At 40.9% G+C, this 72089-nt stretch overlaps 1 protein-coding gene across 1 annotated transcript; it reads left to right on the top strand.

Annotated features, from left to right (window-relative positions):
- The first annotated feature begins 18856 nt into the window (after nt 1-18856).
- Nucleotides 18857-51019, top strand: ZDBF2 (zinc finger DBF-type containing 2). The gene is given in 7 exon segments (XM_043577616.1): nt 18857-19160; nt 23806-23858; nt 24831-24908; nt 26080-26184; nt 31676-31803; nt 39008-42803; nt 42805-51019. Coding segments are annotated over 4 exon segments (7497 nt in total). The 5' UTR covers nt 18857-19160; nt 23806-23858; nt 24831-24908; nt 26080-26124; the 3' UTR covers nt 46318-51019.
- Nucleotides 51020-72089: the final 21070 nt, after the last annotated feature.

Below are 72089 nucleotides of genomic sequence, written 5' to 3' on the forward strand. Positions count from 1 at the left end.
GGATACCGACAGGGAAATGATGGCCCTGAAGGAAGAAGCTCGTATTTGCTCCTTCTCCCCCAAACAGAAGCCGCGGCAGGGCCGGCGGGGCCGGGAGGGTAGCAGCCTGGGGTCAGCAGGCAGAGGGCAGAGGGCACTGCGGGTGCAGCCAGTAGGGGGGATTTCTGGAGAAGCAGCGGGCAAAGCGATGTAAAGCAGAGGCACACACTTAGGCTTTAACTGCTTCTGCCAGGCTCTTTCCTTCTCTGGCAGATAATTGTCGTAGTCGTCTCTTCTGGTGCTTTGCGTTTCCATGGTAGGCGTCGAAATATCTCCTCTTTCGTTTAGATTTTATTAATTGGGATCCTCCCTCCTTTTTCTTGGTTAGTTTAACTAAAACTTGTCAATTTTGTTCATTTTCTTAGGAAGGGAACTCTTATGTCGTTGTTCTTCCCATTGTTCTTCATCTATAGTTTCTAGATATCTGCTCCACCCACATTACTTCCTTCCTACTGCTAATTTCACTAGATTGTCACGTTATTTGTTTCTGAGGTTACATGTAGGTTGTTAGTTGCGATCTTTCTTTGTTGTTTATTTAGTACTTTTCAGTACAAATATCGGGGCACCTGGGTGGGTCAGTCATTTCAGGGTGTGACTCTTGGTTTTGGCTCAGGTCATGGGTCCCCGGTTCGTGGGTTCCAGCCCCACGTTGGGCTCTGTGCTGGCAGCGCAGAGCCTGCTTAGACTTCTGTCTCTCCCTCTGTCTCTGCTCCTCCCCCACTTGTGCTATCTCTGTCACTCTCAAAATAAATAAATAGACTTAAAAATTTAACAAATGTCTTCTGGGAACTGCTTTTACTGCATCTCATAAACTTTGTTATGAGGTATTTTTATTTCTGATTGTGTCAAGATAATTTGTCTTCCCTTTGGTTTACTTGCCGCACCTGTTGGTTGTTCTGGAGTTGAGGTACGATTTCCAGAGATTTGTCAACTTTTCTGTTTTTCTCCTGGTAATATTTTCTGTCTTCATACGACTGTGCCCCAAGAAGAACACAATACGATTCCAGATTGACATCTAGCCCATCACGCACTGCACCGAGGAGGCACCCAGTGTGGGAAGGTAAGAGACACTCTATTCTGGCATCTTTGGGGGAGGATCTCTCAGTCAGTCTTAAATGTTTGCGATATTGTGCTACATGGAAATTGCTGCTTCCCCTAGACTGTGAGCCATAGCTGAGAGCCCAAGAGACAGACCTTATGATTTCCTTTCCCCCCTTGACATTTATGCCTTTTTGAGGATTTTTTTTTGTGAAAAAATACTTAATTTTTGTTAACTGCCATCTTAACAATTTTTTTTAACGCTTTATTTTTTTAGAGGCAGAACTCGAGCAGGGAGGGGCAGAGAGAGAGAGAGAGAGAGGGATAGACAGAATCTGAGGCAGGCACCAGGCTCTGAGATGTCAGCACAGAGTCCGATGTGGGGTTGAACTCACAAACTGCAATATCATGACCTGTGCCAACTCAGCCACCCACGTGCCCTCATCTGAACATTTTTAAGTACATTTCGTGTTAAGTAAAATTATTTCGTGTTGAAAAGTTACCTCAGTGTTGTATCTTGCATTTTTGAAACCCCATAATCAATACAGTGATATGTCTTCTCTCCTTCCCTAGCCTTTGGTAACTGCCATTCTAACATTGTTTCCAAAACTTCTGTCTATGTTAGATACTTAAATTAGTGGCATTATACAATACAGATCATATTTTCTTTTTTTTTAAATTTTTTAACGTTTATTTATTTTTGAGACAGAGAAAGACAGAGCATGGAGGGTCAGAGAGAGAGAGACACACACACACAGAATCTGAAACAGGCTCCAGGCTCTGAGCTGTCAGCACAGAGCCCGACGCGGCGCTCGAACTCACGGACCGTGAGATCATGACCCGAGCCAAAGTCTGCCGCCCAACTGACTGAGCCACCCAGGCGCCCCCATATTTTCTTTTTTGACACTGGTTTATTTCTCTTAGCATGATGTCCTTGACGTCCATTCATGTAGTTGTATGTGTCAGAATTTTTGTTTCTTAAGCTGCATGGTATTCCTTATATGTATACATTCCATTTTTTGTGTCCATTCATCTAGGGATGGACACGTGGATTAGTTCTATCACTTGGCAGCAGTGAATAATCCTGTGATGAAAATGGAGGTTCAAATTTCTCTTTAAGATCGTACTTTGATTAGTTTTAGATGAATACCGCAAGTGGGATTCCTGGATCATATTATATTATCCCTTTTATGTTTTTGCGTAACCTCCATACTGTTTTCTATCTTGGAGCACCATTTACATTCATGCCAGGGGCTCATGTATTCCAACCTGCCCATTTCCCCAGCACAATTCTCATTTTCTATTCCTTTGATAATGGCCATCCTCATAGATGTGAGGCTTGTCTCGCGGTGTTTTGATGTGCATTTCTCTGATGATTAATGGTGTTGGCCAAATTTTCATACACTTGTTAACCATATTTATACCCTTTTTGGGGAAATGTTTATCCAAATATCTGCCTATATTTTAGTCAGGTTATTTGTTTTCTTCTTTTTGAGTAGAAGTTCCTCAAATGTGCTGGACAGGAAACCTTTCATGAGCCATATGACTTGCAATTATTATCTCCCATTCTGTGAGTTGCCTTTATCTATTGATTGTTTCCCTTGACCTGCAGAAGTTTTAAAATTTGTTGTAGTCACTTTTGCCTAAAATTATAAGGGCACATTTGTGTATTGCTTGTGTAGTAAATAGGCTAATTGATTTCACATTGATTGCTATAATAGTTTTTCTTTTTTTCTTTACTTTTTTATTGTTTAAAAAAATTTTAAGTTTATTTATTTATTTTGAGAGAGCGAGAGCGAGAGCGAGCGCATGCCAGGGAGGGGCAGAGGGAGAGGGAGGAGATATTCCCAAATAGGCTTCACCCTGCCAGCGCAGGCTCTACTGACAAACTGTGAGGCCACAACATGAGCCAAATCGAGTCAAAACCTTAACCAACCAAGCCACCCAGGTGCCCCTCTTTTTTTAAAAAAAATTTATTTTTGAAAGAGAGAGAGAGAGAACACCAGGGGAGGGGCAGAGAAGGGGGAACAGAGGATCCAATGTGGGCTCTGCGCTGACAGCAGTGAGCTTGAAGCGGGGCTCCAACTCAGGAACTGGGAGATCAGAATTGGAGCTGACGACCAAGGCTTAACCCACAGAGCTACCCATGTGCCCCACTTTTTCTTTTATTAAGTAGGCTTCTCACCCAGCAAGGAGCCCAATGGTGAACTTGAACTCAGGACCCTGAGATCATGACCTGAGCTGAGATCAAGAGTTGAACACTTTGCGGACTAAGCCACCCAGGCGACCCTACTGTAATCGTTTTCTAATAGTTACAAACTGGCACACACACACAGTGGCTTAAACGCAACCCATTTATTTGTAAAAGTTCTGTAGTCAGAAGTGCCGGGGGTCGAATTGGAGATGAGCCCGTCTCCTCCCCAGTTGCAAGTCACAATGGCAGAGGTCGCCCTGTGTATTGCGAAGGAACGGAATAAGGCTTTTCTGACCATCTTAACACGTGTCATTACGTTTTTTTTTCATTACTGAGTTCTGTGCAGAACAGGTGTCTCTGGAACGCACTGCTGCTCTGTACCTCTGCCCCTGCCCCGCGTCACGTGCAGCGCCTTACCTGGCTCCGTCCCTCAGCACTGCACTGCGTCCTACTCAGCGCCACCCCGCGGTTCGGGAGGTGGTACCATACGCGGGATGGTTCTCCCTAGCGTCGAGCGGCCCGGGACCAGGGTAGGCTTTGGTAACAAAGATTCTTTCCCGAACTACCTTCACGTTCCTGAAGCTTCTCCTGGGTCAGCTGTGCACTTCTTGGTAAAATCCGAGTAGGAGCAAATCCTGCTAAGATATTTTCACTGAAATATCCGCATCTGAGCACCCTGGGTTTGCGATCAGGATCGTCACGCTTCCCCATCTCCCAGGTGATATTTGGTCACCCCCTTCTGTCTTCAGCAAGCCTCCTGTTAGATGGGCTTAGCCAGAACCCCCCTTTCCTCTGATGTTCCTGGTAGTAATTTCCATGCGGTGTCCCACGGGCTCCTTGTCTCCAAATGTCCACCTGCTCATGCTGTATTTGTTGTTGGTCCCAATCTGTCCTGCACTGTAAGTTCCCAGTTGGAGGGGTCCTTATAACAAATGCTAAGTCCTGATTAGTTTGCATTCCTGTCCTAGCGAGGGTCTTTAAATACTCCTTTCCCTTAACGGGGCTATTGTGATGCACCGCATCCTGGCACCATGGGGCACCTTACACCTCAGCAACTGTGCTGACTCCGTGAGTCGGGAAATCGCAGGGCACCTGTGCCCCTTGGTGGTTCCTTAGGCGGCATTGTACCTTGGTTCCATACTGCAACTGCCTTCGGCATTTCCAGGCCTTTCCGGGAGCTGTTTGATGGTGAGGATTCTTTGTTTCACCATCTGGGTCAGGCACGTGAACTTTCTCATAGAGTCTCTGTGCACTTCCTATTCAAATGGAGTATTAACTCTCACCTTGCTAAGTCTGTTTCCCCAGAATCTTCACCATTCACTTCTGATCACATGGATGGATATTCATTCGGGTCTTTATCCTTACCATCTTCCACTCATGTCTGATCACCTCAACCCGTCTTTCACAAGAATCCTCAGAGCTGGTTCATCCAGAACCCTCTTTATCCTCGATGTTTTCTCTTAAAATTTTTTTTCCTGATCCACTGTCCTCAATCCTGCCCCTTGGCGACAATTGCACACGTGGTGTTGCTATATTCGGAGTTGAGTCCTGTCCACCCCGCTGTAAAGCCCGGTTGTAGAGGTCCCTGTACCTACTGCAGTGCTTCTGAGTGAAGGCCGCATTACCATCCCTAACAAGTGTCACTGGGTGGACTGCCCCATAACAGTGGCACTCTGTGGGAAGCCATACTGTGGTACCACCGTGCGGGGACACCATTCTCCATTCTTTGTACTGGCGATCTTACCAATAGCCCTCTACTGTATCCACGTGGGACATGCGGTGTTTGTCTTTCTTTGCCTGGGGTACTGTGCTGAGCATAATGTCCTCTATGTGCGCTCACCCTGTAGCACGGGAAAAGGCACCCCCCGAAGCCTGCCCTAGTATTCCAGTGTATGCTTACACCCCATTTTCTCTTTCCACTCATCTAGCAATTGACATTTGGGATAGATTCATCCTTTGGCAATTGTGAACAATGTTGCGATGAACAGGGGGGACCAAATATCTTTCAGACTCTACTTTTAGTAGTTCTGAATAATACCACAAGTGGGATTCCTGGATCATGTGATACTCCCTCGTTTCATAATTTTGAGTAGTCTCTATACTGTTTTCTACCAGGGGTACATAATTATCATTTATGTTAACAGCGCTCTAATGTTCCTACCTCTCAGTTCCCTCCCCACCGCAACAACTGTCATTTTTTTGTTCTTTTGCTAGTGGTCATGCTGATACATGTGAGAAGATATATCATTGTGCTTATCTTTAAAAAAAATTTAATGTTTATTTTTGAGAGAGAGAGCGTGAGCAGGGGAGGGGAGGATAGAGACGGAGACACAGAATCTGAAGTAGGCTCCAGGCTCAGAGCCTGATGCAGGGCTTGAACTCACAAACAGTGAGATCATGACCTGAGCTGAAGTCGGATGATTAACTGACTAAGCCACCTAGGTGCCCCTGGTTGTCTTTTTTTTTTTTTAACGTTTATTTATTTCTGAAAGAGGGAGAGTGAGAGAGAGCCAGAGAGAGTGAGCGAGTGAGCGCACGGGCAGGGGAGGGGCAGACGGAGAGGGGGACAGAGGATCCAAAGTAGGCTCAGCACTGATCTCAATGAGCCTGATGTGGAGTCTGAACTCAGGAACCTCAAGATCATGACCTGAGCCAAAATCAGGTGCTCAACAGACTGAGGCACCCAGGAGCCTCTTATTGTGGTTTTGATATGCATTTCTCTGATTAGCGATGTTGGGCGTTTTTTCATATGCGTTTTTCATACGTTTTTTTCATAAATTGTTGGCAATTTAAAGCATCTTTTGAGAAATGTCCATTGAATCTACTGCCCATATTTTATTTTATTTTTTTAATTTTTTTTAAACATTTATTTATTTTTTGAGACAGAGAGAGACAGAGCATGAACGGGGGAGGGGCAGAGAGAGAGGGAGACACAGAATCGGAAACAGGCTCCAGGCTCCGAGCCATCAGCCCAGAGCCTGACGCGGGGCTCGAACCCAAGGACCGCGAGATCGTGACCTGAGCTGAAGTCGGATGCTCAGCCGACTGAGCCACCCAGGCGCCCCTACTGCCCATATTTTAATGGAGTTATTTGTTTTGACCTTTTTGAGTTGTAGAAGTCCCTGAAATATGCTGAGCAGTAATCTTATCAGATATGTTTCCCAATTATGTTCTCCTTTCTGACCATTCCAACATTTTTAAAAAAAGTACTCTCTACACCCAACGTGGCGCTTGGACTCTTGACCACAAGATCCAGAGTTGCATCCTCCACTGACTGAGGCAGCCAGGTACCCTCCCTCCTTTTCTGTCATTTGTCTTTTATTTGGTTGATTCTTGCATTGAAGTGCAAAAGTTTTAAACCCTGATATAGTCTCATAGGTCAAAATTTTAAACTTTATAAGGATAATATTTGTGTATTGCTTGTGTAATAAAGATAATAATAGATGTCACATTGATTACTGTAATTTGTTTTATTGCTGTGTAAGAGATTGTCACAAGCACAGCGGCTAAAGAAAACTCATTAAATAGTCCAAGTTCAGTAGTAAGGATTGCTGAGGCTGTATTTGGAGCTGAGCCAGTCTCTCCCCCATCATGAACCCTGATGGCAGAGGTCCGTATACCTATCGCTGAAGTCCTTAATAAAGCCTATCTCGGGGCGCCTGGGTGGCGAAGTCGGTTAAGCGTCCGACTTCAGCCAGGTCACGATCTCGCGGTCCGTGAGTTCGAGCCCCGCGTCAGGCTCTGGGCTGATGGCTCGGAGCCTGGAGCCTGTTTCCGATTCTGTGTCTCCCTCTCTCTCTGCCCCTCCCCCGTTCATGCTCTGTCTCTCTCTGTCCCAAAAATAAATAAACGTTGAATAAAGCCTATCTCACCATCTGAATGAGTGTGGGTGAACATTTGTTTTCCGTAAGGTGGATCTGTGTGTGTCACACTGAACCACCTCTCTACACATGGTACCAGTCTCGGCATTGTACGCAGCAGTAGGGGGGACCATGCACCCCACTTTAGGTGGTGTCCTCCCTGGGGAGCAACCCTTAGCACCTCAGTGCTCTATACTACGCACTGTACCTCTGCCTCCTCTGTGACAGTTTTTTGTTTGCCATACCTTATACAAGTTCTGGAATTTTTTCCTAGTGTCATTTGTGCAAGTCCTTGTAAGATCCACTTTTAACAAGAACCCTGCTAGTTCAGCTTTGAGCTGAAGCCCTGCTTTCCACATCCGATCACCGTGTCCTGTGTTTAGCAAGAATCCTGTTCTGTTGCTTTAACCAGAATCCCCTTGGTTTCCTCTTAGCACTTTTCCATCACTGCCAGGGCTCTGCTCTGTGTTTGGAGGGAAGGGCCGTCTCTCCCCGAAGTGAGGTCCCAGGCGGAGGGTCCCTGTATCTATTGCTATGATCTGAGCGATGTCCATCTCACGATTCTAGCAAGGGTCATGGAGTATTCTGCCTCTGCGATGGCTCGTGGTAGGTGACACCATGCAGCCTGATGGCACCACGACCCTGCTCCTCAGCCCCAGAGGCGCTCCTAGGCGGCACACGGCGTATTTGGGCCTCGTCTGGGTCCTGTGCAGGGCTGTGCGGGTTTGCCCTCCTCACAGCACTCCTGGGGGCAGCTTGGGAGGACTCCCCTCTTGGAGCTCCCCCCAGTTTAGTCTGGAGGATCTTAGCCACCCCGATCAAAGGCGACACCGCGCGGCAGCCATCAAGTGCAAGTGCGCCACCAGCAGCGTTTCCCTCCAGGCAGTGGCCGCCGCCCTGGGGTCGCGTTGGTGAGCAGGACCAGTCCCAGGCTGTGCGTCCTGGGCTGCGTGGGGTGATCCTCGATGCCAGCAGCCCGTGGGCCTCCATACGTGGCCTGCGGACTGTTCTGAGCGGAAACAGTGGGATACCGACAGGGAAATGATGGCCCTGAAGGAAGAAGCTCGTATTTGCTCCTAGTCCCCCAAACAGGAGCCGCAGCAGGGCCGGCGGGGCCGGGAGGGAAGCAGCCTGGGGTCAGCAAGCAGAGGGCAGAGGGCAGAGGGCACTGCGGGTGTAGCCAGTAGGGGGGATTTCTGGAGAAGCAGCGGGCAAAGCGACGTAAAGGAGAGGCACACACTTAGGCTTTAACTGCTTCTGCCAGGCTCTTTCCTTCGCTGGCAGGTAATTGTCGTAGTCGTCTCTTCTGGTGCTTTGCGTTTCCATGGTAGGCGTCGAAACGTCTCCTCTTTCGTTTAGATTTTATTAATTGGGGTCCTCCCTCCTTTGTCTTGGTTAGTTAAACTAAAACTTGTCAATTTTGTTCATTTTCTTAGGAAGGGAACTCTTATTTCGTTGATCTTTTCTTTTGTCCTTTCATTGTCTATTTCACTGATTTCTGCTGAGATATTATTTTTGTACCTGCTGCTAATATTTGGTGTTGGGGGTTGTTTTTTCTGTTTTTCCCTGTTGTTCATGTTAGAGCGTTATTTGTGATCTCTCTTCATTCTTTTTGTTTTTTTTTAAAGTTTATTTATTTTGATAGAGATGGAGAGCAGGGGCAGAGAGAGAGACAGAGAGAGAGAATCCCAAGCAGGCTCAGCTCTGTCAGTGCAGAAGTGGATGTGGGGCTCGAACCCAGGAACCGTGGGTCATGACCTGAGCTGATACCAACCGTTGGAGGCTTTACCAACTGAGCTATGCAGGCGCCCCTGTTCATTCTTAATGTCATTTTTAATAAAACATTATGCTGAGAACTCCTTTTGCTTTATCTTACAGTCTTCGTTGTTTTTGTGTTTGTTTGTTTGTTTCTGGGTACTTTTTGATTTGTTTTGATTTTCTCTTTGGTTAATGTGTTTGTTCCGGGGTCTGGTGTAAATCTACACGTTTGGGAATGTTCCAAAATTCTCCCGCTAGTGAATTTTGTCTTCATACCGCTATGCCCAGAAAAGAACTTAATACGATTCCAGAGCCAACACTCTAGCCTACCGGACGCTCACTCTATGCGGTATGTTAGGAGACACTGTATTGCGGAGGCTTCGTGAGTGGCTGTGCAAGTGCCAAAGAGCACTCAGCCCTTTGAGCTCTCCAATTTTAGTCTGGGAAATCATGGCAACACCTGATAAAAGAACACAGTTCAGTAGTCATCACGCAGTAAGCGTGTCAACAGCCAACGTGCCCTTTAGGCAGTGACCATGGCTGCTTGCTTTAGCTGATGTGTCCAAACAGTTGAAAGAGATGTTGTCTCTTTCTCGTGTGTAACGTCGTTGCTGCCTGCACCAATTGTTCTAATAATGTACCGTGGACTTGTTTTGAGGAGAAATCATAAGAGACATGGACATAAAGTGATTGCCGTGAATGAAAATATTTTCATTACACTCACCAACGTCCCTTAGAAACAGATGGCAGGCTGGCTGGAAAGGCCACTGGGGAAGGAGTTTGCATGATTAGCAGAGAGAGGGGGTAGGGAGACTGCAGGCAGGAGCATTAATGGAGATTTTCTCGGGAAGGAATGCTAAACAAGGTAAGCAAGGCGTACAAGCTATTATTGGAGAGTTGCAGAGTTTTTGTGGACTCCGGGCTATAGGATGGTCTCTAGTTGTCTGGTACTTTGCCCAGTAGTGATTAGGGCAGGGAATTGAGTCCTGGGCTGTCGAGGTGGCTTGAAAGGATGTTGGGGATGTGGAGTCAGGGACTGGTTCGCTTGCATATCAAAGCTTTGCTAGTAGGCAATTTGTTATTGCTTGGAATTAGTTAATCCAGGGTGGGTGGTTTCCCTGGGTCTAATACCTCCTAATTCCACATACCTAAGAAAATATAGTTATAAAATGTTTATTCATTGGGGAGCCTAGCTCAGTCAGTTAAGTGTTGGACTCTTATTTTCAGCTCAGGTCATGATATTGTGATTCATGAGTTAGAGCCCCACGTTGGGCTCCAGGCTGACAGTTCAGAGCCTGCTTGGGATTCTCTCTCTCTCTCTCTCTCTCTGCCTCTCACTTACTTGCTCATTCTCTCTCTCTTTCTCAAAATAAATAAATAGACTTAAACTATACTCGTTTTGAGAGAGCAAGAGAGCACGCACATGGACACATTCAGGGGAGGAGCAGAGAGAGACAGAGAGAGACAGAGAGAGAGAATCCCAGGCAGGCTCCTCGATGTGAGTGCAGAGCCTGGCATGGGGCTCGATCTCATGAAGCGTGAGATCACGACCTAAGCCAAAATCAAGAGCCAGACACTTAACCACCGAGCCACCCAGGTGCCCTGAGAAAACATAGTTACTACTATTGGCCCTGTGATGCTCAGGCATCTCAAGGTGTTTTGGTGGAACTGTGCAGATATGTTAGCCTTAGTAGATATGCAAGATGCATATCTTCTATAGATCTGCTGTGCAACGTTGTGCTCAGAAACAAGAATACTACATTGTACACTAAGAATCTGTTAAGAGGGTATATCTCATGTTGAATGTTCTTACCACAATAAAATAAAATATTACAAAACAAGTATAATAGTAGGGAACTACATTACTGAAATATTTTAAGAGGCAAACAAGGAGAAAACACACCCATTAGTAAAATTAGCCTAACCTGGAAGTTGGTTCCCAGCCAGCCATGAAAATAAGTTAGGGATTTGTACCATACATACAGGTCAAAGACTTGTGACCCATGTTTCATAGATATAATGCCTCAAAACCTTGGGCAACATTAGATAAAGTCTTAGACGTTCGTTGATAGTTCTGTGTGACTTGATTTTGTCTACTGATGGCAGTGACTCTGGTTGAAAAGCCTGCAACTCCCAACGATGTGACCTATTCCCCAAAAGGGAATGAAAATAGGGTCACATCTATGCCTTTGCCAAAGTGAGGCTGAAGGGAATGGTGCTTCTTGAGATTGATATATAGTCATGGGAAACCCCGGTGTGAGCAGGATTGAATGGGAATCCCATTTTTGTAGGGCAACACCAGGTACAGGTGACATTGATTTTTGTTATTAGGGCCATAAGAAAAGCCCAATCCTGAAGTACGTGGCTTCAGGCAAAATTGGGATCCTAAGCATAGTTGTTTTTTTTTTTTTTTCGTGGACTTTTGTGTGCTGTTTGAAGGCCAAACATCTCCGTTGGGATGGAGCAAAAATGCCAATAATGTTTAGCAGTGAGGGTTGGTACAAATCCTATCCAGAGGGCCCCCTAATTAGAACGGTTGTTTGAAATCTTAGGAGCTTGGTATAATGGAAGTATTGAAGCGAGTTGGACCTGTTCTCGGCTGCTTAACCTTCACTTATAGGCGATCTCGGAACTATGTCGGTGGGATATGCGTGTACAAGTAGGACAGTGGTAGGTTTATGGATCTCAAGCCCCACAACTGCAGGCAGTTAAACTCCGTGCTGCCATTCCTGTCGATTGTAAATATTGCTAGTATCAGAATGACTTTGGGGAAGACAGGTGCATGGTCTTTGGCTTTAAACGTATGGGTGGTAAGGTTGCTAGGCAAAGAATGAGTGGTTGTTGGTGGCTATGCGAAGTCTGATGATGAAGCAGATTTAGAAAGCTGGGTTGGGGTGCCTGCGTGGCTCAGTCGGCTGGGTGTCCGACTTCGGCTCAGGTCATGATCTTAGAATTGGGCTCTGTGTCGACAGCTGGAGCTTGCCTTGGATTCTGTGTCTCCGTCTCTGTGCCCTGCCCCCACTGGTTCTCTGTCTCTCTCTCTCTCTCTCTCTCAAAAATAAATAAATATTAAAAAAAAAAAAAGAAAGTTGTGTTGGTGAAGTGAAGGGGTGTGGTGAGTGGATGGTAGTGGTCTAACTACCATTCTGACAGGAGCCAACAAGAATCAGCCAAGACTCATAGCAGGACACATAGAAAGGGCCAGTCTTGTGAACGGAAAATTAAACATGGAGTCTAGCTGTAGTTGAGGGTACATTTCTTTCTTTTTTTTTTTTTTTTAACATTTATTTTTGAGACAGAGAGAGAGACAGAGCATGAACAGGGGAGGGGCAGAGAGAGAGGGAGACACAGAATCTGAAACAGGCTCCAGGCTCTGAGCTGTCAGCACAGAGACCGACGTGGGGCTCAAACTCACGGACCGTGAGATCATGACCTGAGCCGAAGTCGGACACTTAACCGACCGAGCCACCCAGGCGCCCCTGAGGGTACATTTCAAGTGACAGCCTCAAAGATACATTTTTTTATGAGCCCCTGTGAACCTTTTCTGTGTGCTTCACTTCCCTCCGTGAATGTTCTTCTCTGTCTAAGCAGATCCTACTCACCTCCCCAGGCCGAGCTCAAGTTTGCGCTTAACTACTTGCACTGGAGGGCGAATTTTGAGAGATACTGTCAAGATACGTGTTTCTGATCCTGTCGTTTATCTTACCGATCCCAGGTTTCCTAGCATTGCTTTGCAACCACGCAGCTTGTCACTTGGAGTTTGAAGGCAGGATAGGATATAGTAAGATCCTGGGTGAGGCACGTTGCTAGCTCGGGGGCGGGGGGGAGGGGGAGGAATAGACATTTGGTGGATGATCCTGTTGTAAACGATCCCGGGGAAGTTCAGGGTCAGGAGTCGGGGAGGACGGCATAAGTGTGGAGCGATGCAACTGGGTTGAGTCCAAGGGATAATTTTGAGTAAGAGCTTGAGCAGGAGGTGAGGTCACTTTTAGCAGTGAACTCCTGTGCCGGCAGGAGGGGCCCTCTCCAACAGCGAGCCAGAATTCTTTCCGAGAAGTCAGTAAGTCCTCCGTAGCCTGGCTCCTCTATTTTGCTGCCAGGAAGCCACGATACAGGGCTGTCAGGTGGCGGATGGTCTGCGCTCAGGCCTGCGGTGGTTTGAACTAAAATTGTTTAGGTGGGCCCAGGTTCAGAGGGCATCGGCCCCTTCAGATTTTGGGAAAAAAAAAAAAAGACTCCAGTTTTGACTCCAGTTTGCTTTTCACTGTACGGTCACCTAGAAGGGGCCCTGGAGTCCATTTAGTTGCAAACCGTGTACCTGGTGTTTCTGAGGATATCAGAATTCCTCTCTGGACCTTCCCCAAGTCCCCTGGTGGGGCTCCTGCTCCAGAGCCCGTCATCAAAACTTTCTTTCTCCACTGTCTAATGTCTGTTAGTTTAAATTTTTATTTAGCCACTATTTTAAGCAGAAAAAAATCCAGAAGACTCCTAAGCCATAACATGGTAAGTGCACAGCGACACTGTCACTCTCCCCCACCTTCTTCCTCCCTGTTTTTACAACCTCCTTTGTGCCGTGATTGATTTTATTATTTCCTGAGTTGCATTTCAGAGTTTCTTTGTGGAAATATAATTATATATTCCTAGTTCTGCCTTTCTCGCACAAAATTCATTACATTTTGCTTTTTTGTCACCTAATGTATTCCAGAGCTCTTCCTAAATAATATTTGAGTGTCATCTATTAGTTTTTAAAAATGGGGTCTACGGAATTCACATTAGCTTCTAAAATCATCCTTATGGCAACTATATATAAATGGAATAATTCTATAGTGTTGCAAGTTGACCAGTGAAAACAATTGAGGTGAGGGGAGGCAGGGGAGTTTAAATAGAGGGAAAGGCTCAAGAATATAGTTCTCATATTGATGATTTCATCATATAAAAGCCAACAGTAATTATTTTTTTAAAAGTTAAAGCTCCAGAGGGCATAAACTTTGAAATGAATTAAAAAAACATTTTTTTTGTCTTTAGTTGGAGATAGTATTTTTTTTAACGTTTATTTATTTTTGAGACAGAGAGAGACAGAGCATGAATGAGGGAGGGTCAGAGAGAGGGAGACACAGAATCCTAAACAGGCTCCAGGCTCTGAGCTGTCAGCACAGAGCCCAACGCGGGGCTCGAACTCATGGACCGCGAGATCATGACCTGAGCCGAAGTCGGCCGCTTAACCGACTGAGCCACCCAGGCGCCCCTGAATTTTGAATTAAAGGAAGGAACAAGTGAGGGTGCCTGGGGGCTCAGTCAGTTGAGCGTCTGACTTCTGCTCAGGTCACGATCTCGCGGGTCATGGGTTTGAGCCTGCGTGGGGCTCGCTGCTGTCAGCACAGAGCCTGCTTGGGATACTCTGTCCCCTGCCCCTACCCCGCTTGTGCTCTCTGTCTCTCAAAAAGGAAGGGGGCGCATGGGTGGCTCAGTTGGTCGAGTGTCCTATTCTTGGTTTCTGCTCAGGTCATGATCTCACGGTTCAGTTACTGAGTTGGAGTCCTGTGTTTGGCGTTTTCTCTGTTTCCCTCTCCCTCTGTCTCTCTCTCTGTCTCAAAATAACGTAAAAGGAAAAAAAAAAAAAAGAAGGAACAAGTGTGTGGTTAGTCCTGATTATCACCAGAAGTTAGGGGCATTATCTTTCAGGATTATAAATTGTGCTTTTCTGATAGCAAGAAAAAAAAACCAAGGTAAAGAAACAACGTGCTAGTAGAAACAAAAGAGGGGAAGGAGCGAAAGAAAAAAGAGAAAGAGTAGACTATGGTAAGAATTGGTAAGGAATTATTAGAAAAAAAAAACTATAGCAAAGGATGCCCTATTTGATGTCTTTGTATAAAGACGTATTATGGGTGAGGGGCGCCTGGGTGGCTCAGTCGGTTAACCATCCTACTTGGGGCTCAGGTCATGATCTCACAGTTTGTGAATTTGAGCCCAGCATAGGCAGTTTGTCAGCACAGAGCCTGCTTCGGATCCTCTGTCTCCTTCTCTCTCTGCTCCTCCCTCGCTCATGCTGTTTCTCTCAAAAATAAGGAGACCTTAAATTTTTTTTTCAAAAAAGATGTATCCCAGAGGTATCCACATAATGTAAAAGTGGGAAGGAGTTGGCTTGACTGGATTAAAGGAAGAACAGAATGGGAAGACTGTGACAAAGAAGTTAGATCTCATTGCACAGAAGTTTAAATCAACGGGGGAACCTGTTATGATATTAGAGTTTTTATGATATTAGTCGCTGGTGCTGCTGCCACTCCTTTGTCCATATCTACTCCAGACAGATAGGAGCAACTACTAAAAAACTTTTTCTTGTCTTTAGTTCCGGCGGATCATTTGTATGTTTCGTTAAAAATAGGCTCATAGTGCTCTGTAGCGCTTTGCTGACTTCAGTCATTTTTAAGTTCTCGTGTGATAGATGAGGGTTAAACTCATTTGCAGAGTTCTCTCCCAGCTCTCTTCTCCCCACACTGACACCCACCAACGTTTTCTGTGTGTCCACCATACACCTCTGCCACTTTATAGACTTGAACTTGCCTTCCTTTTCCAAGAACCTGTTTGTTCCTTGTTCCAACTATCACCCTTACCCTCTGTCTTTTGAATGACATTTTTGTCAAAGATGGGGACTATCTTACAGAGAGGAATCAAGAACAAGACAAAATGCATGGAGATATCTTGTGATCATTCTCATTAAATTTAAAATTTTGATTTGGATGGGGCATATGAGTGAATTCTTTTCTATTAAACATGACGTTATACTCTTCATATACTTCTAAAGTTTATTTATTTATTTTTGAGACAGAGACACAGAGAGAGAGCGAGAGCAAGCGAGCTCTCACACATGCTGGGAAGGGGCAGAAAGAGAGAGGGAGAACGAGGATCCCAAGCAGGCTCTGCACTGACAGCGGGCTCAAACTCACAAACTGTGAGGTCATGACCAGAGTTGAAATCAAGAGTCAGACGCTTAACTGACTGAGTTTCCCAGGTGCTCCCTATACTGTTTATAAAAATGCCAGGGTAGGGGCACCTGACTGGCCCAATTGGTAGACCATGCGACTCTTCGTCTTAGGGTCGTGAGTTCAAGCCCCACATTGGGCATGGAGCCTACTTTAAAAAAAAAAAAAAAAGAAGCCTGGCTAATGGGTAAGATCTTCATGATAACTTCGCCTGACTATGAATAGGTATATGTGCACTAATAGAATTTTAGGGAAAAATAAACTCTAAACTGATAGAATCTAAATTCTTTTATGATTCAGGAATGAGATCTCTGCTTTCCCTTTTTCCTTCAGACATTAGCCTAATGTTAGCTTAAACAGCTTACAAAACATCAGCATTATCAGAATGATTTCTGGACATAAAACAGCAGTTTTTATTCTTCCTTTGAAGAAAGAATGTGAAACAACACATACATAGGATCTTTTTTCTCCCTGGGGAGGGAACATACAAACCCAACCTTGATACTTAGTGTCCTTTAAAGAATTATTAGTGAATGAGTTTAGCTCTATAATGGATTAATAAAGGATTGTGGGGATCTGAAAAAGTTTAAGGCTTAACCTTACAGATAATTAAGCTCTGCCAAAAAAAGTACCCATTGCCAGTAGACAGAAATGTAGTCTGGAAGGACTACTAACTGGATGCAGGATGAAACTTCCTTTAATTTTATATGATAGGGGCACCAGGGTGGCTCATTTGGTTGAGTGCCTGACTCTTGATTTTGGCTCAGGTCATGATCCCAGGGTTCTAAGATCGGGCCTTTTGTGGGGGCTCTGCACTAGCATGGAACCTGCTTATGATTCTCTGTCTCTCTCCCTCTGCCCCACTCATGCACAGTCTCTCTCTCTCTCTCTCTAAAAATAAGAAAAAAATTTTTATATGATAGTATCATGTTGAAAAAAATGCTATCAACTAAACTAAAACACGTTGATTTTTTTGGTAATTTAGTGTTTTATTTCATACTTCGTGAAATAACCCTTTCAGACTTAGATTTATTATGTGTCAACCTTGTGTGTGCATATAAAGGGAGATGTAAATAAAATTGGTTAAGGGGTTCCAAAATTTCTTTGCATTCAAAACCCACCTTTTCTAAAACACTTTTTGTATCAGTTGTTGATGGCTGTGGTTTTCCATACAGTATTGTCTTCTGGGCCACCAAAAGTGTTGGAGATGTATCGACTCGTGTATCGACTCCTAAGAGTGCCCTACTACTGAATCTAGGGTTTTTTTTTTTTTTCCCCTCAAGTCTCTGATTCTATTCCGAAGGCTTCCAGGCTGGCATTGTCTGATCTAACCAGAAGAGGTCAATGGGTAGTTTCCCGGTAACACATAGGATTCATTTTACTTCTTCAACGATTTTTTTTTGACTCAAACTTAGAGGGATTGTAATTGACAAACCATACCATCAGAAATAATATCTAAGTCATTTCAGTGTGTGTGTGTGTGTGTGTGTGTGTGTGTGAGGCTTATTTAACTGTTTATTTGTAGGTTTCCAAAACGCATGAAGAACTAATGTTCTTGGTAAGGAACTCGGGTTTCTCAGAAGTCTAAGCTCTTTTAGCCAGTCCCATCTCTTTTTTATATGCTGTTAATTTCCTCCTTTAAGGGTTGTGGGTTTTATTAAACAATGCACTTAACTCAGTTGAAATAAGGACAATGTGAAAAGCCACATTCAATTTTCTATATGTGGAGGTGCTGACATCCAGGTTAATACAGCTACCTGGCCAGTAATATTAAGAGACCAGTTTGTAAAATGCATCTTGATTTCTGAGATGTTGAAGTGTGAAAAATGTGTGTCTTCGCATCTGTGAAATGCATTATGTCATGGTGGCTGGGTTAATGTATAATGGGCTTTCTTTCACCATTTCCAAGGTTGGGATGTACCTTAAAAGCTTGCCTTAAAAAAATCAGTATACATATATATATATTTTTGGTGTGTTAAAAAAATCTAAATAGCTGCAATAGCCCAGGTTTAAAGTCGGAGAAAGATGTAGGGGGCGAGGCAAGAGCTAAGTAATACACAAGAATGGAAACCGTGGAAGCAAAAGCAATGGTGAATTTAAAAAAAGGGACAAAGTCACAAGCTTATTAAAAAAATGTAATGACAATGACAACAATAGCCAAAGAACAAGGTAGCTCATTCTAAGATTATTTTTACCTAAAACATAAGCTCTTTAATCGGAGGCTCTCTCCACTTTAGGGATGCTCATTTTCCTTATCACAGATTTTAATGATATATTCAGTATTGTGATTGATTCTGGTTTGTGTCCCCCTCATTACAGTCAGCTGTTTTTGCACACCACCATATTCGCAGTGGGTGGTACAGAATACCATTGAATGACTGAGGGGATTTCGGTTAATATTCGTAACCCTTTCATGTGCAGGGGAGGTCTTTGAATACCTACCCTCCTTAAGCCTCAGTTGTCTCTTTTGTCAACTGGGAATAATAGGATTCCTAGTAAGATCCTCTAAAGGGTTGCTTTGAGGATGAAATGCAAGAGTACATATATAAACCTTAAACACAGTGCCTAGCACAAAGTAAGCGCTCATTAAACAGGAGCTTTTGTTTGCTGCAGCTCACTGCGGCAAACACACACGAACGGCGCAAACGCCGAGCCCTCTCAGCGGAATTTTCTTTTCGAGGTTCGTCTGTTGCTGGGAATTGACAAGCAATTTCCCTCTGGGCCCTCAAATGCTAAAACCTTCGTGTCTATCTCGCGTCCTAACTCCGCTGTGAGCCCAGTCATTTTGGTTAGAACAGGTTTGATTTTACAAGCTCCGGAGTGGGGCCCTGACCCCGGTGGAAGTGTTCGCTTTAAAAGATCTGCGGGAGGGGAGGGTTGGGGCGGGAGGAAGGGGGCTCCAGCGCCGGGGGGCGGGGGTGGGCAGGGGGCGGTGCGCGGCTCCTGCGTCAGAAGGGGCCCTGTTTTCGCACCTTCCCTGACGTCAAAGCTCAGTCAGGACTGCAGCGCTACGTTCCCGGTGGATGTCTACGTGGGCTGAGTCGTGACTCGGGGCCCGGGTCTTGCGAGTGACGCTCGCACTTCGCTCCTCGTCTCACACCGGCGGGAGAGGCCGGGGGGCTCCTCTGTCTGGCTCCGCGGGCTGCGGGCGGCAGGCAGCGGGCGGCCGCGGCGCCCTGGACGGCCCGGGGGGTCCGGGCACCGCCATGGAACCAGAATAGGAAGGGAGCGCGCCCACCGGTCCTCGGCCTGCGCCCAAGCCCGGGAGGAATCCGGGAGGCCTCCGCGGAGGTGAGAACCGCGCCGCAGAGCACCGCGGCGGCGGCGGCGGCGGGCGCGGGCGCGGGCGGGGCGGGCCGAGCCGAGGCGGCGCGCAGCCGGGGCGACGCCCGCGGGCTCCGTGCGCGCGGCCGGGGGTGGGGCCTGCTCGCCTGGCGCCCCGGGCGCCTTCTTCCTCCCGAGGGACGGCCGGACAGCCCGCCCGGCTCCTGCACCCGCCTCGCAGGTCCTTCTCGGCTTCTCCCGTCCCCAGTCCCTTTCTGCCCGTCCTGCGGGAGCGGGGCCGGCGTCTCCGGGCCCGGATCGAGGTGGCTGGGGCGTGGGGTGGAGGTGGGGCGCAGGCTGCCCTGCGCTTCTGTCGGGGGCCCTGGGTCGGAGGGGCCCGCGGACGCGGCCTGGGGCTGGGAGGTGGAGAGGGGGCGGCTCGCGGAGGTCGGATTTGGGGCTTTGTACCCGCGGGGACTTGTAGGGGCACCTGTGGGGCCGAGATCCGAAGCCACCTGTCCACAAATCCCCTTCCCCCATTGCCCTGCGCTGTGTCCAGCTGTCCCCAGACCTAGGCCCTTATCAGCCTTTGGCGATTGGGATTTATTTTGGAAGCGTTAGATTTTTGTGTTAACGATCGTTTTACTATCGTCGTGCAACAGTTGTGTAAATCTGCTCAGATTACGCCGTCGTTATTACGTGCTCTTTAGAAGGCCCTTTGCAGCTCCTAACATTATCCGACGCGATGATTTTGGCAGCGCGGGGAAGAAATGCATAACGAGATGCTGGCTGTTAAACGTCTTTAATCCCCAGAATAGAATTATATTTAATTTGTTTGACAGCAATTATATACTATCAGGAAAAAAATAAATAAACCTACTGAAAAAGCCCTTAGCAATCTTATCATCAAGGGAGTCAGTATTAACAATTTGGGGTACGTAAGTGCATATTCGTGTTACATAAAGGGGAATGCTAATGTAGTCTGCTTTTTTTTGCTTAGTGCGTTGTGGTCATTTCTATATCAGTGCATAAACGTTTTTCTGCTGCCTTCTTAACGTGCACTGATTTGGACCCAGAGCCTGGAAGGCAAGAATTTTCTTCTTCTCCCTGCACTTTGGCCAGTGGCCAACGTTAGTAAAGAAAGTGGTTAGAGATTTGATAAAGTATCACCGCAATGGCCAAGGTATTGGATAGAAATAAGCTGAATTCAGGGTAACAGCCATCTTCTGTATAATATTGTTTGTTTGGCTTAATAATGTGATGCAGTTTTTTTCAGATTGCAGTTTTCACCCATTAGTGAATTGTGAAATTAATTTTGTGGGTCGTAACTAGCACTTACAAAAAACAAAAGAGGATAGCATAGTAAATACCAGAATGCATTACAGGTAATGAGGATATTTTGTAAGCTTTGTTTTAACTGCGTGTGTGTGTGGGGGCCAGTGCGTGCGTGGGGTGCATGCGCGTGAGGGCGCGTACATGTGTGATTGCGTGTGTGTGTGTGTGCGGGGTTGTGATATAAAATGTATTGCTTCCTCTGTGCTACGCTAATTAAGTTTGAAAATCACTAATCCAAGGTACTGTCAGCACTCATCTCAGAATGGGAGCAATGATGCAATTAAGCTAAACGTTAGTTTTACTCTTTTCTTTGGAATATGTGACAGTGTTTATTGCAACAAATTAGATCCCTAATTATTTGTTTTCACTTAATATTAAAACAATCAATTAGCATTCCTGAAAATACAGAGAGGAAGCATTTTATGGAAGTTAAGAGGTTAAGAGCATAAACTGCTCAGATTGACCTACAGTCAAATCCCAGCTACAGTGGTTATTGGTGTGTGACCTGGAACAAGATACTGCTTCTTTCTCAACCTCAGTTTCCTGATTTGTAAAGTGGGAGTTAACCGGGACACCAATTTCATAAGGGTGTTTGCTATTCAGATGGGATGATGCATATGAAACTGTTGACATAGTGCCTAGCCCAGATTGAGTATTCACTAAAAGTTAGCTATTATTATTTTATTAAGACTGAATGGAGGATAATGCTTGTCACCAGAGGAAAGGCAGCATAAGCATAAGGTGGATAATCCAAACAAATGGGAAGTTGAAAATTAATGTTGTAAAGAAAGGGACACTGAATTAATAAGATGGTCTTTTTATTTCATTTAGCCATTGTTTTGTGACTGCTCCCCCGTTGTTTTCCTGTTGCGAGACAGATAATTTGGGTGATCTTACTCAATAAACCAAATGCCTTTCTATTGTCTTTTTTTATTTAATATTAAGTTGGTGTCTGTCTTGTGTGACAGTTGAAAAATATTTCCCATAGGGATTCTGGATTTTGTTAGCTCTTATTTCAAAATACGGTGGTTTGGGAAACACGCACTACAACTCTGAACTCATTGCAACGATGTGTTTATCTCTGCAGCAGGTCCAGATCTCAGGTGTGCAAGAAATAGTCCCAAAAGAAAAATAGATGCAGTTTGAGACGTATGTGCTGAAGTCACCTCAGGCAGTCTCAGAGATCTTTGTTCACTGCCTCAGATCGGTTTATGCTCTTTTAAGTGTTTCATAAACCAAAGAAATAGAGTCTGGGCATTGTCCTTTTTTAGAGCATTATTATTTTTATGAAAAATAATTTGAATGCTTTGCACTCAAAAAAAAAAAAGGCCATTGCAAGAGTACTTAATTGGGTGTGACAACTGTAAAAGTTTGGGGGAAATCTTAAACGTTAATCAAATGCTGCTCTCAGTTTTAGAAATGTCTTTAAGTTCTTGTTCTGTTTGAAAGGAACCAAAGTGGAAACTTGTTGATGGTAAATTATGGTGTGGTTTATGAAAATATGAAAAAAATATGACTTGGAACCCTAGCTGTCCTAGCCACAAAAAAAATCTCAATGAAACAAAAAAGCTTAACTTGACCTTAAATGAAACATGTATACATGCATATATGTGAAGTTAGACAAAATACTAATTTATGTGTGTATCTATTTTTAAAATTCTCCTAAATTTTAAATAGCTAATTCACCGGCTGCTGGGTCTTGTCAGATAAGACAGCTTTTGTCTTACACTGATATGCAGTCATTAAAAATTCGGTTTTGGAGTTATATATCATATCATATAGGAGTGCTCATCATATATGGTTAAGTGAGAGTCAGCAGGCTATATAGAATAGACTATAGTACCATACCATTTTTGTAAACACATGTTTAGAACAAAGAATATATGATAAGTATTAATGGTGGGGAGTGGGATTATGACTGATTTTAGTGGTCTTTATTTTTATAATTGTGCCATGGTATGTTTTATTTTCATAATAAAAATTAATAAAAGTAATATTTGAAAGAAAAAAATTAGTGTGTGTTTTCCTAATTTGCAAGCATAAATGAGACTAAATCTTTGCTTTAAGGGATGCTTTAAGGGATTCTTTGAATTTGGATAATTTGGGTGTTAACTAATTCTCTAATATCCTAGAAAATGGTGCCGCATAGTTTAACTTACCCTGTGAAAAGCTCCTTTGAATAGGGAAGAACCACTGTTCCAGAATTTTCTTAAATCTCCCTGCATATACTGCTTTCCAAAAAAACCCCAAAACAAACAAACAACAACAAAAACAAACCCCACACTGTCTGAATATGTGGTCCAAATTCTTAAGTTTTCTTTTAACTACGATCATGTTGAAGCTGAATCTACGTTTCTTGCTTTATTGCCCCTTAAATTTTTAAATGAAGTCTTGGCTCCAGCTTTAACTTGTCAGTTTACTGTCTCTAAAGATACTTTTGCTTTCTTACTTTTGTACTTTTGCTTTTTTGTTACTTGGAACATCTTTTCCTGATCTTTATTTAAGCACACCCTACCCATTTTCCAATGTCCAGTTAAAAAGCTATATCCATTGTGACGTTTTGGCACTTACTGTTTGTGCTTAGGCATTTCTCAGATACCACCTGGTATTTTTACATTCGTTTCCTAGTGCCATTTTAAACTTCTTGAGAGCAAGAAAGCTTGTCTATTTCTATCCTTTAAAGCTTCCAGCATCTGCACAGGGTAGGTGCTAAGTATTTATTCTTTGATTATACAGTGCTGTCACACCCTCTCTTGAACCAAATTGTTGGGAGTTTTTTGTTAACCAATGATCCTGGGTAAGGGTCATCAACACTTTGCCAACAACAATGTGGAAGAATAAACAAGATTGATAATTTGGCCTAATTGTCAGTTGATAGGTGATAAAGAATTGACAGTGTTTTTCACCGAAAGTAACATAAGAACCGAGTTGTGTGGTTCGTCCAGGATCCACACTTAATTCCATCTAAATATTTCTTTCAAAGATTTCCTATCAAGCTCATATGGGTTTATAGCATCATGTTCTTACCCTTACCAGAGATCCAGTTTATTTTCCAGCTGCTGTTCCTGGAACCCAAAGATGTGAAATACTCGATGGTGGGTTATATGGGTGGGCCATGACAATTGCTCTGTCCCAGAGCATCTTAGGAGGTCATGTGGGAGTCTATGAGTCACAGTATGTAAAGTGCTTTGTGTTAAAGAGTTAGTATTTTTTTCTCCCATTGAAACATAATTGGGTTACTTTTCAAACGTATCTATGACTTGGGGATAGTTACTTGGCCTGTGGTAGACACTTAGGGGGCTGATCTTTTTTTTTTTTCAATTGTTTTAATTTACAGATGTTTTCCAGGACTAATGCAACTGATGAAATACCTGCCCTTTTCTGCTCAAGGTAAGTGACTTGTTACTTTATGAAAATACCAGGTACCAGTAGAATTCAGAATTGGAATAAAAAGACCCATTCAGTCATGAAAAGTAATATAATCCCAGGCCCCAAAGAAATGATCCCTTTAGTAAGTAAGAATTTTATTAGTATGTAAAAAATGATGACTTATGTTACTGCTTCAGCCTGCCTCAGAATCACCTTAGAGCATTTTAAATATGCATAATAGGCATGTGCCTGGCTCCCCACCAGGCGGTTTTGATTTAGTCAGTTTTTGAGGTGGGGTTCCTAGCATGCAGTTTGAAAACTGCCAATCAGGTGCTTCAGAGTCATGGCGGCTCACTGTCTCAGTGGCATGTATGTGACATGAGATGACAGAAATGTAGATAATCATGGCATGGGAATTAAAGGCTGTATGTGTCAAAGATCAAAAAAAATTATAAAGAATTTCAATTTTGTGTGTGTGTGTGTGTGTGTAACATTAGACTAATACTTTCATTTTGCCTTTCATTCAATGATTGTTTAAAATACATTTCGAATTTTTTTTTTAACATTTATTTATTTTTGAGAGACAGAGAAAGATAAAGCACAAGTTGGGGAGGGGGCAGAGAGAGAGAGAGGGAGACACAGAATCCGAAGCAGGCTCCAGGCTCTGAGCTGTCAGCACAGGGCCCGATGCGGGGCTTAAACTCAAATCGTGAGATCATGACCTGAGCTGAAGTCAGACGCTTAACCTACTGACCCACCCAGGTGCCCCCGTTTTAAATATATTTTGAATAAAGTACTAGAAAATTTGTTATTTTATGATTTTCAAAGTTCAGGTTTAGGCCCTAAGGTTCTCTCAGCTTGAAAATTGGCTATATCTATACATACAGCTTAAAGCTTGTTTCATTTTGTTGCTTCAGGTTAATAAATGAAGTAAAATAATGGAAAAAAGACCAAATTTTAAATAAGTCATTTTTTATATATTCTCTATTTCAGAGGCTGGTTTAATTGATTTATTTTCCCTGTAAGTGTGGAAGCCAGAAAGTCAAAGTTTGTCGTAATAAAAAGTAACAGGTGAGTGCATGTTACAATAGCATTTTGATTTAATAAAGCTCTTCTGTTCTCATTGATTTTCAGGCTTGACTTCATTTCTAAATATTGATTTTAATGAGTAAACTTTTTGTATTGCAGGATCATCTTATCAGAAATATTCTACACATTATAGGATCGTTCTGTTACATATTCAACAGACAAGAATGTTTAAAATAATTCGAATTAAAACTTGATGAAATTATTTCTTAAAATTCTGTTTTCATCTTAACAAAACAGCAAAAACCTTAAAATTGTATTGAATTATTATTTAAAATAATCATTAACTGTAAATACTTTATGTCAGTGAGTAAATAGTTGTGTATCAGAATTACTTGGGAAATGAAAAAAATTCTGAATTCTAGGCTGTCTCAGCCCTACTAAATCAGAATTTTGGGGAATGATTGTGCTATTCAGCCTGGGTTGGGACCCACTGCAGTATGTAATGTTGAAGGATGATAGTTTCAAGGCGGTAGAAACTTGGAAACTTTTTTTATTTGTAGAGAGATCTCATTGCACCAACTGGAAGAAATTCCTCATATTTATTTGGTTTATATAGTTGTCAGGAGAGAGGTGTCTTGTGTTTCAGACCCAAATTAGTTATTTTGATTTTTAGTAATTCTGTCAGGTAATTTATCTTAAAATCTGCACCTTTGTGGATTAAGCAGAAAATACATGCATCTTTACTCTCGTGACGGAAGTAGATGTTAGGTATAACAATGAGAATTCATGTAACGTCAGATTTTATGTAGGAACACAATGGGAAAGTTACTGAGCCTCATTCGCATATAGTGAATATACTATAACAACAACATAGAGGTAGGAATTTGTCTTTACGGATTGAGTACTGAACCAATTCCTAATAACTGTAACAAGTTATCAGAAAATTGATAAAAAAATTGAGTCCAGTCTCCACCTATCAACAACACACCCCTTTTTTGGAAGGTGCACAACTCTCCCCCTCTCCTCCAGGCTCACTGATCGACTCAGTAGCTTTTGGCAGACTTAACCTAATTTCATAATTATTCAAAATAAGGGTGCATCGTACTCAAGAATGAATTTCTGTTCTCTGATATTACCAAGGGTATTTTCCTCAGGGTAGTAAGGACTTAACTGTTTGTTTGTTTTTTTCTTCCCGTTTTTTTCTTTTTTCCAGTTGGAGTATTCCCGGACAGTAGCCACTTGACTTTGGTTATTCAGCATGCAGAACAGACAGGGGTACTGCAGCTATTGCTGTGTGCGCTATAATAACCTGGAACAGGTGAGAGGATCCTGTTAATAAACAGTTATACCTCAAAGGACCTAGTCGTGCATTTTATTAAACTCATTTATTCACCCGAACAGATTGTTGTGAATCTTCTAATTGGTAGACACCATTTAAAGTTCTCAGGATATAGCCAGGGACAAATCCACATCCCTTTTGTAGTATAGTAAGACAGAAAATAAATAATCATATAAACTTAATACATGATAAGTCAGATTGTGATAAATGTTATGAGGAAAATAAAATAGAGAAGGGAGTGCACTTTCAGGTGGGGCTGCCAGATAAGGTTAAGGAGTGACATTTGAGTTGAGATTTGAACGAAGTTTGGGATCCAGGCTGCCTTATATCTGGGGGAAGAATTTCTAGGTAGAGGGAGGAGAGAGTAAAGACAGAGACCCCAAGGTAGAGGGGTGGTTGGCGTGCTGGTTAAAAGCCAGGAGCCGATGAGGCCAGAGTGCTGGTAAGGTGGAGGGCTGGTGTGAAGTGATAGGTGAAGAATCTAGAGAATTAGATGCTGTAAGACATTGTAGAATAAGGTAAGGACTTAGAAGATTATGCTTCCATGCGCAAATGTTTTAAATGTTGCTATAGTTTAGATTTTTTCCCCTCCTCTTGTTGCTTGTGTTTTTGGGGTTGTAAAAGATTGCTGGGTCCAAGGTCATGAACAGTTACGCCCTGTGTTTTCCTCTAAGAATTTTATAGTTTTTGTTCTTACATTTAGGTCTCTGATTCATTTTCAGTTAATTTTTTTATATGTTGTGATTTTAATTCCCTCCTAGAAGCCCTGTCTCCAAATACAGTCACATTGAAAGTTAGAACTTCAGCATAGGAGTTTGGGGCCTGGGGGACACAATTCAGTCTGTAGCAATTAATATTGATTGAGTTTTAGCTATTAAGCCAATTTTATATCCCTGGGCTAAATCCCGCTTGGTCATGGTGCTTAGTTCTTCTGTATGTTCCTGGATTTGGCTTGCCAGTATTTTGTTGAGGATTTTTGCGTCTGTATTCGTAAGAAATATTGTCTGTAGCTTTCTTTTCTTGTGATGTTTTTGGTTTCAGAACTCGGGTGATGCTGGCTTCAGAGAATGAATTGAGTAGTGTCCCTTTCTTTTTGTTGGAAGAGTTTGGGAAGAATTGTGTATGGACGTTTTGAAATCAGTATTCATAGTAATAGTAGCTGTAGGTCTTCTGACCAGAATTGTTCACTTGGAAGAGCCTCAAGGTTTTCTTCAGGGTCTGAGCTGTGGAATTGTGTCATAGGTGAAGGAGTAATATAAGGAAGCTCTGGTCCTGTTAGTCTATAGTATTCTATCTTAAGTGATATCTAAGGCAAGTTTGTCCTATGTAAAAATTCTGCCGTCCAGTGGCATTTGTTTTGTTTAGTTATCAACAGTCATCATTTAAATTCATACTAAGGAAAAGTTATTACGATTTCCACATCTCTGCCTTTTAACAGAAAAAAATTTTCTACTGCTGGTTATAAACACGAGGCGGCAGATAATAAATCTCAAAGCTGTCTTTAGTGTTTCTGTCATGATCGATAAAATGATGTCATCACTTGACTTGGACGATTACTTGTTGAACTTTTGATATTACTAAAACATTGAATCTTTAACTACAAGTTCTATTCAGTAAGCATTCAGTATAACTTTTTGCCAAAGGTTTAAAATAATTTTTAGACATTTGGATACTCATGTACTAAGCAGGCACTTAAAAAGACTGTTAAAGGGGTACCTGGGTGGCTTAGTTGGTTAAGTGAAGGACTCTTGGTTTCGGCTCAGGTGGTGATCTCATGGTTTATGGGATGGAGCCCCATGTTGCGCTCTGTGCTGACATCACAGAGCCTGCTTGGGATGCTCTCTCTGTCTGCCCCTCCCCTGCTTGCTTGTGCGTGCGCGCGCTCTCTCTCAAATAAGACTTAAAAAAAGACCCTGTTGATGACAGCTGAAGTAATTTGCACTAAGTACAAAGTCTTAAATAAATAGATAAATTTCATGGCTTTGGAGAACTCTAAAGGCAGTGGAGAAATAGAGGACCCAGATGTAGCTGAAGATTCAACAGAAACAATGGAAACCCAAAGAAAGAAAACAACTACCAATTTAGTATTCGATGCTTAATAAATATATCCTTGAAAAAAAAGGTGAAATAGAAATATTTTCAGAAAACGAAAATTAAGGGAGTTTACTGGCAGCAGACCCTGACTGAAGGAAATACTAAAAAGAGTTCTTCAGACAGAAGGAAAATGATTTCAATTGGAAGCGTAGAGATATGGGAAGTCAGGAAGATCAATGGAAAGGTAGCAGGTGATTTAAATGAATGATAATCTTGTGGCATTGACAACAATGACATATAAACTGGAAGGAAAATAAATCGAGTTAATTCCTTGCTTAAGAAGAGAGTAAAAGTAGCAAGTGATTTTAGATCTTGGTAGGTCAGGGTTGCTTGTGATAATCTGTTACCACTAGCGGACTAGAAAAAGAGCCTGGCCTATAACTACCTACCAACTTAACAGAAGTGGAGAACTTGGAATAATAAAAAGTGGTCCACAAGAAGGAAAGAAAGAAGAGACATAGGGACATCGCATAGGCAGGAGTAATGAAAACAGTTTTAAAAATAAAAACAAAGATTAAATCCAAATGCATCAGTACTCTATTAAGTAATAGACTTGATGCTTGAATTAAACTATTCAATATTTTATCAGAGGTTCTAGCAAGGGAAATAAAGAGAAATTAAAATGATACATATTAGATAAAAAGAAACAAACCTGTGATTGTACCTTGCACAAAGTGTGATTGTAGATGTAGAAAACCTGAAGATATCTAGGTAAACTATTAGAATTGATAAGTGAGTTTAATAAGCTTGTTGGGCAACTTAAAAAGAAATTGTATTTTTATATCCAACAGCATACAGAAAATGAGATCTAAAAAAGGTATTTAATAATAGCATCAAAGAACACGAACTCCTTAGGAATAAATATAACAAAATATGTATAAGGTTTTTATGTAGAAAACCATAAACACTGAGAGAAATATAAGAAAAATTAAATAATTGGTGTGATATACCAATCGGAAAAATCAATATTGCAACCATGTCAGTTTTCCCCAAACATATATGTTGATTTAATGAAGTTCCAAACAAAATTCCAGGAAAGTTTTTTTTTTAAGAATGTATTTTTAAGTAGGGGCGCCTGGGTGGCGCAGTCGGTTAAGCGTCTGACTTCAGCCAGGTCACGATCTCGTGGTCCGTGAGTTCGAGCCCGCGGTCCGTGAGTTCGAGCCCCGCGTCGGGCTCTGGGCTGATGGCTTGGAGCCTGGAGCCTGCTTCGGATTCTGTGTCTCCCTCTCTCTCTGCCCCTCCCCCGTTCATGCTCTGTCTCTCTCTGTCCCAAAAATAAATAAACGTTGAAAAAAAAAAAAAAAGAATGTATTTTTAAGTAGTCTCCACACCCAACAAGGGGCTTGAACTCTCAACCCCGAGATCAAGAGTCACATATTCCACCAACTAAGTGAGCCAGGCGCCCCTAGAAGAGTTGTTTGTAATGAAAATTAAGCCAGTTCTAAAAATATGTACGCACATGCAAAAGGCTAGGAAAAACCAGGATAATCTTATAGAAGAACAAAGTCAGGAGACTTCGTGTACCAGGTATCAAAATTTATTACTAAACTACAATCATTAAGACAGTGGTGCAAAGTTAGAAAGACCATGGAAGTAAACCAAAAACTCTAGAAATAGACACATACATGGATATTTGATTTGTGACAAATACGGCCCTAAAGAACAGTGAGGACAGGACTTTCTTCCATAAATGGTACTGGTTCAATTGGATATCCATATGGAGAAGAAATGAAACTCTATTACTAAATCATCCTGGATACAAATGCCAATTTCAAGTAGATTGTAGATGTACATATTACAGGTAAAACCAACAAGACTTCTAGAAATAAACAGACAATTTTATGATTTTGAGTTAGGGAGGGATATCCTACACTAGTAACAAAAAGCACTGAAAAAGAAAAAAATTGGTAAATGGACTGCAGTGAAGTTAAGAAACAATGGGAGATGATTAAGAAGGTGGAGAGGTGTCCTGTAACTATTGCTGGGAAAGCTGTGGGTTTACTGTGCATGTGTGTGTGCGCGCTCACAAAAATAAACTTTATGAACCCTCTGCCCCCAAAAGAAAAAGTGAAAAGATAAGCCATTGAGAGAAGGATGATATTTGAAACACATATAATTGAACAAAGAGTTCATGTCGAGAATAAATAATTTTTACACTTCATTAAAAAAAAAAAGAACATGCATTTGGAAGACAGGAAGAGACTTGAACAGACACATCATGAAAGAAGATATCCAGGTCACCACTAAAAACGAAAAGCTATCACAAAAATTGCAAAGTAAAGCAACAGTGATAACAACATTAAACCCGTTCTACAGTAGCTAAAATTAAAGAGACAATGGCAAGTGTTGATGAGGAAACGGAGGGATGGAAACCATGACACGTTGCTGATGAGGGTACAGATCGGTAGAGCCGCTTTGGAAGACATCAGTGCAGAGCCTGATGTGGGCTTGATCCCGTGGTGAGATCATGACCTGAGCTGAAATCAAGAGCCAGATGCTTAACTGACTGAGCCACCCAGACACCCCAAGAGAGTGATTCAACTCTCTTCTCTTTTTTTAATAGATTTTTATTATAAAGATATTTGCTTGGGAAAAATACAAGAATTTATTTATTTTTTATTAAAAAACATTTTTTTAATGTTTGTTATTTGAGAAAGAGCAAACAGGGGAGGGGCAAAGAGATAGGGAGACACAGAATTGGAAGCAGGCTCCAGGCTCTGAGCTGCCAGCATAGAGCTTGACGCGGGGCTCGAACCCACAGACTGCGAGATCATGACCTGAGCTGAAGCTGGCCACCCAACCAAGCCACCCAGGCGCCCCAAAGAATAAGAATTTATAAGAAAAAATTTAAAATTACCTCTAAGTGTACCTCACAGATGTTAATGATTTTAAAATTTTGGTTTATTTTCTTCCATTAACTTGTCTATACCTTTTAAAACTATAGTTTCAGGTAAAAGCATACATGTGATTTTTGCATCTTCCATTTTTCTTCTAATATGCAACATTCCTCTATGTTATTTAAAATTCTTTGTTTTATTTTAGGTAGCTGTACAGTATTACATCTTAGGGTATAATTTAAATATTTTACTGTTAGACATTTTGGAGATTTCCCGTTTTTTGTTGTTAAGCTTGATTTTGCAAAAATCATCCACATTTAAGATGATTTCCTTAGGACAGATTTAGAGAAATGTAATTATTATATTGAAGGGAAAGGTCCTTGTATGATTTTTAGATGCATATTTTAGAATTGCTCTATAGAATGTTCATGTCAATTTATACTTCTACCAGGAGAGTATAAATGAATCCATTTGTGAAACTCACTACTAATGAGTATTACCTGTGTAAAACTATTCAGTGTTTTTTTTTTTAATAGCATATGTCCAGTGCTCAGCACAGATACTTGACTACACAGAATCGACAGCGGATGGGTACCACTAGTTTGATGGAACGTTTCTTGCAGGATGTACTCCGGCACCACCCATATCATTCTCAAGAAAGCAGGTAAAGTAGCTGAGTGGGACCATATTAGTCCGCAGTTACTGTATGTTACAGTAGATGTTTGTGTTAACTTTCTAGTACTTCTTAAAGTAAATCTTTTAATTAAGGAATATACATTGAGATTTTTATCTAGTAACTTCTCTTTGCAATTCTTTAAAAAATTTTCCTAGCTTAAATGGACTACACCATACTTTTCTCTAAATAAATGTCTTAGGCCAATAAATAATTCTATATCATTAAGGCGTTCTATTAAGAATGTCATAGGATTAAGCTGGGGAAAAGGTGGGGGCAAAAATAGCTTTTAATTTTTTGTAACGTGTGTTTATTTTTGAGAGAGAAAGTAAAAGCGAGAGTGAGAGAAACTGAGCACAAGCAGGGGAGGGGCAGAGAGGGAAGGAGATACAGAATCTGAAGCAGGCTCCAGGCTCTGAGCTGTCAGCATAGAGCCTGATGTGGGGCTCGAACCTACGAACCGAACCGTGAGATCATGACCTGAGCCGAAGTTGGATGCTTAACTGACTGAGCCACCCAGGCGACCCAATGCTTACTTTCAAAAGATTGGTAACAGACAACGTGGTGACAGTAATGGAGAGTAAGTGTGGTCTAAGTAAAAACTAAGTCTGTTCCACATTAATTGAACTATTTGCTAACTCAATAGAAGAGACCTCAAATAGAATTGGCTTTTTAATGATCTGTCAGTATCTTGAGAGCTTGTATCAATTTTGATTGAAATTTTAATAAAAATAAATTTTTTGGTAACATTTAAGAGTTAAAGGAAAACATTGGTAGAAGATTGGACTAAATAGTGTGGTGAGTTTGCAGCTACAGCTGTATGAGAAAGCAAAATAGATTATTAGCACATCTGTGCAGAATTAATTGTTGAGATAGTGACCAGCAGTTTCTAGAAAAAGGGTAAACTTGAATGCTTTGCAGATCACAACCTGGAATTTAGCGAATGATGAAAAGTTTAAATGGGGACATTTTTTAAAAATGTTATTTTTTAGCCGTTGGAAAGATGATCTTGTGGTGAGTATAAATTTCCAGTTTATAGCTTGTATAAGCAGAGCTTCAACACACATATTTGTACATGCAGCTATTTCTGTGGTGTGCATTTCTAGAACTTGAACTTCTGGGCTAAAGTTTCTGGACCTTAAAAAATACATAATTTTAAAAATTACTTAACCTTTCGTTTTGGAGTTATTTCAGGCTTACAAAAAAGTGCAAAACTGGTACAAGGAATTCTTGTATAACTTTCACCTGACTTCTTCAGATGTTAAATCTAAAATAGTCACATCACAGTGATCAAATCCATGGAATTACATCGGTGCTATACTATTTGTAGACAAAATCTTACTCAGATTTTGTCAGTTGTCTTTCTAATGTCCTTTATTTTGGGACCAGGATTCAGTCCAGGAGCACATATGGCATTTAGTTGTTCCATCTCCTTAGACTCCCTGAATCATGAACAGTTGCTTAGTCTTCTGCTTTCAAGACTTGGACACTGCTGGCCACTTATTTTGTATGATGTCCCTACATTGGGGTATGCCTGACATTTTCTCATGATTAAACTTAGGTTATGCGTGTGGGAGAAGAACAAATTATAGTTGATGTGCCCTTCTCAACGTATCCAGAGACCCATGATGTTGCCATGTCTCATGGCTGGTGATGTTAACTTGGATCACTTAATTTTAAGATGGCTTCTCTGCTGTAATGTTCCTGTTTTCCCCATTATAATTAATGACAAGGACTTTGAGACTATGTAAATAAATACCCTGTTTCTCATTGTACTTCCACTCGCTTGTATTAAACATTGATTGATGATTCTTCCCTGAAACAGTTATTACATGTATTAATCAGAATTCTACCTTTATGAAGAAGGGCTTTCTGGTTGTCTCACTTATTTATTGAGTTATCTGTTTATATCATTCTAAACTCATGGATATGTCTTTTGTGGGTTTTAATCCTTTACTATTAATTTGTTGCTCCAGGTGTGTGTGTGTGTGTGTGTGTGTGTGTGTGTGTGTGTGTAAATTTAAAAATCTTGAGACACTTCCTAGAAGGCTATGCCAATTTATATGCAATTTTTATTATATACATATTCATAGTAGTCTATGAGAAAGCTCATTTCTTATCACTCTTGCCAACACTGGGATTAGCAACTTTTACCGCCCTAACATAACAGGCCAAAACCATGTGTCCCTTAATTAGCCTTTATTTACTTACGAATAAAATAGATCATCTCTCTATATATGTTTATTAGCCATATGTTTATTTTATGAATTGTTTGTAGATTTGCCTGTTTTTCTATTGAGTTATTTGTATATTTTGGATTTGGATGCAATATTTATAGATAATAGTCCTTTGTATCTTAAATAGGTTGATTATTTTCTCAAAATCTGTCCAGTGTCTTTCATCTGTGTGTATTGTCTTTTACTATATAGAAATTAAACATTTTGGCATAATTCGATACAAGGGGACTTTTCCTTTATGGCTTCTTTCATGACTTTTCCTTCATGTCCTTATTTCTACTTTTAAATATTAAAAAAAATTTTTTTTAATGTTTATTTTTGAGAGAGACAGAGACAGAATGCGAGTGGGTTGGGGCAGAGAGAGAGGGAGGCACAGAATCTGAAGCAGGCTCCAGGCTCCGAGCCGTCAGCACGGAGCCTGACGCGGGGCTCAAACTCACAAACCGTGAGATCATGACCTGAGCCAAAGTCGGATGCTCAACTGACTGAGCCATGCAGGCGCCACTACTTTTAAATATTTTTAATCTTCTTGGAATTTGTTTTTATACGTGGTGTGAGGTAGGGCTTATTATTATTATTTTTTATAAACATATATTATCTCCACTGATAAAATGTCACGTTAGGGCCACCTGGCTGGCTCAGTTGGTAGAGCACAGGACTCTTGATCTCCAGTTGTGAGTTCGAGCCCCACATCGGGTGTGCAGATTACTTTAAAAACAAAAGAATGTCAACTGTAACATAAGCTAAATTCCTGTATTTTTGTATCTATGTATCCAAAATTGAATTCCATTTTGATTTTGAATTCCATTTTCTTACCTTGAGGTTTTTTTTTTTAATTTTTTTAAAACATTTTTATTTATTTTTGAGACAGAGAGAGACAGAGCATGAATGGGGGAGGGTCACAGAGAGAGGGAGACACAGAATCTGAAACAGGCTCCAGGCTCTGAGCTGTCAGCACAGAGCCTGACGTGGGGCTCGAACTCACGGACTGTGAGATCATGACCTGAGCCGAAGTCCGACACTCAACCGACCAAGCCACCCAGGCGCCCCTTACCTTGAGGTTTTTTAATCTCATGTAACATGTAAGCATTCTGAATTACAGAGTTTGCTTTTTAAAGTTTCTTCTCTCTTCCCCTCTTATCTAGACATTGCAGGTTTTTGTATTATTTTAGCCTTCTTGAAAATCAGCTCTTGGTTTGTTTTTGTTTTCTATTTATTGGTTTTTCTTTTTCTTGTTTCCTCAGATTTCCTAGGTGGGGGGGGGGGGAGGTTGGTTATTTTTTTGTTTTTTTTTTAAGTTTTTTTTAATTATTAAGTTTATTTATTTTGATAGAGAAAGAGCGAGCACAAGCGGGGGAGGGACAGAGAGGAGAGACAGAATCCCAGTGTGGAGCCCTTTGTGGGGCTAGAACTCACAAACCGTGAGATCATGACCTGAGCCAAGATCAAGAGTGAGAGGCTTGAACTGTGCCACCCAGGTGTCCTGGTTATTTTTTCTGTCTTCCTGAATTAATTGCTCATTTAATTCATTTGTGTCTACCAAATCCTTTATTAGTGGAAGATCTAAAAGTGTGAGGTTTCCATTTTGATCACATTTCATAGATTTGATATATAGTTTTTAAATTTTATTTATAGATTTCAGAAACGTAGCACAAGAGTTACGTAAAAGGGGTTTTGAATCTTTAACGGTTAGGTTTTTAGAGGGCTTTTTGGTGTAAAATGAGTTTAAAATGAGTAGAAATGTAGATTGTGGCTTAGTTGTTAATTTTAAGCATGTGCAAATACAGTTGTAAATCAAAGCATCTAGATGGTGAACCCTATAACTTTTGGGATTTTGCCTAATTGTTTGATTTTATGATACTGCCTTCCTCTTCTTTGCCAAATGTTACAAGATTAATTTTATTTTCAGATTGTTGTGACAGTCTTTAAGACAAATACATGGGGATGGTCTTCAGGGGTTCTGAGAAACTAGGGTTAAGTGGCATTTCTCCTGCAGTTTTATTGATGAGAATTCAGAAGTATGAACAATTTTGGAATGTTTTTACCCCGTCATATGATTCTGATATCTGGGTTAACTTTTTAATTTTACAAGTGCCAAAAAAAGTGTTATTTTAGTGTAAATCATGGTAAATTTTCAGGGGAAAGAAATCATGATATTTATGATATGTTAAAAAAAAGTGTGGGGCACTTGGCTGGCTCATTCAGTGGAGCATGTGGCTCTTGATCTGGGGGTTGTGCGTTTGAGCCCCACGTTGGTTTTGGAGATTACTTAAAAATAAAAAAGCTTTAAAAAAAAGTTGCATGTGACTGACACGTATATACATTTCTTTTAGATGATTGAGGCATCTCGCAAATTGAAAAATATTTAATAAAGGTGCCTTTTAGGTGTTAATGTATTTTTAAAAACTTATTTTTAATAGACTACATTGTAGGGCAGTTTTAGATCAACAGAACACTTGAGAAGGTACTACACAGAGTTCCTGTATACCCTCCCCATCTAGTTTCCATGTTACTAACAACTTACACTGGTATGGTACACTTGTTACAATTAACGGACTGGTATTAATACATTAAGTTCTGTAGTTTATTCAGTATTCTTAGTTTTTACCTAATGTCTTTTCCTGTTTCAAGATCCCACCTAGGATAACCATGTTCCATCATGTTGTCATGTCTCCTTAGACTCCTCTTGGCATTTTTAATTTTAATAGACATTGCCAGATTGTTGTTCATAGAGATTAAACTAACCTATACCTCTACTAACAATGTATTAAAGTGCCCCTGTCATGACACCCTTGCCAAAACAATGTGTTGCTATAAACACTGGGGTGCTTGTAGCCCTTTGAATTAGTACTTTTGTATTCTTTGGGTAAGTACCTAGTAGTGCAGTTGCTGGATCCTAGGGTAGTTCTGTTTTTAACTTTCTCCATACCGTTTTCCCAGAGTGGCTGCACCAGTTTGCATTCCCACCCACGGTGCAAGAGAGTTCCCCTTTCTCTGCATCCTCGCCAACACATTTTATTTCTTGTGTTGTTGATTTTAAGCCACTCTGACAGGTGTGAGGTGATATCTCATTGTAGGTTTTTGATTTGTATTTCCCCGATAATAAGTATCTTTTTGTGTGTCTGTTCACCATCTGTAATGTCTTTGGAAAAATGTCTGTTCCTGTCTTCTGTCCTTTTTTTTTTTTTTCAATTGGATTGTTTGTTTTTGGTGTGTTGAGTTGTAGAAGTTCTTTATATATTTTGGATACTAACCCTTTATCAGATATGTCATTTCCAAGTATCTTCTCCCATTTGGTAGGTTGCCTTTTTTTTCTCTAACGTTTGGTTATTTTTGAGAAAGAGCGCGCATGCACCCCCATGAGTGGGGAGGGGCAGAGGGAGAGAGGGAGACACAGAATCCGAAGCAGGCTCCGGGCTCTGAGCTGTCAGTACTGAGCTCACAAACCTCGAACTCACACACCTTGAGATCATGACCTGAGCTGAAGTCAGACACATAACTGACTGAGCCATTGAGGCACCCCGAGTGGTAGGTTGCCTTTTGGTTTTGTTGATTGTTTCCTTCACTGTGTAGGAGCTTTTCTTGGATGAAGTCCCAATAGTTTATTTTTCCGGAAACATACCTAGGAAGAAGTTGCTCTTACTGATGTCAGAGACGTTGTTACTGTCTGTGTTCTCCTTTAGGATTTTAATGGTTTCATATCTTACATTTAGGTCTTTAATCCATTTTGAATTTATTTTTGTGTTTGGAGCATTATCTCCAATAGCCAAGTTACGGAAATAGCCCAAATGTCCATTGACTGATAAATTGGTAAAGAAGATGTGGTATATATATACAACGGAATACTGCTCAGCCACGAAACAGAACAGAATCTTGCCATTTGTAACCATGTGGATAGAGCTAGAGAGTATTATGCTAAGTGAAATAATTCAGTCAGCGAAAGACAGATACTGCATGATTTTACCATATGTGGAATTTAAGAGACAAAACAAACGAGCATAGGGGACAAAAGAGAGGAGAGACACACCAAGAAACAGACTCTTAACTATAGAGAACGGATGGTTACCAGAGGGGAGGTGAGTGGGAGGATGAGTGAAATAGGTGATGGGGATTAAGGAGGGCACTTGTGATGAGCACTGGGTGATGTATGAAAATTCTTGAATCACTATATGGTACACCTGAAACTAATATATGACACTCTATGTTACCTAACTGGAATTTAAATAAACACTTCAAAGGAAACGACAATGTGTTAAGATTTGTGAATTCACAAACTAACATTTGTGAATGATTACTATTTTCCGGGTCTTTTAAAAAATGCTCTTTACGTAGCAAAACTAGTGTACTCCTCAAAACAATTTCTTGGGGGAAAATAATACTGTATTCTTTCTCTAGGAGAAAACCAGAGCCTGGAAGGTGAAGTGACTGATGTTAAACTTTTTACTGTTTACCACTCTGATATATGGCTTTTTTCTTAAGAACAGTTTTTCATGTTTAGGAGCCATCTGTGTTGCTTTTATTCTTTTTTAATTAAAAAAAAGTTTTTTTTTTAAGTTTATTTTGAGAGAGAGATTGCGGGCGGGGAAGGGGAAGAGAGAGAGGGAAAGAGAGTCCTGAGCAGGCTCTGTGCTGTTAGTGCAGAACCTGACTTGGGGCTCGAACTCAAGAACTGTGAGATCATGACCTGAGCTGAAACCAGGAGTTGAACACTCAACCAACTGAGCCACCCAGGTGCCCTGCCATTTGTGGTTATTAAGTAGCAATTGGTGGGGCTCTTTCCATCTCCTGCACTGATTTACCTACCTGAAAACACACATAGTGTACAGCCTCATGGGATTGCCTTGATTCTTTGTCCCCTTAACAACTGGGCCCAGGACGCAAAGAAAATAACCTTTATTATGCCTTTACCTTAACATTCTATTAGAATATATTTATGGATTTTTCTCCTTGCTTTCTAGATCAATGCAAAATGAGAGACTTCTTACGAATACTGCGTCACCTACCGTGTCACCTACTGCGTCACCCTCTGAAGTGGTTCCTGTTGATGATTGTATTTCTGAAGAAATGACTGATGATGCTGCTGGTGTCAAAGGAGAGAGCTCCCCCAAGGGTTTTGAACCTAGTAAAGAGTTACATTCTAGACCTAGTAAATCTCAGGAATATATCCAGGGGGTTTCAGTTAGACCATCAGTTATCCAAAAACTGGAGAAGGGACAGCAGCAGCCCTTGGAGTTTGTTCATAAAATTGGGAGTGGTGTGAAAGAATTTAATCCAGTTGGTATTGGTCAAGCTACAAATAATAGACAGAGCTTAATATGTCCCTCGGTGATTTCTAGTGCTCCTGCTAGTTGTTTACCTGGAAGTTCCTATGACAGACCGGTTACAACTAAAACGACTAGGTCACCAGCAGCAGCCAGTTTGGGTCCAGTCAGAAAATGTGACCCAAACAAAGTTGACAGATACCTTGAACAGCCAGACAGGGGCTCTAGAAATTCTGTGCTATCGTCCAATCTAGAAACTTCTTCAGTTTCATATCAGAAACCTAAAGAATCAGACAGAAAATCTTTATGTACAAATTCAGATAAATTGATTATACGGGAAGATGTAAAGTCTCAGTGTAAAACTTTGTCAACTGGCGCTAAAGTCCGTGAATTTGTGGGTACTGAAGGCTCTTTAAAATCTGAATCTCTTTCCAAATTGGCTGTAAACCAAGCAATCAATGTGAATAAAGCTGGTATGCCTTCTAATAAAGGACTCTTTGAAGATGCTGCTGCAAAGCACCGTGAGAAATTCTTTTCGGGTATGGATCAGACCCAAGAGGAAAAGCATTTGGTTTTTAATAAGTCAGCCTTTTTGGAACAGAAGAGCTCAGTGATTTCTGAAACCAAGTTTGCTCGTGGCTGTCTTCAGTCAGCGTGTAATCAACCCGAAGAGGCTGCACAAGACCTTTGGAAGGAAGAGCAAGTTGACCAAGAAGATAAAAACTATGAATCGAGAGCTTCTGAAATGAGTTTTGACTGCAGTTCTTTTCATTCACTGACTGACCAGTCTAAAGTGACGGCCACAGAAGTGAATGTTTCAGAGGAAGTATATGCTGATCTGCAGTGTAAGAATGATAAATCTTATGTTTCTGAAGTAAGTTCTGATGGTGCTGGCTCTCTTCAGTTGGCTACCAACCGGACTCAAGTAATTGTTAAAGGTGTAAGTGCTCAGAAGGCAAAGCCTATTAGCCTGGTTGATGAAAGCTATGAATCTAGTGATTCTGAGATTAATTTTGATTGTGATGCCTTACTTCAGTCAGCTGATGACTACCCCCGACAGCCTGCAAAAGAAGGAAACCTTTCTAAGGAGGAACACCTTGACTTGGTTGATAAGAACTATGGATCTAGTAGTTCCGAAATAAGTACTGATTCTGCTTTGCCTCTTCAGTCGCTGGGTGACCAACTCCCAGTGGCTGTCACAGAAGCAAAACTTCAGAAGGTTCACATTGGCTTGGTTGATAAGAACTATGGATCTAGTTGTTCTGAAACAAGTACTGATAATGATGTTTCTCTTCAGTCAGTAGTTGACCATCCCCAACTGGTTGTCAAAGAAAGAAACCTAAAGGATAGGCATGTCTATCTGAAAGATAAGAGCCATACATCCAGTAGTGCTAAAGAACATCTTGATTATGTGGTCTCTCTTGACACAGTGACGGATGAATCTCAGAGGGCTGTTGAAGAAATAAGTCTTCTGGAAGAGAAGAATGAACCTGTGGATATGAACTATGATTCTCATGGTTCTGAAATGAGTTTCCACACAGATGCTCGATTAATGGCTGGCCAATCAGGAGTAATAGTTAAAAAAGTAAACCTTCGAGAAGTACCTGTTGACCTGGAGGATAAGAGTGTTAAGTCTAGCAATTCTGATCAGAGTTTTGATTCTAATGCTTCTCTTTATCAGTCGGTTAGTGATCAGCGTCAAGGGGCTCTGGGTGAAATAAGCCTGAAAGAGTTAAATTTTGATATGGAAGTTAAGAGCTATGGATGCTCCAGTTCTGAGCTGACTTTTGAATCTGATCCCCCTGCTAGGTCAGGTACTGAGCAGTCTGAGATGGACATTGAAGAAATAAGAAAAAGGCACATTAATTTGGAAGATCACTGTGGTTCAAATAGTTCTGGAATAACTTTTGATTCTGATACTGCTTCCCGCTCAGGAGGTGACCAGTCTCAAGTAGCTATTTATGTGGAGGAACCTAGTCCTCTGGAAAATAAGACTCCTAAGTCTTGTGTTGCTGAAGTAACTTTTGACTCTGGCATACCCGTTCAGTCAGGAATGAATCAACCTGGGCTAGCTGTTAAAGAAGTAATCGTTCAGAAAGAAGACTATATCCACTTGGGAAGGAAGAATGTGGAACCCAGTGGTTCTGAAATAAGTCTGGATTTTTATGTCCCTCCTCATTCAGTGATTAACTCTCCTGAAATAGCTTTGGAAAAGCTAAATCTTCAAAAAGAAGAGCAGATCTACCTGGAAAGTAAGGTAAATGAACCTAGTGTTTCTGAATTAAGCTTGGATTATATTTTTCATTCAATTACTGGACATTCTAAAGATCCCCTTCAAGAAGTCAACCTTCAGAAAGAAGAGCACATACACTTAGAAAATAAAGGTAACGGACCTGGTATTTCTGAAATCAGTTTGAAACCTGACATGTCTTTTCATTTAGTGACTGATCATCCTAACATAGCTGAACCTGACATGTCTTTTCATTTAGTGACTGATCATCCTAACATAGCTGTGAAAGAAACAAGCCATCAGAAAGAACACATAAACTTACAAGATAAGGAAAGTGAATTAAGTGTTTATGAAACAGGTTTGGATTCTGGTGTCCACCTTCATCAGTCAGTGACTCAGAAGCCTGAAATAGCTGTTAAAGAAATATGGCTTCAAAAAGAAAAGCTTGTTAAATTCAAAAGTCAAAGTGCTAAATTTAGTGGTTCTGAAACAGGTTCTGATGTACCTCATTATTTAGTGCCTGAACCTCAGATAGCTGTCGAAGAAATCAGTGTTCAGAAAGAAGAACATGTTCTAGAAAAGCGTGACAAATACAGTAGCTCTGGAATAATGTTTGATGCTGATGTCCCTCCTCAGTCAATGACTGAAACACCTCACATCGCTGTTTTGAAGGAGGACCGTGTTGACCCGGAAGGTGAAAGTACTGGATCGAGAGGTTTTGCAATAAATTTGGATATCGGTGCCCCTCTTCATTCAGTCATTGGTCAACCTCAGCCAACCCTCTTGAAGGAAAGAAACGTTCTTCTGGAAGATAAAAACAGTGAATCTAGTCATTGTAAGGTAAGGTTTGATTATGGTGACCCTCTTCGGCCATTGACTGGGCAATTTCAGGAAGTGGTTAGGAGAACAACCCTGTGGAAGGAAGAGGATATTGGACTGCAAAATAAAGTGTTTGAAACTAGTGGTTCTAAATTAATCCATGGTTCTGGTGTTTCTCTTCAGCCCGTGGCTGATCAGCCTGAAGTGGCTGTTAAACGAGTAAACCTTGAGAATGAAGGTCATGTGAATGTGGAAGATAAGCACAGCCAATGTAGTGGTTCTGAAATGAGTTTGGATTCTGATTTCTTGGTTCAGTCCATAGTTGATCAACCTCAAATAACTATTTTGGATCAGGACCATATTGAGCTAGAAGAGAAGCACAGTCGGTCTGGTGGTTCTGAAATAAGTTTTGATTCTGAGGATCCTCTTCAGTCAGTGGCTGACCAGGTTAGAAAAAACCGTTAAAGAAATAAGCCTTTGGAAGGATGAAGTTGATGTGGAAGATAAGAGGGATGAAGGTGATGTGGAAGATAAGAGGGATGAATCCAAGGGTTTTGAAATTGTGTATGATTCTGATATCCTTTTTCAGTCAGTGGCTGGCCAAACTGAAGAAGTCGTTAAGGAGATCAACCTTTGGAAGGAGCACGTTGACTTGCAAGGGAAGATTGTGGAACCTATTGGTTCTAAAATAAATTTTGATGCTAATGAACCTCTCCAGTCTGTGGCCAATGAAATTCAAGAGGCTATTACAGCAGAAATAAATCTTCTGAGGGAAGGGCATGTCTGTCTGGATGATAAGGGCTATGAACCCAACGATTCTGAAATAATTTATGTTTCAGATATCCCTCTTCAGTCAGTAGTTGAGCAGCCACACATTTTGGAAGGGGAACATGTCAACTTGGAAGATAAGAGCAATGTTTCTTGTCCCGAAATAACTTTTATTTCCGATGATCATCTGCAGTCAGTGGCTGACCAGCTTCAAAAATCTGTTAAAGAAGTAAGTCTTTGGAAGGAAGACCGTATTTACCTGGAAGATAAGAGCTATAAACTTGGTGACTTCGAAGTAAGTTACGATTCTGATGTTCCTGTTCACTTTGTGGCTGATCAGTCTCCTTTGACTGTCAAAGAAATAAACTCGCAAAAGAGGGGTCATACTGACCTAGAAAGTAAGAGCTGTGGACCTAGTGTTTCTGAAATAAAATGTGATTCTGGTGTTCATTTTCAGTTAGAAGTTGACCAGTCTCAAGTGGTGTGCAAAGAAATAGATCTTCCGAAGGAACGGCATCTTGGCATGGAAGTAAAGAGCAGTGAACCTAGTGATTCTGAAATGATGTGTGATTCTGATGTTCCTCTTGAAATAGTGGTTAACGAACTTCAGGTGTCAGTTAAAGAAGCAAATCTTCGGAAGATGCTCTTTGTGGACCTGGTGACCAGTGATAGTGATTGTGAAGTGATTGCTGAGTCTGATATCCCTTTTCAGCCAGTGATTGACTCCCCTCACATGACTGTCAAAGAAATCGATTGTATAAATACGGAAGATTTTGATCTAGGTGAGTGCTGTGACTCTTGTGATTCCGAAGTAGGATATGTTTGTGAAGCGTCTCCTCCATCAATGACAAATGAACCCAAAGAGACTTTCAAAGTAGTAAACCAGAAGAAAGACTATATTATTCTCCAAGAGTCCAGCTGTGAGTCTTACGGTTCTGAAATAAAATTTCAAATCGATCCCCCAGATAGGTCTGTGACTTACCCATTGCAAGGCTCTGATAAAGAAATGGTGACATTTGTTGACTCAGAAGCTAAGAGTTGTAGACCTCATAGTCCTAAGACACACTTTAAATGGGAAGACAATCCTGAGCCTGTGACTAGCAAACTTCAGAAAGCTGATAAAGGAAGCAACTTTTGTCACAGGAAAGACGAAAATACTGGCCGAAAAGATAAGCACTGTGAATCGAGGGGGTCTGCGGCGACTCGCAAAGCCTCTCCTGGGTCAGCAGGCCGTCAAAGGGCTGGTAAAGGAAACCCGAAGTTAAAACATGCAGATCGAGAAAGTAGGAGCTGTGAACCATGCGGTTCTGGGATGAGTTTTCAGTGTGATCGCTCTCTTCAGTCTGATAGTGGCCAGCCTCAACAAGCTGTTAGTAAAAAGGAAGGATGTAAGAAGAGGTCTGTGGACCTAAAAGGAAAAAAAGGCGATTCCCGTTCAGGCCCTGTTCTCAGGGTTGCTTCTGTAAGGAACCGGGAAAAAGCAAAGGAGGTCATAGAAGACAATCCCGATGAACCAGTTCTCGAAGCCTTGCCTCATGTCCCTCCTTCATTTGTAGGCAAGACATGGTCTCAGATAATGAGAGAAGATGACATGAAAATTAACGCTCTGGTGAAGGAATTCAAGGAAGGTCGTTTCCACTGCTACTTTGATGACGACTGTGAGACCAGGAAAGTAAAAAAAAAAAATTTGAATAAAGGAAAAAAGATTACCTGGGCTGACGTTAGTCAGGACACTGCAGCAATTCAAGTTTTTTCAGATGGTGATGATAATGCAGGTGGCATTTCAGATACTGATGACTTTTCAGTGGCCTTAGATAAACCTAGCCATCATCCTACAGCAAAGAGGCCTTATGAACAATCCTGGCGAGTGGCTTCTCGATGCCAGGCTGTAAAAGTCAGCCATGGAACTCAAACCAATCTCATAAAAGAGTCAGCGACGAAAGCAAGTGGACCAGAGGAAGACTCGCCAACAAGGAAGCGTTTACTTTTACAGAAAGACAGAAAAATGAGAAACAGAGTGCAAATTGGAACACTTGAATTTCCTGAAACATGTACTAAAGTTTTGAAGCCTTTGCAACCCAATGCCTTAGTCTATGTTATTTCTTCAAATATGAAGTTTCAGAATGGTGAATCCTTCAACTTTGCTAAAAAGTACCTTGGTGGCAGAAGTAGTCGAGATGTTAGCATACAGTACAAATATAAGCGGAGGTCCTTTGATTACTATGACCCATTGAATAAGAAAATTGTAACGAATCCTCCAGAATCTGACAGAAATAACTGGCTTCAAATTCACTTGAGCGACCTAAGCTCCAGTTCAGATGAAGATGGTCCTGCAGAAGGCTTTGATCCAACAGGCATTTTGACGCTAAGAGATGAGCTAATGGCCTATCCGGGGGCGCGTATTTCTCCCGAACGTGTGCCAAGACCAGGGACTTCGAGTGCTAGTCAAGTTCCATCGGGAAGTAATTTCCAGTCAACTCCTGTAGGCGGCGATGCTGCCAGAACCTCCCCCAAATCAGCCACACGGAAGATACTGGAAGGTAAAAAGAAGATTCAGAGAAGGAAGATGAAAACTAGCAAGCCAGGTTTCCCCCAGAAGGTTTATAAACCAATTATTCTCCACCAAAAACCGAGAATCGCTTCCGAAAAACCGTCCATTTGGATTCGGACCAAACTAAGTGATATAATTAGGAAGTATATTTCAAAATACTCTGCTTTTTTGCGTCGCAAATATCAGTCCAGGAGCGCCTTTATTCGACTGCATCTTAAGAAAAAATGCGACGTCACTAAGTCAAAGAAGGCGAAGAAACCAGCGAAAATGCCTTTGGGCTCACCGGCTCCCTCGGGGCCGCCGGGGCCACCGGTTCCCTCGGGGCCACCGGGGCCGTCGGTTCCCCCGGTTCCCTCGGGGCCGCCGGTTCCCTCGGGGCCGCCGGTTTCGTCCGTGGCGGCTGCTGAGGGGCAGTTGGGAGCAGTCCCTAGCTGTTCTCCCAAGCCACCTGTGCAGAACTCTTGGCCCGCTGCAGGAAGAAAGCGGAATGGTACTAAAAAACGCCCTAGGAAGAGAAGAAGAAAGCCTTTTAGACCTGTTAAAATATATGCTTTGAGAAGCTTATATTCTCAGGTACCGTACTCTGATAGGATGAGGACTCGGCTGTCAGACAAATCGCCAGCTAATGAGGCCACCTAGAAGCGTTTCCGTTCAGGCTAGCTGAGGATTCGGTACTTCACTTGAAATACATTTTGTGCACATAGCTTTCCCAGCTTTGGTGGAAAAATTAACCTTCAACTATTTTGCTACAGACATTATTTTTCAGAACTTTTGTAATTCATTTAAAATTCGTGTTTAAGGTCCTTTTTTTTTTTTTTAAAGATTCAGACACATCCTTTGTCCATTTGCTGTAGAAGAGCTTCATTTTAATTTATATCCATAATTTAGCAGAGGATACATTTTTTTCTCCCTCAAATCCTGTCCCTCTTATTTATTTTTTATGGTTGTATCTCATGTCAGCAGGTTATCATATTGCAAAAATGAATGTGGCAAACATTAAATGCTATCTTATTTTTACTTTTTAAAAATTGGAACAAATGAACATGTACTTACATTCTGTGTGTTTCAGAGTGGCATTGTCAATACCGTATTCTAACTGGATAATTAAGGAGAAACTATAATTATCTCAACTTTTGAATGAAGCTGATTTAAATAATCAGAAACAAAATATAATTTATCTTTTAAAGCATTCAAGAAAATGAGATTCCATGATCTTTAATCGAGTTTTTAAAAACTGCCTAGTGATTTTATATACATAAACAGAAACTCCTCCTGCTTCATTTAAATTGGATCTGCAAGTCTCTAACTTTCCTTATTTGGACACACGCACATATACAATGTCTGTAGGCTTTTCTTTAGCATTATTAGATCTTAATGGGAAAATGATCTTGCCAGTGTAATCAATGGTTTCTACCACCTTTATTCCCCTCCACCTCAAGTGTTGGTGGTTTATTATGAAAATCTGGGTTATCTTATGGCCTTACCTCTTCAAAATATTTCAGCCACTACCATATCTTTTTTTGTAACAGCTTGAACTGAAATTATTGGTTTGGTAATTTGGGCAGACCATTAATTGTCATTAACAAACTATTTGTAATCTTACTATTTCAAAAGATCTAGTGAAACTGATGACCTGCACGGAGGCCAATTTTTCAAGGGAAAAACTACATATTTGTACATTAGTTTGACTTTCCTTAAACTTGCTATCTGATTTTGATAGTTCAAACAAAAGATGTTAAGCAGTTTGGGTCTGAGATACTCAGAATATGTTTCGATCCTTTATTCAGAGACACTGGTCCAGTTGGTACAGATGCATCCAATTATCCTATTAAGACAAGGATCCTGGATCCTATTCTATCATTAATGTTAAAGGAAACACGAATTTCAACTATATTGTACAAACCATATTTAATTGAAACTAGATCAGTGTACCATGATTTCAGAGATAAAAATGTGTTACTTTAGAATTAATGAAATATAGTGTAACAGTTGGTGTCTAAATGTAGTTTTATTTCAGGGGCCATTTTTAACCTGTGGGTATGTTATGATGGTGTTCTGTTGTAATTTCTTTACTTCTAAATTTAAAACAGTTATTCTGTTGAAAAAAAATGGACAAATGTTTATATTTTTAGTTGCAAAGCAACTTCAACCCTGCTTCCTATACAAACCTATTTTAATTCCCTTTCTTAAGACAACATTATGGGCCACTAGTTTAAAACAATCTTCCAGTTTTCGTTTGGAAAGCAAACTGTCCTACTGATTAGGAAGTAAACAAGCAGCTAATACGTAAAAATATTCTATTTGTGGGTATTGGTGTCTTTTTTTCCTATAGCTTAGACGCGGTAATTTCCTTAAGTACTGCTAGTAGGCATTCTGGATGCTTTTTTGCTTAAGTTAAAAAGCAAGAGATCACATGGAAATGATGTACTCCATAACTGTGATGTGTCATATCTATTGTGATTACATCATGCAGAGCGGACAGTTCTCACAATTCAAATGATCAAAAGCAGTTAAAAAATTTTACTACTTTTTTCACATTGGAAACTCTTCTAAATACCGTTTTTTTTGAGAGAAAAAAGATTTATATTTAAAATTTATACTACTAAAAATATCAAAGTATAATACAGTCCTGATTATTTTTTTTAACATTTTGGAAATATTTATAAGTTCCTGTAATCATTATTTTAGACAAGTTTGAAAACTTGAAACTGTAAAAATTATAATTTAAATTAAATTAGAAATGAATTACTTTCAGAATTTGGTAGGATGTAAGATGTGCCCCTTTGTCAAAATATTTTTGCTTAATTTGCAGATTAGATGAAACAGTTGGATGTTTTTTGTGTATTCAAGAATGCATTAAATTCTTTTAATAGTAAAAAATTAAATTATAACCACAGTGAATATTTTATTATTCTTGTCCTTGTTCAGTATCTTGCATAGATTTTTATTACAATTGTCCCAAGTTATACAGTATGTGGACAATATTGTGTGAAGTGTGTTTTGCATTTGTGCATTTAAATTATTTGTGTAATTAGGGCTCTGAGTGACACTTTTTGGTAAAGAGAAACTATATTTAAATATTCAAGCAAGTATATATTTCCATGTAAAGCTAATGTGAAGACTAATGTATTTTTTATAATGCAGTTTAAAGAGTAAATTTGTTTTCAAAGTTATCAAGATAAAATTTATCAAATATTGAAATTTGTCTCTACTTTCTCCTCATGTTAGGAAGTTTTTCTGGGAACACTTAAGGAATCAGAGAATAACGAAAACAAGTTCATTTTATAAATGGTCTTAGAGATAATAAATAACAGAATATAAATGTTGATGCTGGTGAGGAAATAGTTTAACCAAAGATATACAGGTATGCTCATGGAGTAGTTATTTCAAAGGATTAAAATGAAACAACTATTTATTTGACTGGTGGCGTAGTGGGTTAGCAACTGTTCACTTTGTATACCTGTATTGAAAGAGTCAATGAACAGGATTGAGTTCAGGAGGCAGTATCTACATCATTATCTGACACCTACTGGGAAGAGAGAACCGTAGCGCCTCCAGTATCACAGCGTATATTATAAAGGACAAGAAAAACATGGAAAAGCGTACATATGTCACTGAGGTGGGGGCCTTTGGCCTCAATAGTATTGACTGCTGGGTTTTTTGGTCCCAGATTATATTGTTAAGATACAACAACAGCCTACTTTTTGTGATAAAAAATTACTAAAGTAAAAATATGTGATGGATGTCCATATTCAATGAAGGACTTTTATATGGAGAAATAAAATGTGGAACATACTGAAAAATCACGCAATTAGGGGATTAACACATCAAAATGTCAACTTGAGAAAATGAGTGGCTGAGGAAGAGTCTCAACATTTTCTGAAACTTTATTTAGACCCCAAATGTTAGGGAAATAATATAGTAAGTTTCCTTTGTTCTTAGACTTTATATGTATATTTAAAAAGTTTCCCCCAAATATTTTGAACCATTTACTTTGATTAAGAAATAGGTCTAGGGTGAACTATAATTTGTTGCTGAATCTTTAAAGTATGAACTTCTACTTTATTTACGTTTATAATTTATTATGTGCATGTTGTTTTTCTTTACATGCATTTTATTTTCTAAGTTTTTAAGCTGGACGTGTGTGTGTGCGCGTGTACATCTTGAGCCCTTACAAGTGCCGGGCACTGTTCTAAGCTTTTAAACTGTATTATCTCATTTGATCTTCAAAGAGCCCTTATGAGTTAGGTACTGTGATTGTCACTAAATAGCTCTATGCCTCAATTTTGGGATTACAAATGAGTTGTTATTTAATGTAATCAAATGGGGATTACAGTCAATCCCCAGTGCCAGGACACCACTAATCTACTGTCTGTATAGTTTAGCCTTTTCTGGACATTTCATATAAATGGCATCATACAATATGTGGTCTTTGTATCTGGCTTCTTTCATTTACTATAGTGTGTTTGAGGGTCATTCATGTTGTAGCATGTATCAGTATTTTGTTCTTTTTTATTGCTGAGTAGTATTTATAATTAGTTTTTAATGAAGCTGGTAACAGAATGCTGGTCTCCTGATAAATATGATAAAAGCTGTTAGGCTTGAGGCTAGCTGTTCCTTTATAACTCTCATACCTGTTACCCTCGATTACCACCCCAATTCCAAGACCAACTGGATATCTGCCTTTTTAAGTGCCCTTATCCCATACTTGAATGCTTTATACTTCCTCTGTCTTTGACTCTAATTCCCTTCACTGCCTATCTTTGCATTCTTCCCACTGTGCTTTGTGACTTCTCACTTTCAGTGTCAACACATTATCCTGTGTTCTCAGTCTTTTTGCAGTGGATTGCTTGAATGTAACCGAACTGAGAATCACATCCAAGGTGCCCGTTATCCTACACGTGCTGTAGAGCCAGGAAATGTTGGTGATGGTACTGGTCATTCTTCTTTAAAATTCCTCTCCTATGTGATCCAGTACATACCATCGAAATCAACATTGGTATACCCCTCTTCTTCATAGACCTCACTTGGAATTTCCCGATTGTTCCAAAATGTCCTCTAGAGGTCCAGGATTTGATCCAGGATCACAGACTGTCATGACTGTTGAGTTTCCTTCTGTATGGAGCAGTTCCTCAGCCTTTCTTTGTATTTAATAACTTGACATTTTGAAGTGTGCAAACCAGTTTCTTTGTGGAATGTCCCTCGGTTTGAGTTTGTCTGGTGTTTCTTTATAGTTAATGCTTTTGTGGGGGGGGGGTGGGCAGAAATTCTGTGGACTTCTCAATGTATCATAACCGCAGCCATGTGATGTCAGTTTGAATAAAAGTGGTGATTGAAAATATCCAGTCTTTGTCTTTATCTTAGAGGAGTAACTTTTTAATAATCTGAAACGGGGGCACTCATAGTGGGTAGGTTGAGTTATTAACATATAGTTACACAGTTTTTCACAACTGAACTTTGAAGCAGTTGTGACAAAATTTTTTTGTTGTATTTATCATCTAACTCATCATAGGTTAAGATAGTAGCTTATGTGTACACTTAAATGTTACTTAAACCCCTATTATGTGCTCGGTCCTCTCTATTGGGTGCCAAGGATCTAAGCATCAACTACGCAAGCCTCTACTTGTTCACGTTCATTAGCTGATACGAGTGAAAGAATTTCAGTAGTGGTAAGTTAGTGAACCTGCGACATAATCCTTAAACTTTCAAAAGATTGTTAAACCTGTATAGATAACACAGGACATTGCTATTTGGCATGGAAAACTTCCTCAACTTTCTGCACAGAGACCATTTGCAAAGCGTTTCTCATCGTTCTCTGGAAGGATTGCTTTCCTGTGTTTGCATTATTACGAATAGTCTCTCCTGTGTTGGTTTGATCCATCAAGATGAATTGTTTCTATATAGACTCTCTTAGATAGTTGTCTTATCAGGGCACAGAAAAGACTTCTAAAGGATGAGTATACGTATATACATTAGATACTTGAGTTATCATCAGCTCTTTTGAACTGGATAAATAGAGGGTTTATTAATTTTTTTGGAGAGTTGTAATTAGGGTCACAGGTAATAAATGATATTATGTTGTCCATTGAGCTGAAACTATTTCACTAGGTGAATGCCCACTTGAAAATATGCTTATTGTCTACCATGATTATTTCACTGTACCAAAGGGTCGTCGCCTAGTAACTAGTTCTTACTACAGTCTGACACAGTGACCTTCTTACCTCTAGGATATGTTTAGGTGAGTATTTGAAGTAGCACTGATGGCTCTATAGAGTCAGAGAAACCTCTTGACCCTTAGAAGTGATCATCTTCGCGTTTTCATACTGGGTGTACTACTTGACATTTATAACCCAGCACAGCTACAAGGTTCTTTTTCTTCCTACAGAGAAAGCATCTCAAGCAGAATATAAAAAGTTGCATGACAAAGCGTGACAATCTTTTGAGAACAAATAGTAACCCCATATTGCCCAGCATAATCAGTGGCAATGGCCAGGTAGCATTTGGAGCTAGGACATTTCTTCTCCTGTGCTGGATGATCATGTGAAGAGGCAGAAGGTGAGGCAGAATAAAAGTGGCAGAATGAAAACAAAGCTAAATTTTAGTATTCCCCATAATGGGGTGGCCCCTTTATTTTTATTTTTTTCTTCAATATTGGTAATTTATTTTTTTATTGTTTTTTAAATATATGAAATTTATTGTCAAATTGGTTTCCATACAACACCCAGTGCTCATCCCAACAGGTGTGGGGGGTGTACCCTTTAAAAGTTGATGACAGCTGGGCTAGTTAAAAAAATTTTTTTAACGTTTATTCATTTTTGAGACACAGAGATGAACTTGAGTGGGGGAGGGGCAGAGAGAGAGAAGGAGACATAGAATCCGAAGCAGGCTCCAGGCTCTGAGCTGTCAGCACAGAGCCTGATGCGGGGCTTGAACCCACCAGCTGTGAGATCTTGACCTGAGCTGAAGTTGGACGCTTAACTGACTGAGCCACCTAAACGCCGTTGGGCCGTTTTTAATGTGGTTGAATCACCTGATTAAATGACTTAACGCTTAAAACATTTTTAAATTTTATTTTTATTATGTTTTATATACCAGTTTTACTGAAATAGAATTCTTATACCATAGAGCTTACCCATTTAGAGTACAATTCAATGGTTTTTAGTATATTCACAGAGTTGTGTAGCTATCACCACAATTTTTTATTTGGTTGGTTTTGAGAGAGTGTGTGCACATGTGTGGGGGAGGAGCGGAAAGGGAGGGGGTACAGAGGATCTGAAGCAGGCTCTGCCCTGACACCAGAGAGCCCGATATGGGGGCTCGAACTCACGAATTGGGAGATCACAACCTGCGCTGAAGTCAGACACTTAACCGACTGAGCTACCCGGGTGTTACATCACAGTCTATTTTAGAACATTTTCATCAATGAAATCCATGCACACTAGCAGTCAGTAAATTGCATTTGACACTGAAAAGAAGCCCCATGCCAGCTAACAGTTGCCCTCCACCCCCTCAGCCTCCCTTGATCCCAGTCCCTGGCAGTCACTAATCTACTTTCTGACTCTGGATTTGCCTATTCTGGGCTTTTTCTTTCCTTCCTTCCTTCCTTCCTTCCTTCCTTCCTTCCTTCCTCTCTTTCTTTCAGAGACAAAGAGAGGGTGCAAGTGAGTGAGGGGGAGGGAGAGAGGGAGAGAGAGAGAATCCCACGAGGGGCAGAGGGAGAGAGAGGGGGAGAGAGAGAGAAGCGGTCCCAACCTAAAGTGGGACCACCCGATGCAGGACTTGAACTCACAAACCTGAGCCTAAGTCAGATGCTTAACCAACTGAGCCACCCAGGCGTCTTATTCTGGCCATTTTATACAAATAGACTCATATAATGTGTGGCCTATTGTGACTGGCTTCTTTCATTTAGCATAATGTTAAGGTTCATCTGTGTTGTAGCAGGAATTGGTACTTCATTTCTTTTTATTGCCAAGTAACATCCCATTGAATGGATACATCACATTTAATTTATCCATTCACTAGTTGATGGATGGAGACCCATCAACGTGGGTCTCTACCCTGATTCTTCATGATAGCTTTGGTGTTACCTTCTCCAGGGGGGTTTTCCTGGCTCGCCTCTGTCACATAATTGTGAACAGATCTTTTCTTAGTCTAACACTCAAATATAACGCTGTGAGGGCAGGAATGTGCCTTTCATTTCTGCATTCCTGCAACTTGGCAACTGGTTCACCTGTCCGGTCCCTTCTGGGCAATTTTGGCATATCTGTATACCATCTATATTGTTGTTTATATTGAGAGATTTATAAAGTAAGGGAGAAAGCAAGAATAGTTAATAAACATCCATGTTGCTTCCATCTAGATTACTAACAAAGTGTTAGATTTCCTTCAAGTCACTTTCTCTTTTTTTTAAAAAAAAGGAATTGAAACTTAAATTTTAATACTTTTTGTTTCCTTTGATCATCAATTTTAGCCATATCCCTTCCTCTCTTCCTTTGCCCTGAGGGAGAAATTTTTTTATTTTTTATTAAAAATTTATTAGTAAATATATATTTTTTTTATTTTAGAGAGGGAGAACACGTGAGCAGAACCGGGTGCAGAGGAGCAGAGGGAGGGAGAGAGAGAGAGAGAGAGAGAGAGAGAGAGAGAATCCCAACCAGGCCCCACACAGGGCTCCATCTCATGACCCTGGGACCGTGACCAGAGTCAAAATCAACAGTCAGATGCTCAACCAACTGAGCCACCCAGGCGCCCCTGGAGGGAGAAATTTTTTAAAGAAAGGTGGCAAGAATATACTAAGGGATTACAGCAGTTGGCTCTCATCCGCGGTTTTGCTTTCCGCAGTTTCAGTATTCCACCCCTCCCCCGCTTGGTCTGGGAGAGATGAGCCGCCTTCTGGCGAATCAGCAGAAGGTCAATAGTAGCCTAACTCTACTTCACCAGGCTTACGTCATTCACCATTCGGCATCTCATCACGTAGGTGTTTGATCATCTGACATCAGCAGGGAGAGTGAGTACGTTATAATATTTTATTTTTACTTTATTAAAAAATGTTTAATGTTTTATTTTTGACACAGAGAGAGAGAGAGACAGAGAGAGAGACAGAGAGACAGAGAGATAGTGAGCGTGGGGGAGGGGCAGAGAGTGAGGGAGACACAGAATCCAAAGCAGGCTCCAGGCTCGGAGCTGTCAGCACGGATATCAACGCGGGGCTCAAATCCACCAACTGTGAGATCATGACCAGACCCCAAGTCAGATGCTTAACCGACTGAGCCACCCAGGCGCCCCGCAATAAGATATTTTAAAAGAGACCACGTTCACATAACTTTTATCACAGTGTATTGTTATAATCGTTTTATTTTGTTATTAGTTACTGTTGTTAATTTCATACTGTGGCTAATTTATAAATTAAACTTTATGGTAGGTGTGTATATGTAGGAAAAAACATGGTATATATAGAATTCAGTACTATCCATGGTTTTAGGCATCCATGAGAGGTCTTGGAATATATCCCCTGCAGGTAAGGGGGGGCTACTGTATTTCAAAGCAACCATCTCTGGGGCACCTGGGTGGCTCAGTCGGATGAGCGCTGGACTTCGACTTAGGTTTGTGAGTTTGAGCCCCACATTGGGCTGGCTGCTGTCAGGGCGGAGCCTGCGTCAGATCCTCTGTCCCCTTCTCTCTCTGCCCCTCCCCTGCTCACGCTCTCTGTCTCAAAAATAAATAAACGTTGAAAACCAAACAGACAGACAGACAGACAAAGCAACCATCTCTGAAGTCTTCTGAACAAAGCCCACACGGAGGGCACCAGGGATGGGTCCCTGCAGGGCACTTACTCTAATTCAGACGAACATTCCTCTATTTGGAGATAATTTCTTTCAGGTAGAAAATTTATGAAGTTCCTGTGAAATGAAAGATGTCGATGAGGCTTATTTTGAAGAAAAATGGCCACTTCATTTTAGGTGTTAACCAAGGATGACTAACTTCTTTTCAGATAATGTTCATTATAACTGCTTCCAAATGATGCGGCTTAAGTTATGTAAATTTAAACTCTCAGGAATAGGTAGATTCTTTTTTCTACGTCCTTTTCAGTCACGAAGCGGCTAATTTCACCTGCCGTGGGTGAGACTATGGGCAGAAATTCCTTTTAGTTATGTGCAGGTATATTGTGGCAACAGATCTTTTATTTAGCAAGGTAAGTCCTTAAAGTGCTTTTAGTACAGATTCTGTGACTTAAATTGTGCTAAGGAATAATCATGAAGCCTGATATTCTTCCTCAACCCCTGTCCAATGGAAAAGTGGATTTAGTCTTCCATATGTGACCTTTCTCTTGGACATAGAGAATGGTTTACACTATATAGTACTTAGGGCTCAGTATTCATGCCAAAGTAATTTTCTTTTCCTTCTGAACCACAAAAACTGGAAATTGTTCAGGAAATATGTGCTTGAGGCGCAAGGGCATGATGAACACTGGAGGCACTGAGAGCTCATCTTGGGCATGGGAAGAGGGACAAGAGTCCACACTGCCTGTGAATCACCCCAGCCTTTGAATGACCCTGTAGTCAGGGAGAATAACACAGTAGGCTTGGCATCATCTTTGTCCCCTCACCTCTTTCTTGGCCACCACATCCTAACACAAAGTTGCATTAAATATTTACTTACAGTTTCTCCCACATTGATCATCTCCACTCCTGTGGCCACCAACCTAGTCTTGAACTTCTTCGTCTTACGCCTAATTTATTCTAATGGGGGCCGGGGCCTCTGGAGTGATGGAGTGAAGACCTCTGTGAATCTTCCCTTCCATAAAAACAATGAAAATACTGAGAAAGTTTGTCAAAATCAGCCTTTTCAGAACTCTGCAAATTAAGCAAAAATCTTTCAATAAGATGCGGAATGTTTATTCGGGAAGAAAAACTGCTGGCATCTCCGGAGGAACAGTGGGTTGTGGCATTTTCACCTGTTCTGCTCCCAGTACCCTTTCCCCAGCTCCACTGTAGTTGTGTAAACCAGCAGCCTTACAGCTATCGGAGGGGGCAGACCGTGTCTTGAGATCCTCAAAAAGTCCTAGCTCCAGAACATTAACCCTATTTGACCCGTCTTGCAGCTCCCTGGAAAAACCCTTTGAGGGGAGTTGCTTTGCAGTCCTGTGGTTTTTTTTTTTTTTTTTTTTTTTTTTTGGTTCAGAAAAGCTCCTTCCTCAGGGCCCTTGTTGCAAACAACCAGTGGCAATTGTTTAACATCGCAGCTGTGATACCAATTGGGGCAAACAAGAGTCTGGCCAAAACTTAAAAGGCAGATCTGGGGAACAAGGTGTCCGGTTGAAAAGCTCTGATACATTCCCGGGGCTCTAAAAGGTCGTACAAATGTGCAAGTCTGTGTGCATGCCTGGAAAAGACCCGTGAGGGCCCCCACCTCTGGCTGGCTGGAGGCCCTGGGCAAGCAGAAAGTGACGCATAAGGCGGAATTAGAAACCGCCTGAGTGTGGAGGTCATGCCCCAACATACCTACATACAGAGCTTCTCACGAAAGGTTGCAATTCTTATTGCTTCAAGGCATTTCAGGAAACCTCTGACCAATCATTAACCGACCATTAAAGCTAATTGATCAGAGAATTCAGCGGCTGCACACTATAGGGAACAAAGAATTTATAGAAGTGGTCTCTTCAGAAAGGTCACTAAAGTAAACAGCAGCGGCAACAAGAATAAAACTGAAATACGGACAGACGCTAAGGGTGGGGGAAATCTGATTTCCAGAGTTGACACATTATATTATCTAAAATGTCTTCCTTCCTTCCTTCCTTCCTTCCTTCCTTCCTTCCTTTTTTCCTTCCTTCATTTTTCTTTCTTTCTTTCTTTCTTTCTTTCTTTCTTTCTTTCTTTCTTTCTTTCACCTCGACATCCAACACGGGGTTTAAACTCATGGCCCCGGGAGCAAGACTTGCATATACCTCTGACTGAGCCAGCCAAGAGCCCCTAAAACATCCACTTTTCAATAAAAAATTTTAAATAGTTGCAAAGAAACAGGAAAGCATGGCTTATGCACAGGAAAACAACCACTCTTTGAAGCTATTTTTGAGGGATCTGAATTTTGGACTTAGATTTATAAGTATAGAAATTAATATTTATAAATATTAATATAAATACGTAAATGTAAATAACTAAAGAAAACCATATCTAAAGAATTAAAGTGTGCGAACAATGCTTCACCAAATAGAGAGTATCAATAAAGAGCAATTAGAAAAATCAAAATTTTGGAGTTGAAAAGTATTTTCATATATTTTTCTATAAAAAATGTAAACATCATGTCCTCCTTATTAGGGAGGCTCCTACAAGATGTAATAGTTATTATGTACATTACATTTTTGTGTTTCTCAATAGGCCTGGTGTAATACATAGCTTTCTGCTTAGCACTTAGGGTACATAATTTGTGAATATATATTTATTTGTGTGCCTGTCTTCCCACTAGCTTAGAGACTTCATGAAAATGGAACCTTATCTACTTTATTCTCTAGTATCTATCCAGTATCTGATTTAATACCCGGCTGATCGTAAGTTTTTAAAAAGTATATGTTAAGTAAATAAATTACAAGCAAACTTATGAATGAAAGGAACTATCCTTTGGTGAACATCTGCTACATATTATATGCACTGTGCTAGATTTCTACATCTATTATCTAAATCAGTCTTCACAACCCCTCTAGCATGGATATCATTATCTCTATAATCCAGACTAATTTCCTTATCTTGGAGGTGGTAAAGACCATTAGCAAAATTGGTTTGGTTAGCATACCGCGTGCAGGCTAGCAATCGGATCATCTTAAAGCCAGGAAATTCTGGGCTCCCTGGTTCTCCCTACTGAGTATTATTGGTTGGGTATTTGGTTTCCTCCAACCCTTTGCAAATAAGCATCCACAGAACTCCAGATGTTTACTTGAGTCTTTACAAAAGATTTACAATGACAGAATTTACGTGGGGCCTGTTGAGGAAGGATTCCATATGGCACTCCGGCAGTCTTACACATACCCATATAGGTCCTGTCTGCAAAAGTCTGAGCTACAACTAATCTGAGTCTTGGCAGAATGCCTTATTATTCTCCCAGAACATGAGAGGAAGGGAGGTCTGTGACCGAGCTGGCCTGCGGCAATCACCCTTGAGTTCCTCATTGCCTTAGGGGGTACTGGTGAGGTGTGAAGTTTTCTGCCATGCCCCTTTGGAATATACCTGCAGACTGTACAATAACCTAGCTGCAGTCTAGAATTAGCTCTGCAGCACTGGGACATCCCATGATGTGTGTTGCAATCTTCTGGTCCTTATTATTTTGGGGTCATGCTCTTTGTTGTTTGGGACAAGGACGACAGGGAGGTGGAGTTTCGGCTATTTTTTTTTTTCTGTCTGTGTAAGTTATAAACTACTTAACTCTAAAAAGGGCTAGTGTGGGGTGCCTGGGTGGCTCAGTTGGTCAAGCTTCCGACTCTTGGTTTAGGCTCAGGTCACAATCTGGAAGTTCATAAGTTAGAGCCCCACATCAGGCTCTGCACTGACAATGCAGAGCCTGCTTGAAATTCTCTTTCTCTCTCTCTCTCAAAATAAATAAATAAATAATAAAAAATAAAGAAAAGGGCTAGTGTGTTTTTACCAGTTGAATCTGTCACCTGGTCTTGGCCTTGGCCATCTTTGCTGCTGTTTTACAGGGCCCTGATCCCAGAGTGGGAGTCCTTTCAACCCAGACCTGTGGGGTGCCTCTCCTCACCTGGCTATATCTTCCCTCCTCTGTGTAACTCAGCCATAGGCTTTGAAGTCCATATTCTGGTTGTTTCTTCTCAATTCCTTTTAATTTTCAAGATTTTGTGGGGTGATATCGGGTCAGTTTTTTTGTTTTGTTTTCTTTTTCAATTTTGAAAGTTGAGTAGAAAAAGATCCTGAGAATGGAGAGGGGAAAACTGACTGAGACATATACACTTGGGGTGACAGCTTGCATTTTTCTTTTCTTATGATTGGCCTTGAAAAAATTATACATATGTATAAATTATATATATAATTAATAGCTTTAATTATTTATAAAACAGATATTAAAATTCAAACACCTCGCATTGGGATTCTGGAAGTTAATCTCTTTTCAATTCCCACACAGATTTTGACTTTTTATTATGCAGAAGAGACTTTTTTCCTTTCCTTCCTTGAATTTCATTAAAAAAAATCCTCTCTAATAACTTGATATTGTAGATTGCTATGAGTGTGTGTGTGCGTATGTGTGTGTGTGCGTGTGTGTGGTGTATGTGTTCATGTCTGTTTTTTTAACTTAGAAATGGTAGAGGAGAGGAAAAGACCTCTTATATGAGAGAAAACTGAGACATAGAAAGGTAATACTAATTATAGTCAATCAATAAATGTTAAGGAACACTGTGCTCGTCAGGAGCTTGTCCGATGTGCCTATTCTGCATGTGTGAATCTTGGTCAGAGGCTCCTGAAGACGGTGGTTTGGGGGCTAGTTTTCCTCTAGGATAGTTACTAGGGAGTAAAAGGCACTTTAACCTCCTTCTCAGAGTGCTATGAGGGGGAAGATTGTGCCCGTTAGAAATATTTAGTTCTAGAACATCTCCAACTGACAACCTGAAAGTCATTTGAGAGATTTACTTACGGATATTCAAGTCAGAGATGTTGAGTGACTTTTCTTTACCAAAAAGACAAAAATGAAAACATGACTTTAGGAAATTTAAGGTAGTAGATGAAATAAATCTATCAGTTTATTATAGAAAATGTTGAAGCTATGAATAAGGAAACTGGGAAAATTAAAATGATTCACAATCCTGTCATGCAGAAATAACACAGTTGGTATTTTGGTGTAAGTTCTTACAGATACACATTTTATGGGATGATCCTATAACTAGTACATGGAGTATTGTTTCATAACTAGCTTTCCCCTTGCCAACTAAATATACTGTGAGTACCTTTTCCTGCCATATTTTCTACAACATCCTTCTTAATGGCTGTGCAGTATTCCATTGCATGGATAGCCAAATGTTTATGTAAATGGTTCTAGGTTGTCATATATTAGGTTGTTTTCAGTTTCTTTTTGAAAGTATAAAAACCCTGCCACTAACATTCTTATGAATAAAGCTTTTTGAATATTCATGATAATTTACTTGGGATAAATTCTTAGAGATGTGGGCATTTCTTTTTCTAATATAGAACAAATTGGTTTTATAATTAGTTTTTCTATCAAAAAATGCATTGGAGGTTTTACATATGGTTCTCTCTTATATTAGTCCGTAATAAAAAGCTGAGACTAATGTTTGGCTGTCGTATTGTAAAAGGCAATTTCATTGAAGAAAAAACCCAATATACCATAGATACGTATTTTTCTAGTGGTCACGTTTTTTTTTCTTGTCTGTCTGCCCCCTTAGAATGTAAGTTCCGTGAAGAGAAGGACTTTTTTCCTGGTTTATTACTGTATTTCTAGTGCTTGTATCTAGCACAGAGTAGGTACTAAACAAATAGTTGTTGAATGAATAGGTTAAGGACTTAGGGCTTTTTATAGGGACTCTAGCTAACAATACAAGTTGAGGTCGTTAATGAATGCTTGAACTGCATGGTGTTACGTAGGGGCCCATCGGTCAGGCAGTGGTGAGGCAGGAAGTGGAAGTTAATTTTACTGTATTGATGGGTAAGAAAAATGTGATTATCATATGTGTCAGTTCAGGTCCTCCAGGAAGAAACACTGGGATAGAGTCACAAATGCAAGAGCCTTACTGTGAAACAGAACTGTCAGGTAAAAATGCCTGTGAAATACGAAGACTGAGGAATCAAGAGTAGGCACAAAAAGTCTTCAGATACAGTGTATGTCTGGTACCTCTAAAGGAGAGGCGGAAAGAAAGACGGTTGGGTGGAAAGAGCCCCAGACTGTGGTGCAGGTGGATAAAGTCTCAGCTTCCATCCCCCACCCCCAAAGGGAGCTCCAGTATGAAGATGACCCAGAGAAGAGTTCCCACACTGTGCAGCCAATGGCTCAGCGGCTGGGAGCCGTCAGGGAGGCTCATGGGCTCAGCTCATTTAGTGGATCCTGGAGGTGCTTCACATAGGGGCTGGCAGCTAACGGAACTTCTGGCTGCTGACCAGCAAGCTCTTCCTAAAGGGAGATCCAGGAGATGCACCTCCATGGTTACCATGGTCCTCTACCGAGCCATGCAGGTCTACTTCTCCAGACACACTCGGGGAGCTGCTTCTCCAGGGTTTGTTGCAGAGTATTGCTTTTAAGCTTGCTCCTTAGTCAGCCATTTCACTGCTGCAGCAGGTTGGTTGCTTTTTGGATAATATTGTATATGATGTAGCCATTGGATCTCATGGTCATGAGCCCACCAGTGTACTTCCTTTGCCGTGCAGTAGTTTGGATGCTATGCTGTGATTGATTTAATGTGATTTCATGGCTGCAGATTAGTCACACTAAGCCTTCATAACATGGTTTTGGCAGGAGAGGTATAGGCAGGAAAGACAACCTCTTACTTGAAGTATCTTTTCCTGAGAGAGTGAATCACATTGGCCCTTCTAGGACGTAAGGGATCCAAACTAGTCAACTTGCCACCAGGTGGCTAGTTGGTCCTCTCAAGAAATAGTGCTGTATCATGGGTTCGTATTGGTCTCTATTATTGGAGGTTAGACATTCAGAGGTTATAGTACCTAAATCAGCCTTGGTAAGTAAAAGTCCATGCTGTTGGACCCCATCTCTGACATGGTGGTTACTCTATATGTATGTCCATCTTTCCAGCTCTCCAGTAACCGATGATGAAGGCTGGCTAATGTCAATTGGCTTATCCATTTTATCTGCATAGTTGTTTCTTACCTCTTGTATGGTGGATGTTTTCTGATAAATGTTAAAATCTTTACACTTTGTGCCCCTTCTCATATATCCATCCACTTGCCTCTACTCCAGAACTCCTTGCTCCAGCCATTTTAAAGGTTTTTTTTTTTTCACCACTGTCTTTAAAAGTCACCCTTAAATGAGGACTGTAATGCAGCCTCTATTTATTTTCAGCTTTCACCTATATTCAGAGCCAATCCATTAAAAAAAATTTTTTTTAACATTTATTTATTTGAGAGAGACAGAGCATGAGCAGGGGAGGGGCAGAGAGAGAGGGAGACACAGAATCGGAAGTAGGCTCCAGGCTCCGAGCTATCAGCACAGAGCCTGATGTGGGGCTCGAACTCACAAACCACGAGATCATGACCTGAGGCGAAGTCGGATGCTTAACCGACTGAGCCACCCAGGCACCCCTAGAGCCAATCCATTTTTAAACCAAGTGCAGGCTCCCCCATTTTGTTTCGGCTGGTCATGTGAGGCCCTCCATATGACCGGGAGGCATGAAGGTGCATTGGTACAACCAGGGAAGGGAAATGGGAGTCTGGACTACTTCCTCGTGCAGCTTACACACGCTCTGGCCCTGCTTGAGCTTGACCCCTGGTTTACCTTTTCCATCTTAAAGAGGCTTTGGCTGGGCAGTTGTGTGTGTCGCTACCTGGCCTCTACTATTTCAGGGACTCATTATCACCATCACTATTAAGGAGCTGCTCTCTGTGACTGCCTGTCCCACAGTTAGCACTAATCTGTAGAAGAGGACCACCATGGAATTTTTAGTGACATCAGTGCCCTTCTTCCCATGGCATTTCTGATGGCCTTTGGTTCTCCTATGGAATATATTCCTCTGATTTGTCTTTGGGCCCCGCATAATATATGCATCCCAGCATGCCCAATTCCCTGAGCCTTTTAATTATTTTCTCCGCTGCCTGCCATAGCAACTCATGCATTTCAAATTCACTTAGCACGGGCCATTGCTTTCTTCTGAATTTTAAAGCCACTCAAACGGTAAGTTTGTCCTATCCTTTTGGGTCCTTATCAGAGCGTTAACTCTCATGTTCTGGGAAAGTGTCACTAAGGCAATAAACTCTTGCTTATATAGGGGTTGGTCAAGCACGCTCAAAATCCAATCCTATGGTGTCTACTAATCCTTGCAGCTCATTTAGGGTGTAATCTCTTCTTCTCTTTTTTTAAAAAAATTTTTTTTAATGTTTATTTATTTTTGAGACAGAGACAGAGCATGAATGGGGGAGGGTCAGAGAGAGGGAGACACAGAATCTGAAACAGGCTCCAGGCTCTGAGCTGTCAGCACAGAGCCCGACGCGGGGCTCGAACCCGCGGACCATGAGATCATGACCTGAGCCGAAGTTGGACACTTAACCGACTGAGCCACCCAGGCGCCCCCTCTTCTTCTCTTATAGTTCCCAACATGTGCTCAGTTGTGTGATGCTGGGATTTTGTCCTAGTTATTGATCTGGCATCCTGGTGAGGAGGAGGGGTGACCAGTTGTCTTGTGGGGGAGAGGTCTCTGCAGTGTCTTTCTGCATAAGGGAAATGCTAATTCAGAAGAGGGTCTCACAGAGGAAACGCTAATTCCAAATAGGGAGCTATAGGTAGCCACTAGATTCTCTGAGGGTTCAGGGCAGTCTACAGAACTCACATCTTTTACAGGATACATTCCCATTCAATATTTCCGTGTTCTATATTTTCTAGCTAGAGGCCCAAACTTGCCTTGGCTGAGTATTCAATGGTCTTTGAAGTTTGACTACCCTGAATTTGTTCCACAGTTGTGTCTGTTCTCTTTACTGCAGGAGGTAAGTCTCTTTGTAAGCTGTCAGAGAGGTCCTTTGGCTCCCATGCTTAGTTTTCAAATGTTAACTGCCTTCAGTTTTTCATTATGTCTTCATATCCTTTTTAAAAAATTTCTTTTTAATGTTTGTTTTGGAGAAGGAGAGAGAGAGAGAGAGAGAGCACGAGCGCAGCATGAGCAGTGGAGGGGCAGAGAGAGAGAGAGAGAGAAAGAGAGAGGGAGACACGGAATCCAAAGCAGGCTTTGAGCTGTCAGCACAGAGCCCGACACAAGGCTCAAATTCATGAACTGTGAGATCATGACCTGAGCCGAAGGTAGACACTTAACCGACTGAGCCACTCAGGTGACCCTCTCTTTATATCCCTTAATAATAACCAGCCAATTCCATTGTCCTTGTATGTATTGTTCACTCTCAAGCTCCTGTATTGGAGCTTGCCAGAGAAGTCTCCACCAGAACCCTTTCCTGAGTCACAAATACCAAAAGGAGAGAAAATAGGAATAGGCAGGTCAGGAGAGAAAGGAGGAAGACAGATTAATTGAGAAGAGCTAAATCTCAGTCAACTCTAAGAAGACCTCTGGCGTAAAGACTGCTGGTAGAGAAGTTCTATGTTGTGCAGATTACCAGCCCGTTGTACACCTGTCACACTCAGTTATTGGCTTGGGGCTGCTGGGGAGGGTGTGGCACATCCTGAAGGTGCCGTGGCTGGAAGTTGTCAGCTAATGGCACTCCTTGTGCCGACTGGCAAGTTGGCAGATCCAAGTGGCGCCCATCTATGGCTGCCATACCATACCAGTTATTTATATATAAACCAGGTGTGGTAGGTTAATAAGGATTCTTAAAGATATGTCCACCTCCTAATCCCTAGAACTTGTGAAATGCTTGATTTGTAAACAGAGTCTTTGCAGATGTGATTGCGTAAAGGGTCTTGAGATAAAATTATCAGGGTGGACCCTAAATGCCATCACAAGTGTCCTTATTAGAAAGAAGAAGAGGGAGACCTCACACACACACACACACACACACACACACACTCATGCACACATACACACACACTCATGCACACACACACACACACACACACGCACACAGAAGGCAATGTGAAGACAGAGGCAGAGATTTGAGTAATGTGGCAAAGGAATGCCAGCAACCACCAAAGGTGGAAGAGAGGAGGAATGGAATCTCTCCCAGAACCTCCAGAGGGAGTGCAGCTCTCCTGACACCTTGATTTCAGACTATTGGCCTCCCAAACTGTGGGCAAATAAATTTCTATTGTTTTAAGCTACAAGTTTGTGGTTGGTTGTGGTTACGGCAGCCATAGGAAACTAATACACCAGGTTTATAATTTCTATTTTAATGTTTTTTTAAAAATTGAGATATAATTCCCATGTCGTAAAATTCACACTTTAAAAATGTATAATTGAAGGGAAAGAAAACTAAGATAAAAAGCAGAGAAGGAGACAAACCATTAGAGACTCTTAAATACAGAGAACAAACTAAGGGTTGCTGGAAAGGAGGTGGTTGGGGGATGGGCGACATGGGTGATGGGCACTATGGAGGGCTCTTGTGATGAGCACTGGGTGTTATATGTAAGTGATGAATCACTAAATTCTACTCTTGAAATAATTATTACACTATATGTTAACTAACTTAGATTTAAAATAAAATTAAAAAATAAAAAAAATTAAATTAAATTTTAAAAAGTATAATAGATTTTCTAGCACATTCACAAAGTTGTACAAGCTTTACTACTAATTCTGAAACATTTTAATCACCCCCAAAAGAAACCCATATCAATTAACAGCAACTCCCCTTTTCCTTTCCTCCAGTCATTAGCAGTTACTAATCTACTTTATGTCTCTGTGGATTTGCCTGTTCTGAACCTTGCATGTAAATGGAATCATACAAATGTAACCTTTTGGTCTGGCTTCTTTTACTTAGCATAATGTTTTCAAGGCTCACCCATGCTATAACATATAGCATAAATCAGTACCTCATTCCATCTTATGGTCAAATAACGTTCCATTCTGTGGATTTACCACATTTTGTTTATGCATTCAACAGTGATGGACATGTGGGCACTATTTCTTGAAATAAAATTTCTATAGCAGAAATTTTTCTGTTAGGACTTATGTTACCCAGATATCAGTTCGAATCGTCTCTCTTCTTAATACTTTGAGTAAATCTCAATTTCAGATCTGAGTATCTTCAATATTTCTCTAGATCCTTATAAGTAGGGGAAATGAGTAAGGCTTAAATTTTCACTAACGTCTTGCTCCTGTGCCCTGTATTGACTGAATTCCTGTTATTTGTTCTGAATATTGAGGCAGATTCTTTATTTCTGTATTGATGTGATGTCTGGTGGTGGAACTTGACTCCCTTCCTTTTCCTTGGTACCAGTTCTGACTTCAGTTGCAAGTGACAAAAAGCAGACTCAAGCTTAAGCAAAAAAAGGATTTCAGCATCTTGAGCAGGGATTCTCAAAGTTTTTGAACTCAGGACCTCTTTATACTCTTAAACATTATTTACATGGGTTATATCTACTGAGATTTATTGCATTAGAAATTAAAACTAAGAAAAATTTAAAATATTTACATATTAATTCCATTAAAAATAGCAAAAATAATCCTACTGCATGCTAACAGAAACAACACATTTTTTAAAAATTTTTTTTTTCAATGTTTATTTATTTTTGGGACAGAGAGAGACAGAGCATGAACGAGGGAGGGGCAGAGAGAGAGGAAGACACAGAATCGGAAACAGGCTCCAGGCTCTGAGCCATCAGCCCAGAGCCCGACGCGGGGCTCGAACTCACAGACCGCGAGATCGTGACCTGGCTGAAGTCGGACGCTTAACCGACTGCGCCACCCAGGCGCCCCGAAACAACACATTTTTAATGAAATAAAACTATGTTTCCAAAACAAAAAAATACTGACAAGAGTGGTGTTTAGTTTTTCAAATCTTTTTTAGTGGTTAATTTTTTTAAAAAAATTTATTTTATTTTATTTTGAGAGAGAGAGAGTGCATGAGAGAGGGAGAGGGGCAGAGAGAGAGAGAGGGAGAGAGAGAGAATCTTAAGCAGGCTCCATGCTCAGCCTGACATGGGGATCAATCCCACAACCCTGGGATTATGACCTGAGCTGAAATCAAAACTCAGACCCTGAACCAACTGAGCCACCCAGGTGGCCCTAGTGTTTGATTTAATAGAAGACACTTGGATTTTCATATCTTTTCCTGCATTCAGTCTGGGCTTTGGTTGAATTACGAAGAAAACTTGGTCTCACAGAGATATAAATTGGAACAAAGAGGAGTATTTTAATAGCCTTGTCCTGTAATTGTGAATATTTGTCTTTGAAATTACACTAAAACAGGGCAAGTAGTAGTTTCTTAAAGGATAATTGCAATGTGGAGTCTAAAACCATACCAATGATCTTTTTATGGTTTGTCACGTTAAAATCCATTGGTCAGTATTGCATGTTGAGTGGATCTTTTACCTGTGTGTGGCTTTGTAACATCATGCCTTGGTGTGGAAAATACCATTTCACTGAATTATGCAGATCTCCCAAATGTTGACACATTTCATTATACAGTATCGAAAAATCACATTTGTTTATATTACTTCCAGTTTCATCAGAAACATCTTTAAATATCAGTAAACTGTTAAGCTTGCAGGGTTGGGCACGGATTTCTAAAATCCCAATTTTCACTCGAAAGCTTGCATTTTATCATTGGCAACAATTTTGTCAGTTGTTTTCCTTGCAGTTAAAGGCTCATGTTATTTTCGATAAAATTGTCTGCCAAACATCTGAATCTGAATAAGCATACCTTGCCTGTCAGTTATTCTTTCAAATAAAATGGTATTACATGAAAATCAGCTAGTGCAGGTTGCAAATCACCTGCTACAAATGCTCTTCCTGGAGACAACTATTTTACTTTAATATACAGCAGTTCTTTGTTTTGAAAGAGTACGGATTTTGCCATTAAACTATTTTTTAGAATTAAAAAAATTATTTTAAGTATAGTTGACATATAGTGTTAGTTTCAGGTGTAAACATAGTGATTCAACAGTTCTATACATCACATAATGGTGACTATGGTAAGTCTAGTCATCATCTGTCACCATACAAAATTGTTACAGTATTATTGACTGTGTTCCCTGTGTTGTACTTTTTATCCCCATGACTTATTTACTTTACATCTGGAATTTTGTACCTCTTAATCCCCTTCACCTATTTCTTTGCCCACTGCCCACCCCTCACAACCATGTTTGTTCTCGGTATACTGTAGTTCTTTATGTGTACTTCCCATTTCATTTTTTAAAAGTTCATTTATTTTGAGAGAGACAGAGGGAGGGTGCGTGCGTGCGTGTGTGCCCACATGCATGCGAGTGGGGGAGGGACAGAGGGAGAGGGAGAGAGAGAATCCCAAGCAGGCTTTGCACTGTCTGCACACAGAGCCCGACATGAGGCTCAATCCTAAGAACTGTGAGATTGTGACCTGGGCCGAAACCAAGAGCCTGACGCTTAACCCACTGAGCCACCAGGCACCCCCCTGCCCCACTTCATCTTACAGAATGTTTAAAAGATGTGTTCTCAACCATCCAGGTTTAATAGGAATGATTTTTACTGATTCAGCAAGAACATTTTTTTCTTATTTGTTTATTTACTTAGAGAGCACAGGCAGGGGAGGGGCAGAGAGACAGGGAGAGAGAGAATCCCAAGCAGGCTCTGTGCTGTCAGCGCAGAACCAGATGCGGGGCTCAAACTCATGAGCTTTGAGATCATGACCTGAGTGGAAACCAAGAGACTGTCATTTAACCCACTGAGCCACGTCAAGAGCTTTCTTAAGTGAAGCTGGTTTTTTTTTTTTTTTTCCTTTCAGTAAATGCGTTTTGGTAAAGAATATAATAGCCACTAGTACACTTTGATGACACTATGAAGGTCTGTACTTAGGTGCCAGCCATTTCATTCACTGTTTTGTGCTATCAATAGAAATTTAGCACAGTGGGTCAAAATCCTCAGGCAATGTCTTAAATATATTTTGAAATTGATTTTTCATCTCATAATCCCCTGAAAGGGTCTCCCAGATTTCCAGCGGTCCACGGGTCATGATACTGCAGCCTTATCATAACTTTCTTCCATATGCAGTACTCCTAGGAGCTTTAAACACTCTTCATCTTAGTTAAGGAGCCTGACAGTGGAGGTCAGAGGACTGTAGACTTCACAGTTTTGCACTGAAGTTTGGCCAGATACAAAGAAGCTTTGACCTGTTTGATCTATCAACTGTCTTATCCCCTGGCTTGTTTGCTAATTTATTTATATCACTTAGTTCATATGGTTTACATTATAAGCTATAGCAGTAAAATCATGAATAAAATTTTTATAAATCTTTTATAGTTGGTATGAAATAGGTTGATGAGATAAAGATAATTTCTCAGCTTGGCAAATGAAGCTGTTTAGCTCCTATGGGCTCTAGATGGTCTGAGGATAAATGTCTCTTACAAGAACAAAGAACAAGGGCCAAAATCAATTTTGGTCTCTCATATTTGCCAAATCCATTTGCATGTTCTTTCAAAATTAATTATCATTATACCAGAATCTAAAAGCATGGCATTTCAAGATGTTTCTGTTTTTGTGAATTGCTGTTCAAAATGGACAGCGTTTTACTGATGAGTAATTTCACAGGAGTTCCTGTATTTTTTTAAGCATATATTTCAATTTAGGCCAGTTTCAATTTAAGCATCAACATGATCAAAAGGCTGTTATGTGGGTGGGGAGTTACACATAAAGATTTTTATTATGGTCATGAGGAGATATAAAAAGAGAATTTCAGTGTGTCTTCAAATAATATGAAAGGATGTGCTTTATTCTAGTAGTAGCCAGTGAGAAAAAATAGAAAACCACAGACAATACCACTTAAGGGAATCAAGATGTAATATACAGTTGCCTTGACAGAGAAATTGGAAGGTTTGACCAAAAACTGCTACAGTTTCTTCTAGATAAAGGGCTCTGATCCCCCCAATTTAAAATCTCCTTGTCAGGGTGCTTATCTGAAATAGTGACCCTCAAAATGTTGATACAGCTCATTCATTCAGATAACATTTTTTAAAAATTTTTTTTAACGTTTATTTATTTTTTTGAGATAGAGAGAGACAGAGCATGAACGGGGGAGGGTCAGAGAGAGGGAGACACAGAATCTGAAACAGGCTCCAGGCTCTGAGCTGTCAGCACAGAGCCCGACGCGGGGCTCGAACTCACAGACCGCGAGATCATGACCTGAGCCGAAGTCGGCCGCTTAGCCAACTGAGCCACCCAGGTGCCCCCAGATAACACTTTTTAAAAAAGTTTTTATTTATTTATTTTGAGAGAGAGAGAGAGGCAGAGAAAATGCGAGTGGGGGAGGGGCAGAGAAAGAGGGAGAGAGAGAATCCCCAGCAGCTCCCGCCATGCTGAGTGTGGAGCCTGACATGGGGCTCGATCTCACAACCTTGAGATCATGACCTGAGCCGAAATCAAGAGTTGGATGCTTATCTGACTGAGCCATCCAGGCGCCCCTCACTTTTTTTAAAATTGAGGGCCTGCTATATTTCAGTTTACCTGATCTGATGGAAAATTGTGAATATATGTCAAATCTGAGTATTGGAATTAACCACCTGTTTAACAATAATTCAGCAATATAGTGATATGATACAGGAAAATGGAATCATGGTACAAGGTTGAGTGCATGTAAATAGTCCTCCATTTATTTATTTATTTATTTTCATTCTGACTATACTGTACTTTATCCTTTTCCTAGTTTTTCACCTTTGAGTGGGTCTCAGGTGTAATACATCTCCCTCCTTCCTGCTTCATTTATTTATTCAACAAATATTTCTTGGTCATTACTTGTGAGCTAGGTTCTCTGCCGAGCACTAAAGATACAACCATGAACAAGGCAAATAGGAATCCCCATTTGGCACTCGCAGTCTAGGTGGGGAGACAAAAATCAGACAAATAATTGCATAACTAATGACAGTTCTGGTAAGTGTTGTTACAAAGGAAAAATAAAAGGGCCACGAAAAATAAAAGGTACAGCAGGACATATGACCTAATCACGTGGATTGAGACTTATATTGTGCCTCTTGTACAGGTCAGGCAGCCAGAGTCACCAGGATGATGGCCATAGAACCAGAGGACATATGAAGCTATGTTAGGGTGACCAACTGTCTAGGTTTGCCTGGAACTGAGGTGCTTCCTGGGACATGGGGCTGTTAGAGCTGGAATTAGGGAAGTCCTGGGTAAACCCAGATGGGACTGATCGCCCTAAGCTACCCCCATCCCAGGATATTTTCTATCCAGATAAAGGCCATAGCCTCCTTTGGAAATGATGAACCTCAAAGAAGTGCCTGGTAGTGATACAGAATTTCTCCTCCTTGCCAACTGAAGGGGAATAAAATATAAAAGGATGGGATGTAAAATGTATGAACTTGGTCATAGCAGGTGAGTCCTGAGGGCAGGTCTCTGCCACTGCAGAAGATAGAAGATTGTTTACTGCGGCACTAGGGATTTTTGGTGGCCTCAAACACAGTAAGACTTCAATTACAGGGGGAGGTGTGGTTAAGTGGCTTTACTATGGTTACAGAGCTAGTTGAGAGAATAGGTGATGCAGGTCTAGTTTCCATGGAAACAGACTCTGAGCTGAGGATTCTGTTGCCAGCAATTCATTAGAGCTCGCTTGCTCTCTGGAGTGAGGAAGGCAGGGCAGAGAGAGGTGGGACTG

Source organism: Prionailurus bengalensis, chromosome C1, assembly GCF_016509475.1.
Source record: "Prionailurus bengalensis isolate Pbe53 chromosome C1, Fcat_Pben_1.1_paternal_pri, whole genome shotgun sequence".
NCBI lineage: Eukaryota > Metazoa > Chordata > Mammalia > Carnivora > Felidae > Prionailurus > Prionailurus bengalensis.